Below are 71,641 nucleotides of genomic sequence, written 5' to 3'. Positions count from 1 at the left end.
TGTCCAACAAGAAAGAATGCGAGGTGAGCATGTGTGGTTGCATTCATAAAGTCTTGTGTGGGGGGGGGAGGGTTCTCTGCTATTCATTCCCTTGACCCACAGGATGGAGCATAAGGACTCATTTAGCAGCACAAACACAACCATGTTTCTTTGAACAATAGGGCAGGTTTATTCCATTGACCTAAAGTTGCCTTTGCAATTTATCTGCCTTTCTCTATTCTTACATTCTTACATATAATTATTTATTTCTTGATTGGGGTTAGAATTATCACTAAGGAGAAAAAAAACAACGAACATAACATAATGTTACCATTATTGTGCTTCACGGTTATCTTCCCGACTTGTGTTATTGAGCATCTGGAGGAAAGAAACAGAGAAATGTATGATGGTCCCATCTACGCCTTTCCTGTTTTCCCACCTACTTCTATACATGCAAACAAAATTTTAAAGGCCTGTCAAGGCTGATATTGGGGGGGGAGGGGAGGGGTGTGTGTTGAATGTGTGGTTTTGGGAAAGTGGACGAAGAAATTGTAACTTCTGGTTGAAGTTCAGTGACTGCAATTGCACATGTGACTGCAATTGTACATCTTCCTGCACATATTCGTGCAAATGTGGGAGGCAATTTCAGAAGGTTAGATAAATCTATATGGGGCAGCTTTGGGGGGGAAAAAACTTCATTCGTTTCAAAATATTCCTGTAGCAGCAGCCTTCCCCATTACATTGTCCTCTGTTTGTATTGAACTACAATTCCCATGCTTTCCTTTTCAATACTGACTGGCAACCAAGGAGGGCTATGGTACCATGCTGTAGAAAGTACATTGGAGAATATAAGTCTAGATTAAGGTCAAGGGCTGCCTTATGCTAGCACTAAAGAATTCTCTCCTGGTTGGTTTTATTCATCAGCCCACAATGATCCTGTTTGGGACGTCTGTTGCTCCCTTTCTTATTTTCGTTGTCTTTGATCAAGTGTTTGTCACTAATCAGCATTTTCCTATTTCTTGAGGTTTACTCATCATGCATTAGTCATCCAGGATCATTTTAGTACTCACCCATACTACTTTACAGAAGCCAGTTGTAGGAGCGTTCATGGGGAAAGTAAAATGCAGCGATCGCAACCATTCAGCTGCAGCCTGCCCCCTTTTTACATATGTTGCAGATCTCACACGTATAAAAAGGGGGCAAGACGTCAGTCATGCAGCCGCTTGGGCGTTGTTTTTTTTTTAATCCTTCCTTTGATGATGCCCCTAGACAGTTGTCTTCTTTAAATGGCTGGTAGAAGCCATTTCTTGCTTTGAAAGCTTTCTCAGTTTGAATGACTGTCCAAGCTGAATGCATACACACACACACACACACTCTTTACAGTAAAAAGGAGACTAGTTGGAACATAGGTAGCATACGTAGCAGGAACAGAAATAACCTGTTGTAAGGTTTTACAATATGAAAAGTTCTCATATAAAATACAGGCCTACCTCAGAGATATTGCAGGTTCAGTTCCAAACCACTGTAATAAAGCAAATATTGCAATAAAACAAGTCACACCATTTTTTAGGGTTTCTAAGTGGATACGAAAGTGATGCTTACACTATAGCCTTATTAAGTATACAATAGCACTATGCCCAAAAGAATTCCAATACATCATCTTAATTATTGCTTAACACCCCACCCCACCGCTAATCTTCATCTAAGCATTCAACTAGTCGTAATCTTTTGATCTGTAAAAAAGCACAAAAACCAAGATATGCCTGTAGAATCATTATTTTTAAACTTGCGTGTGCACACAGTATTTACACAGACTTCTATCCTCCTTTTTTCCTCTTTGTGAGACATTTTCCTTTCCAAGATAGGGCACGCTTTTGTTGAATAAGCCTTTGCTGTATTTTGCTGGAGCCTCCCAGGATGCCAGGACAAAAATCCCTTCGCACCAGCTCACATCTGTTCTTTTTAACTCTCTTGTTTCTTTCTTCTCCCTGCATTACATGTCATATTAAATAAAGGCAGTGTATAAATCTAATAGACAAATATTTCAAGCCCCAAATTTCCTAAGAGTTGTTGACATAAAAACGGATCCAATATCTAGAGTCGGACAGCAATGTAGGGAGCTGAAAAAGATGCTCTTCCTCTCACTTCCTACTACCTACTGCTGGTCTCACACCTCAGGAGTAACAGAAAAAAGAAGACAAAAGGCAAAGACAGCAAAAAAAAAAAAACCCTGGATCATCACACATCAACTAACAAGACCAGGACAAGTTGGGAATTGTAAAATAGCCACCACTACGACATTACCCGCAAACGGATCCTTCTCAAACCTGAAAATGCTTAATTTCATTTGCACATTGTAAAGATGTGCCTGCCTGGCAGTCAGTTCTTTCAGCCTCTCCGATAGGTTATCTCAGTTGACCTTGTTCAGCCTCAAAAGAGCCTTTGTATCTTCCTGTGGAAGGACCCCACTTTTTCTGCGTGCTTGCCCATCCATGTCACTTGTCGTTGCCTACCCTACACTCCTTTCCCCAGATTTCCAAACATTTCATCTCTTTGCTACATGCCTTTCCTGGAATGTACCTGCTGTTTGACTTTCCCACGAGAATAGTCAGATTCTGAGGAAGCTTCAGAGGAACTTGGTGTATTAGGGTGACAACTGATCCCACCCACCTTGATAATTCAAAGGTTTTCTCCTACAAGCCTGGACAGAGAAAATGCAGAAAAAAGGTTCAACATACACACACACACACACACACACACACAGAGAGAGAGAGAGAGAGAGAGAGAGAGAGAGAGAGGTTTGACAAGCTGAACAATTAGGTTTATGGATTCTTTCAGAAAGCATAAAGAATGGGATGACCACTCCTTTGCTTTGCTTATTTAGTTTTAAAGACATTGGAAGCTAGAGGGATTGCTTTCTGAGTAATCCATAAAATCCAAGCAGCAACCATGATTTGCATTCAGAAAATGCTACTTCTAAGCACAAAAGTGCCCATTTTGTGGCCCACCGATCCCTAAAAAATCACTAGGGATTCTCTTTTTTTTTTTAATTTAATGAGGACTTTTAGACATTTGTGCTCACTTCAGGAGCAGTAGTTAAAATGGATGTAGGATATCCATTGGTCACCAGCTATATATGCTGAGGTTGAGAATATTATGAGGCAATAATTAATGCAGTAGTCATCCTGGCAGAGGATAATGGGAGTTGCAATCCAGCATTATTGAAATGCGCTGTCTTCTTTCATTTATGAATAGATTGCCAGCAGACACGGTGCAAGGTGAACTTTTCTCGACGAGATTTTATTGTGTTCTCTTTCAGAGAACCCAGAAATCTTGGCTATCATTTTGCACTGGATACTTGTCAACACCTCTCAAAATATCTGACAAAACTGGCTCCCAAGACCTAGATATTCTTTTTCCTCTCCGAGCCTCTCAGCTCCAATTTACAGCATGCACGCATAATTCAGAGGCATCAAAAGTTCGTGTTTTCAGCTCCTTCAGTTCACTTTCTGATTGGGTGCCAATCCTTCTGTATCTTTCCATTCTGCTCTTCAGGTGGGCTAGAAATTAGGTTTATTGGTGGCTTTTGGCACTCTTCTCTTTTCAGGATAATCTGTCTTTCAAATCTGTCCTGGAGTCACCTCAGTTTTGACTCCGGGAGTAGAGATATTTTAAGCAAGATAAATTCTCCACAGCAGCCACAGAATAACTGCTGGAAGAAGTAAATGATCAAAAAACAACAACAGACTGGTTATCCATTCGTTTGAGCAAATAGACTCCAATACAGTGAGAAGTGCAAAATCAGAGCCAACTGTAATTGAGACTGGGAAGGACAACAGTAGAAACAGAATAGAAAGTGGAGCATACTCTTCAGAACAATAGCAGAGCTGACTAGAAAATTAGGAAAAACAGATGTATGATACTTCCTCATGCTAAGCTGAGAGACTTAAACGCATTTTATTCTACTCTGTAAACCAGGAACAGTAATCTTATGGTGATGTTTTCACTATTAAAAATAACTTATGGTAAGCCAATTTTATCCTATTTCCTGCTTAAAAACACGCAGGAAATCATGCTATGGATTACTAGCCGGGGCATCACAGCTTCTGCAAACAGTTGTGTTCTGAATATATTTCAGTGGGGGAACATAGAACATAGAATAACAGTATCCCTGCACAACAGACCCATTTCTCTGTAATATTCTGGGTCCTGTATCTTTTTTCTAATTCTGCTGTAGGCCAAAACTAAGGCATTGAGGGAGCTCAACTATTTGTAGCCAATACTTGAAACTCTAATTCGGAAATTGCAGGTGTATTAATTATTCCTTCTATATATCCTGCCTTTCCCTTGAGGTGGTATTTATTCACTGCTCTTCCTGCCACCATTTTATCTTGCTCAACATTCCAAAATAGATTGACTGAGAGAGAATGAATGAGGTACAGTCATTGAGCGACCTTCCAAGCTGACTGGGAATTTATAGTACAACTTTGGAAGTGCTATTCTCCTACAAAATGTCATCACTCAGATGCTAACTCTGAATTTGAAGAAACTGTTCTAGTAGAACCTGTGTATGGAATGTCAGCCTCAGGAGGCCAGAAACCAAGAGTTACCAGAGGCAGATTAAACACAGCTACCATCTGAATAACTGGAGTAGTCAGATAATGAAGATGTAAGGTCTCTAAGCCCCTGCAGTAGAGAGCAGAGATTTTTTTTTTTATGAGACTCCTTTGCCTAGCAAGAGGAGTGTGACATTTGTATGGATTCTTCTTGTGAAATTCTGACCACTGGGCTGGCTGATAACCCTGACCTGGCTCTTGGAATTTGAGAGTGAACTTTGTCTATTTTTCTGCACATTTCTGTTAACAGTAAAACCACTCAGGCAAGTTTCTTTTAAGGACTCTGTTTTAGTTTACATTCCTTGTCTGCTGTTATCTCCTTGACATTTAGTAAACTGCTAAGTTTCCATTGCAACTGTGTGTGTGAGTGTATAATGGAATGAGAAGCTGGACACAAGCACTGGTTCTCTCTTTCTCAGAGTGGCAGCAGATTGCAGGAGAAATTTTTATTTTATTTTTATTTATTTTATTTTAATTCCATTTATATCCCGCCCTTCTCCGAAGACTCAGGGCGGCTTACAAGCTTAGCAGTAATATAGGTTCATGTTAAGTGATATCACTGATATGATAATTAATAGCATTATCATATGGTATTTCTTTAAAAAGAATTCCTTGGCATTTGTTCCTTTCATAAAAAGTTAACAAGCTATTAACTTGTTAATCTGTTTAAAATATTTCAGTGGAGCCCATTTAAATACTACTCTCAAATGTCTATGGAGATTCTCAGTCATCCAGGTCATGGCTTTCCCAAAGGTGCTTTTTCAAGAGGTAACTGGCCTTTCTTGTTTTTTCTTTGAAGATAATGCAGTGATACATGTGCAGATCTGTACATTGGGAATTCCTGAATAATGGGAACTTACTCTATGGGATACTATAACTAACGTATATCCAGTTTTTATCCAGTGAAAGTTAGTTATAGTTATCTCCCTCTATAATCATTGTGATAAATTATAGCATTGCTATCTTACACTGAGGTAGTTTCTTTAGCCTGGCATAGTCAACTTTGGTTGGAAATACTGTCTAGGATCTAACTTGGGGATCTCTCCTAATTTGTTTAGAGTCACTTTGATATAGGTGCAAAGAACTTAACTTGAGGTCTCCCAGTGTATGTCTTCAGTGACTATGGATGTGTTTTGTTCCATGTACAGGTAGTTCTTGACTTACAGCTATACATTTAGCAACCATTCAGAGTTACAATGGCTTTGAAAAAAGTGAGTTACACAACTAGCACTTACAGTCACAACCATCATAGCTGCCACACAATCACATGATCAAATTTCAGGCAATTGGCAATCAGCATACTCACAAAGATTGCAACTTCCCAGGGTGACATGATTGCCATTCACACCATCCCAGCCAGTTTCTGACAAAATCAATGGGGAAAGTTGGGTTTGCTTAATGACCACGTGATTCACTTAACTGAGTGATTCACTTAACAACCATGGCAAAAAGGTCATAAAATCAGGCCCAGCTCAATGTCATGGTTCCGACAAATGAAACTCTTCAAACAACTTCAAGGCATTGTTTACCTTAAAGAATCTTTAATAGAAAATCATAGCTTTGGCAAATACATGGTTGAAGCCAAAACCTGGATTCCCCTCCCCTAAACACATAGTATCAAGCACAATTCACTCCCCTAATTTACAGTCATAAATCACATTCTCCAATTAGTTTGAAATGCAAGCTTTCCCTCCTGTTTCCAACCCACCATTTCTTATCATCTCTTATTTCAAAAGCTCCAGAATTGTTATGTCTAATTAACTCCCATCACATTCTAAGAGTAAAGCTAAGAAAGAAAAAGGCACCATCTCCCTATGTTGTCAAAGCAAAAACATCCAATGTTAGCCACATTGACACTCATTTAACAACTGCTTTGCTTAACAAAGGAAATTCCAGTCCCAATTGTGGTCATATGCCAAGGACTACCTGTATTAAAAACTTTGACACACCACTAGTGTCATATTTAAGTCCAAATTTTCTGGAGAAGGCTGTAATGTTGGGAAAGGTGAAAGAAAAGAAGACCAACCAAAAGCAAGGTGAAGGGACTCAATTATAACGCATTGGAAGACCTGAAATCCTGAGTTAGGGATAGGTTGTCATGAAGTCTATTTATCTATCTAAGGTAAAGGTAAAGGTTCCCCCGCACATGCATGCTAGTCGATTCCGACTCTAGGGGCCGGTGCTCATCTCCGTTTCAAAGCCGAAGAGCCAGCACTTGTCCGAGGACGTATCCGTGGTCATGTGGCCAGCATGACTGGACGCCAAAGGCGCACGGAACGCTGTTACCTTCCCACCGTAGTGGTCCCTATTTTTCTACTTGCATTTTTACGTGCTTTCGAACTGCTAGGTTGGCAGAAGCTGGGAGGAGTAACAGGCGCTCACTCTGCTACGCGGCACTCGGGATTCGACTCGCCAAACTGCCAACCTTCTGATCGACAAGCTCAGCGTCCTAACCCACTGAGCCACCGTGTCCCTCTTATTTATCTATCTATGTGGCTATTAAGAATTGACACTGAATTGATAACACATAATCAATCAAGATATAGAGTCCTGCCACACTATACCAATTTGTAAACTGTTCCCAACAAAAGACAAGCCCTGCTCTGTTTTTCTACCACCCCAAATGTGTGTTTTTGTTGTTTTTTTAAAAATAAAAACTTTGGAAGTTTGTTGGGATGAAAAGAGGTAACAGAGATTTCCCTCTGCAATCCCAGTCAGAGGTCAAAAGACATGCCCTTTATGCATTCCTCCTGATATTGAAACAAGGAGAAAATGCTTCCAGTGTTTGCAGAGAAGTTTGGAATTTGGGGTTGATCATGTTGGGCCGCTATTGTTTCCACTGTTGAAGGATGATGAGAATGTTAAGGTGTGTCTAGTAACAGATGCAAGGTTTCCTCCTCATCTGGACTGAGCCCTGTAATATTTCTAGGTCAAAATGGAATGGATAACTTTTTGACTTTGATGCTTCATTCCAAATTATTTTTTTAACATTTGTGAATGCCCCTTAATTCAGATTTTACAATACCACCTTGTCTTGGTTGGTACTGTAATGTACTACACACTCTGATTTATCCTAAAGTGTTGGATTACAAGCCCCACTTACTAAGTCATTAAGTTCAATATATCCTCCATTGGCAGGTTAGCAGTTCTTTGGGATTTCAGGCAAGATATGTTTTTCCCTAGTCTACTTGAAATTGTGGGGCTGGCCAACTACTGTACAAACTATCCAAGAGTGTAGTTTTATAGAAACTGGACTTAAACACTTTAAGTTACAAGAGCCTTGGTGGAGCAGTGGGCTAATGCCTCCTTAAGTAACACCAGCTGCCTGCAATTAGTGCAGGTTCTTGTCCCACCAGGCTCAAGGTTGACTCAGCCTTGCATCCTTCCGAGGTAGGTAAAATGAGGACCCAGATTGTTGGGGGCAATAAGCTGACTTTGTAATAATGCCGCTTGGGGGGGGGGCGAAAGCCCTAATAAGCAGGCGTATACATAGAATGAAGGCTATTGCTAAGCACATTGATTTGTGCTTTAGATTGTAAGTCGCCCTGAGTCTTCGGAGAAGGGCGGGATATAAATGGGATTAAAAAAAAAAGTTAACAGTTCCGAACTGTTCAATTGTATGACCTCCTTAATTGTAAGTTGTCCTTTATACTTTCTTGCAGATTGTGTGCATTGTGGGATCTCAAATGGAGCACCATTATTGCATGTAGAGCATGTGGCTTGCTGTGAAGCTGCCTTCCTTTCACCAAGGTCATCTTGGCTTTTGGTACAGTTACAATGTAGGTAAATGAATTCACTAACTTTTCTCGCAGACCTCAGCTTTTGGGAGGGCTCTCACAGCCTAAAACGGCCTTGCTTACCTCATGGTTTCTAGATGTCATGGACTGCAATTTCCATCATCCCAGATCAGTATAGGTAGAGTGGTGTAGAGAATAAGGAAGATGACCTTGGGCTCTGTTACCAAAGCAACGGGGGGGGGAACTTACAGGCAGATAATTTTCATGAGCAGTTCAGACACCTCCCTAATTCATACGAGTATAAGATTGCAATATTCTGTTGTAGCTAATCCCCCCAAAAGTAGTTTTAGCCTTGGAGTTGATTTCTTGGTCTGGTGCTACCTAGAGCTGGTAGTCTACAAGATTGGGATGTTGCTGCCTTGTAAAATCTATCTAACTTGGTTAAACAAGTTTTGTGTCCCAGTTGTGTCTTTCTAGTAAAGAGCTGGTTCAGTTTTTTTCCAACACGATCTTGTTGAATAGAGAAGGACTATTCTGCTCCCTCCTTCCCTCTCTCTCTCTCTCTTTCTCTCTCTCTCCCCCCCCCACTTCCTTTCCTCCCCCCTCCCCACCACCACAAGCATTCCCAGACAGTGATCTCTGGAACGTAAACACTGCAAGTGGAGAAGAAGTGGATTTGTTTGTGCACCCAACCAACAGAACTTCCAGCCCCAATTTGCCATGTATGTTTGCGATAAAGCACCCCATTCTTGTGGCATTTGTTCCTCCTTCCATACATCAAGATCTTTTGGATCAAATCCCCTGTAAGTTGCCCTGAAGATAAAACAGGTCATGGACCAGGAATGTAGATGCATTTCCCAAGATTTAGGAAAGCAGGAAAAGGCTGTGTATGTGTTGGCCCCTAAATCAATAGGGAATCATACTTACACAAGGTGTGTGGTACAGAGTGTGGCAGGATGCTTCACAGGTTGCAGCTGAGCATTAGCAAACATCGGAAAGATCCAAAAGGAGCAGAACAGGGAGAGAGCCAACTCCACGTTCCTCTATCTGAATCTTAAAACCTAAGGACAACTGATAGAGCGTATCCCAAAAGTATCCGTATCTTTCATACACAAGTCAGTGGCACATAACAACCTTGTGCAGCTGGCCAGTATTATTCTCCCCATGTTGCAGCTAGAAGTTTCCAGATCATTAACAGCTATTTAGCAAGGACATGACTCGTAATGCAACCAAGTGGAAATGACACTCGGAACAGATTATCAGCTAATATGCTGCTAAGTAATTTAGTCCACATTAAACATTTTTGCAAATGCTGCACCTCCCGAACTTTCAGCACAAGAGCTGGAGGCATCTTTGGGAACAAGACCTGGCAGGAAATCTAATGTTCAACAGCCGAGACTGTGTCTATCCCAGACAGTTTAAACACGGGCTAGCGGGGAGAAATGAGGAGGAAGAAAAAAGGGGGAGCTGGTGGGGGAACATTACACAGCTGGCTGGATGCAAAAGTTTATGAAACATCCTGGTGGATAAGTAATAAATTCAGGGAGAGAGACCAACCCAAGTATTTACGTTGGATGAGGAGAGCTGATTTTTGCAAATAGCTTTACGGAGTTGTTTTGGAGAAGAAAGAACAGGTAGAGAGAGCTCACTCTTTTTTTTTAGAAGCCAGAAAAGGTCTGTGCCTTCAGCAGATTGCAGCATTCCAAGCATGAAAGTGCATTGCAAAAGGGGAGAGATTCGTTTTCACTCGTTATTGCTCCAGAACTAGCCATTTCCCACCCACCCCCCTTAAAAGACATCTGTTCCACACTGTCTTCCCTGTTTCTGCTAAGCTAGCCTGCTGTCTTAGGACCAGGGCTTTTTTTCTCATAGAACGCTCAGAACGGAGTTCCGGCACCTTTTTTGGATGGAACATTGTAGGGTAGGCAAGGCGGGTTGTATGACATGTGTGAGTTCTGGCACCTTTTTCTTTTACAAAAAAAGCACTGCTTAGGACAATGGAAGAAGATACAGTCAGCAGTAACGAATAGCCAAATTCTAGCTCAGATGACTTCAGTATATGGAACCAAGAAATTTCATTTTCATACTTTTATAGAAGTATGTGGCGTGGGAGAGGACCACAAGGATCGTGTAACCTACCCCTCTGCATAGTAGAGAAAACCCACTTAAACCATCCTTGAGAGGTGATTGTCCAGCCTCTTCTTAAAAACCTCCTGAGATGGAGAACCCATAATCTCCACAGGGAGATGGTTCAGTGGGAAACTTCTTTTTATCATCAGGAAGTTTTTTCAATGTATAAAATACAAACAAAAATAAAAATGGGAAATTAATTATTGATAAAGCAATAAAAATGTATTTTTAAAAAAGGAATTTTTTTCCTTATTTTTAAATCTAGGTAGCTGCAACTTATTACCCATTATTTCTGGTTCTAGTTTCTGTGGGAGTGGGAAATGGTTCCTGACCATCTTCTTTTTTTCTATCCTTTATGTTCCTGAACGCTTATTATGCGCCCTCTTAGCCTTCTTTTCCTCAGACTGAACTTTCCAAGTTCCTCCAGCACATATCAGCTTTGTTAACCTTTTCTGAATCTGTTCTAAACTGTTAGTATCTTTCTGAAAATCTGATGCCCAGAAATGTGTACGGCACACTGTTCTAGGGAGAGATAGAGATAGAGAGACAGAGAAAGAGGCAGAGATAAAGAGAGAGAGAGAGAGAGATAAAGATAAAGAGAGAGTGAGAGAGAGATTGCTCAGCCTGTAGAAATTGTAAAGCATTGTGTGTTTGTGTATAGATGCCTAAGGTGTTTATAGTTGTTCAAAATTAAAATTAAAAATCCATCAAATTATGATCGAGCCATTACCAAGAAGCTACAGTACTTAAAAACAGTGTCTAAAAAGTTTCAGATCATTTGAACATCCAAAAAACCATACTGTACATTAGTTTCTATTCTGCAAAAACAGCAACAAACTCAATATCTTTAATGATTCCAAAATATAATGAAACAGCGATATTCATCTTTCTGGGAGCATGGTCCCTGCAGGTTGCACAGATAGAACTGTTGTGAATCTATCTTAGACAGTTGAGCAAGGCGATTGGAGTACAATGTTTGTAGCCCATAACACGTTTTGGAATTCTGTTCAAAATCGACTGGGTCCCTTAAAGGAAGGATCATCTAAATAGTGAATGAGGAAGGAAGGTGTGAGGTGGGTGGAGTGAGAAGAGGGGATAAAATCAGCCATCCCATCTCCACTCAACATTGTGTGGCACCCAGAGGCTTTGCAAAGTGACTGCAGCATCTCACAATGGCCAGACTGAATCTCTGTCTTACGCTTGTGCTCTTGTGTTTGACCAGGTGCAGCCTGCAAGGAGGTAAGTCAGACCGAGGGGTGTGTGTGTGTGTGAAAAGGGACCTTACATAACAGGTAGGAACGAATGGAGAATCTGATCTTTTTTTTTAATCACAAGTATGGACCCCCTTTCCTATGAGGAAAATAGGATATAATTGGAATTTAAAAGCAAATTTAAAAAGATGAATGCAAGAGACACGATACAACTTTATAAAGTTACAAAGAGAATCAGAATTCACAGTTATTCTATTTTTTCATATATATATATATATATATATATATATATATATATATATATATATATATATATATATATATATATATATATATATGTATGTATGTATATTTGTTTTCTGAGGTTTTTGCGGGTGTTTGTATGTGGACCTTTGGTCATTCGGGTTTTTTCCTGCATAGAATTGAAGGTGTAGGAGCAACGTTTCGACGGAATCCCATCCGTCATCCTGAAGCCACCAGCCTGAAGACACCAGCCTGAGGATGACAGATGGGATTCCGTCGAAACATTGCTCCTACACCTTCAATTCTATGCGGGAAAAAACCCGAATGACCAAAGATCCACATACACGTATATTTCCATATATGTATATTTCCATATGTGTGTGTGTGTGTGTGTGTGTGTATACTTCTGACCTGTTCACCTGATGTGATTTTTGTCTGCAGTAGTTTCACCCACTTTATTGGATTTTTTTTAAATGAAACAGTAAGTCCCTGTATATAACAAAACAACATATTTTGGTTATGAAAACTCAGTGAGGTGGCTAGAAAGCCTACAGGAACTAGGTGATTAAAATGAATGGTTTGTCCCTCATATATCACTGGGTTTGCACCTGGTCAGGGCAAGTTTGCTGGCAAATTTTGACCCGTGTTCCTTTCTACTCTACAGTTCAGGAGAAAGGAAGAAAAGGAACTAGTTAATAGATGAGAGGTGGGCGATAAGGGAATAGCTTTTGATATAGCATCATGGAGCCAGGGCAAGATTGGTAATTTGGGGGAGGCAGAATCTGAGATTCTATTCAACAAAATGATGCCTCCAGACACAGCAGAGCTGGCTTGCCCAACACAAAAAATTAGGTCAATCCACCTTGCCAATTAAAGCCTAGCAAGAGAAGGACTTGCTTAAATTCTTATCTGGAATGTAAAATTAATTAAAGCCAGCACTAAGTAGGCCTTTAAAGTCTTAATAGAATTTTTTAGCTGTTGCAAAATTGACCATGGCATGCCAGATATTTTGAGCATATGATTAGTTTCATCCCAAATCTGCTTATGCCTCCAAATTAAATCTTTCTTGTGATTATACATTTTGAGGATTGTGTGTGCTATATATTTATTTCCAACGGGGTACAACAGAAGAATAAAGTTCCTTAGTGTTTACCTCCAAACCTTGCGGTTTTAATTTTATCGCAATTTTCTTTTCGGTAAATTCAGAGAAGACGAAAACCGCCAAGAACGAAAACAGGAAATCCTCCAATTATGTATAAAGTGATATTTTAAGATGAAGCTCAGCTTGTTTCTAGCTAGGCTCTTAAAGAATATTTACAAACTCTCTCACAAGGAAGGTGGCTGCCGTTTGCTGTAGATGCTTTTCATGAAAGAGTTCCCTGAAAAAAAATTAGAGACTTTGAAGAAGGACATAATCCAAAATGCATTAGGCTTCGTATTAACATATGAAGAAAGAGGGAGAGAGATTGATTAGAAGTTCTCTCCCCTGCTTTTTTGTTGTTGTTGTTGTTTTGTGATAAACACAGTTTACCATTTGAATGTAATACATTCCATTCTTGTGTCCAGAAAGATTTTGCAGCAGCAAAAAAGAAACAAAAGTCCTATTTTCATTGGCTGAAGATGACCAAACAAAAACAGCAGATGCTTTTGTTACATATTAGGGGAAAAAACCAAAGTAACATTATAATAACACTTTTGTTAATGCCAGTTAAATAAAGTATTTTTTAAGGTTACACCCTAAATCAGGCCAAGATTAAATGAGTTGAAAGGGAAACAAAAGGGCATTTGTTGGATTTTTTTTTAAAAAAAGCCTATAGTTTAAATCTAATAAAGCAATTTTAATCAGCAGACTCTTTCTCTGAATATGTTGAGACTATAATGCCCACAATGTTCAGCAAATATGGTCAAAGCACATCTGGAGAAGCCACTATACCAAGGGTAGGCAACCTCGGCTCTTTTATGACTCATGGACTTCAACTCCCATAATTCCTGAGTCAGCATAGCTGACTCAGGAATTCTGGGAGTTGAAGTCCATGAGTCATAAAAGAGCCGAGGTTGCCTACCCCTGCACTATACTGACAGTCCTTGACTTACAACCACAACTGAGCCCCAAATTTCTGTTGTTAAGACATTTGTCAAGTGAGTTTTGCCTTGCTTTACGACTTTTCTTGTCATAGTTGTTAAGTGAATCCCTACACCTGATAAATTACTAACATGGTTGTTAAATGAATCTGGTTTCCCCATTGACTTTGCTTGTCAGTAGGCTGCAAAAGGGGATCACATGACCCCGGGACACTGCAACGGTCATAAATATGAGCCGGTTGCCTAGCATCTGAATTTTGATCACATGATCATGGGGTTGTAACTGTGAAAAACGGTCTTAAGTCTCATTTTTCAATGCTGTTGTAACAGTCACTAAATGAACTGTTGTAAGTTGAGGACTACCTCTATCTCATTTATCTTGAAGGTGCCATACTGACCCAATTAACATCTTGGCTTACAACTGCTCAGATTTTGTATTTTACAAGTTTGTCCTCTGCTTTGTCATTCTAGAAGCCCAAGGGAGGTGCCTTTAGTCTAAATGGCAAGACATTTCAGGCAGAGTTTGAAAAAGCATTTTTTCACACCAGGCCTAAAATTTTTAGGAATAGCAAAGAACATAAGGCCACCAAATCTTGTTGACCCCAGTTTCTGGTCAACGGGAGTTAAAGTCCTAAAATATCAAGAGAGTTACATTTCCCCAGTCTGAATTTACAAAATTCAACATTATAGATTGTGATGAGGGCTGTCATCTTTTTTTCTATATTTAATTTTAATACATTGTTTTACTTTAAAATATATGTTTGTTCCTTTTTAATATAATTTTTATGAAAAAAATAATTATAATTAAAACTAATACAAGCTAAACTTAGAGAAAGAGAATGGAAAGAATAAAGACCATATAAAAAGAAGAAGAAAAAAGAAAAAAGAAAGAATACAATATATATATATTAGAGGTTAAAACAACTGCCTAATGTGCAATCAGCCCAGGTTCGAATCTCAGAAGGGTATGGCTGACTGATGAAAACAAATAAGTTTGAAATGCATATCAGTCTCCCTTTAATTCTTTGTTAGCAATCTAAAATTTACACAAATATGAGCTGTCACTGTTGTGACTACTGCCTGTCGATGGCCTTCATGATAGGCTGAAACAGGAAATAAAGATTTGCCCCATGTTTGGGGCCTAGCAAGGTAATCTAAATAGTTAACAAGTATTTGACACATATCCCCCCTTGCGTCTAAAGCTAACAAAGCGAGAGAGATCCTGTGGCTCAAGAGGTAAAAACAACTGCCTAATGTGCAATCAGCCCAGGTTCGAATCTCAGAAGGGTATGGCTGACTGATGAAAACTAATAAGTTTGAAATGCATATCAGTCTCCCTTAATTCTTTGTTAGTAATTTACATAAATACATGAGCTGTCACCGGTGTGACTACTGCCTGTTCGATGGCCTTCAAGATAGGCTGAAACAGGAAATAAAGATTTGCCCCATGTTTGGGGCCTAGCAAGGTAATCTAAGCTTCTGCCAACCTAGCAGTTCGAAAGCATGTAAAAATGCAAGTAGAAAAATAGGGACCACTACGGTGGGAAGGTAACAGCGTTCCGTGTGCCTTTGGCATCTAGTCATGGAGACGTCCTCGGACAAGCGCTGGCTCTTCGGCTTTGAAACGGAGATGAGCACCGGCCCCTAGAGTCGGAAACGACAAGCACGCATGTGCGGGGGAACCTTTACCTTTACCTTTACATATATATATATATATATATATATATATATATATATATATATATATATATATGAAATACAATAAAGAAATACACACACACACACATATATATAGTGACTTCTAACCTCCATCACAAATATAAATAAATTTAATAATTCTTCACCCTATAAGGTTAAACAGATATCTCTTCATTCAATAGCCCATCCCTTATCTATAAGCAAATCCATAAAACGTCAACTGTTTAATCCTTGTGTTAAACAGTCTATAAACCTTTGCCATAATATTGGAAAAAAAGACTTTTAACCTTGATCAACCTTGGTTTTATATTCCTTCCTTTTACGTCTAACAGTCTTAATCTATAATACAATCAAATATCTTCATAGGATTTAATTTCTCTTCAGCTCTTCTTTATCCCATCACACAGATTTCTTCAAGGCTTTAACATGCTTCTTTTGTAGATCAAATTAGAAAACATTTTTCCAGGTCTTTCATTTGGTTTATAATTGTATTTTAATTTTCAAAACTTTGGTCAGTTTCTTTTGTATATCCAGTAAAGAGTCTTTTTCACACACCATTCTCTTGGCCTTGTCAGATAAAATTGTTTCCACGTCTGTCCTTCCTTCATTAACATCTTTTATACATAGTTTATCCATAGACAACACAGACATCTTTACAGTTTTGACGTTGTAGTTACTAATTTCTGGTTCTATTCTTCAAATAACTCCTTTAACATTTCCTATGTTATAATGATTGTGTCATTTTGTAAAGTGCCAGTATTAACTGATATCAAAAAGATGCACCCAGATTGGCATCACTTGAACATGGGGATGCTGCGACAGTTGTAAGTGTAAGTCACTTTTTTCAGTGCCATTGTAACTTTGAACAGTCGCTAAATGAATGGTCACAAGTAAAGGACTACCTGTAGAGTGTTTCAACCCTTCAGGCCTTCTATATTTCTCACTTCCCAACCAAACTTTCTGTGTCCCAAATCTATCCAAAAGGACCACTCCATGTGAAAATAGGACAAGAATAGGAATTTGCAAACTACATCCTGTGCCACATAGCTGTCTGGCATAACAATGCCAAATTCCTCTAGTTCTCTTGTCCACCTTCTGCACACAAAGGCCTCCTTAGTGCCCTCAGTAGGGGGGAAAACATTGACATACTCTTGCAAAACCATAAAGGGAAGCCAGCCAACTCCCTACGCCAGGAGACACTGCAGTTCTAGGTGGATTAGAAGTTCTAAATGTTTCCCCACAGCGATTAAATAATCCTTTGGCATCAGAGACTCAGGCTCTGAAAGCAGCTTTGTGGAAAAGCCCAGACTTGACCCCATCAGACTTGTCATGAAAAAAACGATGGATGGTTTCCACCAGATGCAACAGGAAAATTGTTCTCTCAGTGACCCAAACAACCAAGTGTTACAGCAAGCTGAAGTGCTATATTATACGTCAGTTGTACATGTGCTGTACACCATGGGCCTGCCATTCCATCACTTCCAGGGACCAGAGTCCATGGCCTGGGACAATGGGAGTGGTAATTCAACAAAATTGGAGAACCTGAGTAGGAAAGAATGTGTGGGGTTGGATGATAATGATGATTAATTCAACCATCTGATACATTACAAAATTACTGAAGAAAGAATTAGTGAAATCATCTCCACACAAGACATATTGGAACGTGGAACACACAAAAAAGCAGATTAAACCAGCCTCACTCAAAGTTCATTGATTTATGTTTGTCTGGATTTAAACCCACATCTAGGATGAGCATATGCATTTCTTGATGTAAGAGGAGATGCTGTATCTCCTCTTCTCCCTCAAAGAAGACAAGGGAGATCGTAGATTGCACATTTTATATATAGTAATTTATATGAATACAAGCAAATGTAGAAGTAATTACTATAATTATTTCTACTTAGAAATTCTTCTCAAATAGTTTAGATTAGATTGGGGCCCAGAGAATGTGATTATATTTTTTTCATCTGCTAAAGATGGATGGCCAACTTGATATCTTCTGCCAATCACTTCTTAAAACTTTCTGCCTTTAAATCTGAATGGATTGGACAGTCCTTTCAGGAATAGGTTGCTTTCAGACCAATAGTCTTTTAGAACTACAAATGATAATTGTACTCCAGTTGAATTTAAGATTAGTTGAACTAAGGCAGAAAGGCTATGATGTATAGCAGACATGTCAAACACAAGGCCCGGGGGCTGGATCCGGCCCGCAAAGTGGTTTCATGTTGCCCGCAAAGCCATCCTGGAAACAGTGAGGGAACGGCCCCCACTGCCTTGGCCCTGGCCCAGAGACCCTCCTTCTGCCAGAGACCCTCAGATCTGTCCCACTCCTGCCCAGGCCCTCATAGGCACCCTTGATGTGAACGATGTAGAGCTGGCCATGCCCACCCAGTAGGCCATATGCACTCTAGCCACACCCACCCAGTAGGCCATGCCCACCCAGGCCATACCCACCTGGCCCCCTAGAGGGCAACCGCAATGCTGATGCGGCCCTCAATGAAATTGAGGATCTGTTCACACAATCCCCATGACATCATTAGGAGCCATGGCGGCGCAGTGGTTAGAATACAGTATTGCAGGCTAATTCTATTGACTGCTGACTGCCAGCAGTTTAGCAGTTCGATTCCCACTGGTTCAAGGTTGACTTGGCCTTCCATACTTCCGAGCTCAGTAAAATGAGGACCCAGATTGTTGGGGGCAATATGCTGACTCTGTAAACTGCTTAAAAAGGGCAGTAAAGCCCTATGAAGAGGTATATAAGTCTAAGAGCTATTGCTATTTTTCTTTTTGCACTTTAAGCAAGGCATGAATACCCAACCACCATGAGCTGAACTGTATATACGAAACCAGCTACATTGGTTCAGATCATAGCAGTACCAAAAAGAATTTGGCCCCTAGTAATTTGTGGATATGTCTATATAATTTTCTTAGAAATATAAAAAAAAATGTTTGCCATTTCTTGTCCTACATGATTTTTTCCCCTTTCTTTCAAATTTACCACTTCAACCTTACCAGGTTCTATGCTGCTTAGTTGTTTTAATTACTTTAGAACTCTGAAAACTGGCTAGGAGGTGTTGTCACCTAGCTGGGCTAGTCAACTTATTGTGATTTAATGTGATGTGACTCCAGTCTCATTCCCATTTTTCCCCCCAACTTATTTTAGGAGTGAAACCTCAAGTAAGTGGCCATGGAGGAGGTTACCTTCCATCTCTAACAAGAGGTAAGTATTTTGTGTCATTCCCTCTCCTCAGCCTTCTTAGAAATAGAGCAGGATGCTAGTTAATTGATGGAGGTCCTTTATTGTCAAAGCCTATTCCAATGAGAGGGACACGGTGGCTCAGTGGGTTAGGACGCTGAGCTTGTTGATCAAAAGATAGGCAGTTTGGCAGGTCTAATCCCGAGTGCCATGTAGCAGAGTGAGCGCCTGTTACTCGTCCCAGCTTCTGCCAACCTAGCAGTTCGAAAGCACGTAAAAATGCAAGTAGAAAAATAGGGACCACTACAGTGGGAAGGTAACAGCGTTCCGTGCGCCTTTGGCATCTAGTCATGCCAGCCACATGACCACGGAGACAAACGCTGGCTCTTCAGCTTTGAAACGGAGATGAGCACCAGCCCCTAGAGTTGGAAACGACTAGCACATGTGCGGGGGAACCTTTACCTTGACCTTTATTCCAATGAGTGATTTAAAGTTTGTACACAGAAACTGAGCTAATTTCCAGGCATTCATAGCACGACATGGTTCTCTTGGGAGAGGTAATAATCTAGCAATAATCATCCACTATTCGTTTTTTTTTTCCTGTTTCAAGAAATTCCCTCATTTCACCCAGCCTGGTTTATAGCTCAGCTGAACTCTGAAACTAAAGTAAGGAGGAAGGGAGGTCTGTGGATGGGTTAAAAATGACCAGAGAGTGACTATGGGCAAGATTGAAACATTCTCACACACACACATTTATATGAATTCTGCACAAGATGCATATAAAAAAGTGATGGAGGTTCAGTCATGGAGTTGCAGCTGGCATCCTGACATTTTTGACCTATGGATGTCCCTGACTTCAGCTTTGCTTGTTCCCTTCCTATCTTTCAGGTGCAGGAGCCATACAGCCAGGAGCTGGAATGGGACCAGCTGGAGCTAAAGCTGGTAGGTTGGGTAGCAATGGCAAGCTGGGGAAGAGGTTCCTTTACAGGTCGTCCTCAACTTGCAACAGTTCATTTAGTGACGATTCAAAGTTACAACAACACTGGAAAAAAGTGACTTATGACTGTTTTTCACTCTTACGACAGTTGTAGCATCCTCACGGACGCGTGATCAAAATTCAGACACTTGGCAACTGACTCATATTTATGAGGGTTGCACTGTCCCAGGGTCATGTGACCACATTTTGCAACTTTCTGACAAGCAAAGTCAATGGGGAAACCAGATTCACTTAACAGCCGGTATTACTAAATTAACAATTGCAGTGATTCACTTGACATCTGTGGCAAGAAAGGTCATCAAATGGAGCAAAACTCAATAAATGTCTCATTTAGCAACATCAGTTTTGGGCTCAGTTGAGGCTGTAAGTCAAGGAGTACCTGCATTTCAAAAGAGGACTAAAATGAAATTATTATCTGCCTCCTGTCTCTTTTATCCGTTATTATGCAATATCTTTGATGTAGTATCAAAGATATTTTGCCTCTGGAATATTAGGGAACTGCAACTGTAGGTTTTATGTTGCTCTGAAATGTGTTTAGGACAAGGTTCATCTAGAGGAAAGGAACATAGATGTAAAGAGGACATGGTAAATACCTTTTGATTTCAGTGACGCGTGATGATCTTTTAACCACAACTATTTGTGTTCTGTGTCTCTCTGTCTCTGTCTCTGTCTCTGTCTGTCTGTCTGTCTGTCTCTGTCTGTCTGTCTGTCTGTCTGTCTCTCTCTCTCTCTCTCTTTCTCTCTCCCATCTCCCCCCTTATAAATCCCATAATTCTTACTTTAACCCCTGCCATTTTAGCATTTTTGGAAATGATTTGCCCTTGCCTTCTTCCTAGGGCCAAAAGATAGAGAGAGCTGTTTTTGTGCCTAATGCAAGACTAGAATTCTTGGTCTCCCAGTTTCTAGCTCAGTGTCTTTAACCCCTGCCTCAAACTGGCTCTCTTATATCAATGATAATTGATTATTGTATCTTTACAATTTATGATCTCTGATTTATCACTTTGTGGTTTGTATGTACACTGAGAGCTTATACACCGGAGACAAATTCCTTGTATGTACAATTAAAGGTAAAGGTTCCCCCGCACATGCGTGCTAGTCGTTTCCGACTCTAGGGGCCAGTGCTCATCTCCGTTTCAAAGCCGAAGAGCCAGCGCTTGTCCGAGGACGTCTCCGTGGTCATGTGGCCGGCATGACTAGACGCCAAAGGCGCACGGAACGCTGTTACCTTCCCACCATAGTGGTCCCTATTTTTCTACTTGCATTTTTACGTGCTTTCGAACTGCTAGGTTGGCAGAAGCTGGGACGAGTAACAGGCACTCACCAATTACACCTGGCCAATAAAGAATTCTCTTCTCTTCTCTTCTCTTCTCTTCTCTTCTCTTCTCTTCTCTTCTCTTCTCTTCTCTTCTCTTCTCTTCCCTTCCCTTCCCTTCCCTTCCCTTCCCTTCCATTCCATTCCATTCCATTCCATTCCATTTTACCTTTAAGAAGTTGAAAAGATTAAGCACGGTGACCTCTCTCAAATTATCTCCATAACAGCACTTTAAATTAAAACAAGATGTAGTTTTTAACTGATCTGTAGAACCAGTGGGTGTCACAGATGAGGAGGTGCAAACCTAGGAGTTTTTTTTCCTGGTTCATATTATATTTAGCATATGGTAAAAGTTAAAATGCAATATCGGTCATAATGTATAGAGCAGACTAACCTGTAATTATCCTTCTGTTTACATTGTCCATTTTTGTCTTTTATCATCATAGGAAAATATTCTGCCTTTGGGGCCCAAGGGCTTTCTGCAGGACTAGGTAAGTTTAGCCAGATAAGTGAAATAAATCTAAGAAGCATAACACTTTTATGCTTTTTTCCTTTTTGTATTTTGTGGGCTCGAGTTTGACTGGAACAGAAACACTTGTATTTGCCTTCTAAAAAACCTGAAAGGACTGAAGCCACCCATACATACGGTGACATAGAGAAAAAGGAATTTGTGGACAGAGTCGACTCTTGAATGTATGACAAACATCAAAGAAGCAGAAAACAAAAAGGGTGATGGAAAATGCTTCATTTTCCTGATGTGCCTGGATACAAGTATTCCTCAATTTACACTACAATTGTAATGGAGCCTGCCCATTACAGTTGTGACAATTGTAAAGCAGGTTACCAGATGACCAGACCCATTTTATGACCTTCCCCCCCCCCCCCCCCCCGCAGTGGTTGTTAAGCAAATGCAACTGTCATAAAGTGAACCCATTGTTCACTGTGGGCTGTTTTTGCCAAAAACCAGAAGTAAATGCTTGTTTTGAACAAAAACAGCATAAAACATGGTCATGTAACCCCAGAACACTGCCGATAGCTAAAAATGCAGGCCAGTTGCCAAGCATCCAACATTTGGTCACATAAACCAGCTGGGAATTCAGAACTGGGTCATAAGTACTTTATATTGGGGGAGGGGGTCTATTGTAACTTCAAACAGTTATTAAGCAACTGGTGGTAAGTCAAGGGCTACCTGTACATGTTAGTTATTTGCAGAGAGATGTTTATGTATTACTGTAGTTATAAAGCTTTCAGAATATGTTCTACTGATGTTAAGTAGTAAGCAATACACTAATATTCAAGATGGCGGGTATGGTGCTATTTATTTTATTTATTTATTTAGTTATATTTATATACCGCCCTATTCCCTGAGGACTCAGGGCGGTTTACAGGGAATTAAAAATCCAAAATACAAAAATTAAGAACCAAATTAAAAAATATTAAATTAACCCTGTAGTCAGTTAAAAAGAACCCCAAATTAAAAATTCCTCCTCAGTCTGGGCCCGAGAGCTCGAAGAGCCAGGTCTTCAGGCCCCGGCGGAATGATCGAAGGTCGGGGGCAGTTCTCAGCTCCACTGGCAGCTGGTTCCAGAGGGCAGGCGCTCCCACCGAGAAGGCCCTATCCCTGGGTGTCACCCGCCGGCAGTCTCTTACCGGCGGGACCCTGAGCAGACCCTCCCTGTGGGAGCGCACTGGGCGAAGGGCGTTTGATGCTGGCAGCAGGTGTTCCCTCAGATATCCCGGACCCAGGCCATGTAGGGCTTTATAGGTGATAACCAGCACCTTGAATTTCACCCGGAGGGCAACCGGAAGCCAATGCAGCTCACGGAGTAGAGGTGTTACATGGGAGTATCGGGAAGCCCCCATTACAACTCGCGCGGCCGCATTCTGCACCAGTTGAAGCCTCCGAGTGGTCTTCAAGGGCAGCCCCATGTAGAGAGCGTTACAGTAGTCCAAACGGGAGGTCACAAGCGCATGAGTAACTGTGCGTAGGGCGTCTCGGTCCAGATAGGGACGCAACTGCCGCACCAGGCGAACCTGGGCAAAAGCCCCCCTGGTCACGGCTCCTATGTGATCTTCAAAATTGAGCCGTGAATCCAGGAGGACGCCCAAGTTGCGAGCCCTATCGACGGGGGGTAACACCTCACCCCCCATCATTAAGGATGGAGTAACTTGGTTAACCCGAGATGCCGATATGCACAGCCACTCAGTCTTGGCGGGATTGAGACGAAGCCTGTTTCTCCCCATCCAGACCTGAACCGCCTCCAGGCATCGGGACATCACGGAGAGGGCATCACTGGGTTGGTTCGGGGTGGAAAGAAAGAGTTGGGTATCATCAGCGTACTGATGATACCCCACCCCAAAACCACGAATGATCTCGCCCAGCGGCTTCATATAGATGTTGAACAGGAGAGGCGAGAGAACCGACCCCTGAGGGACTCCACAAATGAGAGACCTCGGGGCGGATCTCTGCCCTCCTGTCAACACCGACTGCGAGCGGCCCTGGAGGTAGGAGGAGAACCACCGTAAAACGGTGCCTCCCACTCCCAGCCCCCTGAGACGCCGCAGTAAGATACCATGGTCGATGGTATCGAACGCCGCTGAGAGATCTAATAGGACCAGGACAGAGGAGCAACCCCTGTCCCTAGCCCTCCAGAGATCATTCACCAGCGCGACCAATGCCGTCTCCGTGCTGTGTCCGGGCCTGAAGCCCGATTGGTACGGGTCCAGATAATCAGTTTCCTCCAGGAACAGAGGGAGCTGATGCGCCACCACACTCTCAACAACCTTCGCCAGAAAGCGAAGGTTGGAGACTGGACGGTAGTTGTTTAAAACAGCCGGGTCCAAAGCAGGCTTCTTGAGAAGGGGTCTCACCACCGCCTCCTTCAAGGCGGCAGGAAAGACACCCTCCTTCAAGGAAGCAGTTATTACTGCATGGAACCAGCCTCGTGTTCCTTCCCGAGCCGCATAAGCTAGCCAGGAGGGGCACGGATCCAACAAACAGGTGGTGGTGCTCAGTCTCCCCATGATCCTGTCCACATCATCAGGGGAAACAGGGTCGAACTCATTCCAGATAACGTGCTCAAGACCGCCTGATTCCTCCACATTAGACTCTGCCCAGTCAGAGTCCAAGCCGGTCCGGATCCGAGCGATTTTGTCCGCCAGATGATGACTAAACTCCTCGGCTCGTCCCTGCATGGGATCCTCTCTCACCTCCTGGTTAAGGAGGGAGCGAGTCACCCTAAACAGGGCGGCCGGGCGATTATCTGCGGACGCGACAAGGGCGGCAAAGTAGTTAGACTTCGCCGTCCTTATCGCCGCAAGATAAGACCTTATAAAGGTTCTTAACTGCAATCGGTCGGATTCGGATCGGCTGGATCTCCAACCGCTCTCTAGACCTCGTCTTCGACGCTTCATCTCCCGGAGCTCCACAGAGAACCATGGGGCCCAACGGGATCTGCGTCGGGTCAGAGGTCGCATGGGTACAACGCAGTCGAGTGCCCTGGTGGCTGCCGTTTCCCAGGCCTCCACCAGGGCATCGACTGGGCTGTGGGTAAGGGTGATAGGTATAGGCCCAAGCGCCCTCTGGAACCGATCTGGGTCCATTAGGCGCCTGGGGCGGAACCACCTGGTCGGCTCCGCCGCCCAGCGGCGGGGGATGGCATGACGGAAAACTAGCCTCAGGAGGTAGTGGTCTGACCATGACAGAGGGGTGATGGACGGAGAACCCCCTCCCAGATCATCCAGCCACTATGCATAAAGCCTTGCTCCTTTTGTACATATCTACACATGTGTAAAAGGAGAGGAGCTGCTTTTGTTATACAGCACCCTCTACTTTGCAGATTTTGACCCTCCCTGCAGAAGCCAGTAAGTCTAGTCCACCTTGGTATTTAGACTGAATGCAGGCATTTCCAGCACTCGGGTGTGCCAAATTTTCCCCCAGATAAAGTTTGAACCTAGAATTTTTCCATTTTGATTCATTCTGAGGGTTCTGAGTAACCTAAGAATGGCTGTTTGGGGACAAACCATTTCCAGAATGCCTGAAACGCTCAGATTGGGTTGAAAAGGTCAAGCCATTCATAGACTATGCCAAACAGCCCATTGCAATCTCCAAACCTCCAAAGAACATTTTGCACACACCTACCAAGAAGTTCACAAGGTGGACCTCTTGATTTTAAAGTAAGAGTTTCATATTTTTTTCATCCCATTTTTCCACCCGTTAAAGAGGGACTTGTAAATGTTCTCTCTCATTCAATACTTTGATCTCACTAGCAACCTGGGTAGGATTTCTAGACCAGCACAGTAACAGTGATTGATAAGCCCGTTCTGTTTCTCTGCCTATGCACTCATCACATCTACTCTAGTTTGAAAGAACTGATGCAAAATTTGGACTCCTCTGCTTTGCCAATACTAAACAAAATTTATGGTTTGAGGGAAATTACCTTACAGGTAAGTCTGCCCACAGTCATACACAAATATTAACTTTCCTTGTCTCTTTCCTTGCAGGTGTTCAAAATGGATTTGGGGCTGCACGAGGTTTTGGGAGCAAACCAGGGAAGCCAGGTGAGCAATGCCTTTGTTGATAGCTGGATTCCAATCTGTCAGTACAAAATCCTACACTGACAATTTTTGTGCTAAATATGCATCAGGCAGGAAGGCCTGGAGGAACGTTGTCCATAGGGTCGCGATGGGTCAGACACGACTTCGCAGCTAACAACAACAACAAATGCATCAGAGACTATAACACCTACTCAATATAGACAGAGCAGTTGATTTCTTTTACTCAGTGTAATGCACCCAACTCTGAGCATACCTACTCCAGGATGGTTGAAAAGGTGTCATCTGAAGATGCTTTTGTGATCATCTGGCCAGCATGACTAAATGCTGAAGCGCACAGAATGCTGTTACCTTCCCAGTGAAGTGGTACCTATTTATCTATTTGCATGCTTTCAAACTGCTAGGTTGGCAGGAACTGGGGCAAGGACAGGAGCTCACCCCACCACATCTTGAACTCTGACCTTCCAGTCAACAAGCCCAGTGCCTTAACTGCTAGACCAATGTGCCCCTTAACGATCATGTTCTTAACCAGATATTTGTCATTACAGGATTTAAAGATTTAGCAGAGATGCACAGTCTCTTTGGAGCTGAGGACCTCCACTGCCTTTTCAGTGGCTTCAGGCAAAAAAAGGGGAACAGGGCTAGGCGATTACTACCCATTTATTTAATCATTGTTTCCTTTTGTGACAACTTAGGAAGGAGCTTGGAACAACAAACCTGGAGTAGCTTGTGGCCCTGAGGCCACAGGTTTGCATATATGTGAATAAATATTACTATAAGACTTTAATAGTAATGCCTCTTTTCCATTTTTTCCCTGAAGTGATTGATCTTACTATCTAATGCATCTCTGTCTGAATCTTTCTCCGCAGGTTACAGAATGCCAGCTGGATATGGAACTGGTATGATGTGCTTCTCTTGTTCAGTTTCAATGCATGGGATGTTCCACGTTCAAAATAGACATTCAGAGTTCTCCACGTTCAGAAGTCCAACGTAAAAAAGGCCTATTCTGAACATTTCACACTGTTAGTCTCCCCAGGTAGACCAGATGGGGAAATAGGACCAGATGAGCTAATTTTACTTGATTGCAAGGGTTAGAGTTTATTACTTTATTAACAGAATCTTGCAAGTCTGAAAGTAGAAATCTCTCACCCCTTTTACAGACTGAGAAGTTACTGAGTTTCCTTTCTGGGCTTCTTTCTCTGTCCATTATGCAGCTGCAGGCTATGCCTTCTCTTGTCTGATCGCCCTAGGCAGCACCTCTCCCCCACCCCTCCTAACATCATTCCCACACACCATTACACACATTGCATCACTTTTGGAACATCTAAAGCAGTCAAGGTCACAATGTTCTGTGATGGCCCATTCTACACACACCTGTTTAAAACTCAGCATTGGGAAATGTTGAACTCAATTCCATGGGAAGGTTGAGGGATAAGGATTTGGTTTTTGAAGGATCCTGACCACTGGGTTGAAGTCCTCTACGCTTATCCTTGAGTCAACAGAGGATTACATGCACGTATTTGCAACTCCACTGTTGATTCCTGTCCTGCTTCAAATGGCTTTGTTTCCAGTTACTGAAATCAACTGATTTCTCTTCTAGATAATGAGTGATGAAATGTAACAAATTCTCTATACCTTACTTAAGACTATTTTTAGATGCTCTCCGGATAAGGAGAGAAAATTCTACTTTAAGACCGGAATGACTTAAGCTTGTCTCACTTGTTGCAAGAGGTTAAAGTAGGAAAAAGATGTCCTCCCAATGTGTTTGTGTTGTAGTTAAATGCCCGTGAGACAAAACCCGTAGAAATCCCTTTGGCTATTGGCAGCTTTAGCACAAAATGACCTTTCCATGCTGTTAGCAAGTGAGGATTTCTCCCATAGGAGAAATCAGTAGTGAAAAATGAACTACAGGTAGTCCTCACCTTACAATAGTTCATTTAGTAACCATTCAAAGTTACAGCGGCACTAAAAAAAAGGGACTTATGACCACTTTTCACAGTTATGACCGTTGCAGCATCCCAGGATCACGTGATTTACATTCGGATGCTTGACAACTGACTCAGATTTATGAGGGTCACAGTGCCCCAGAGTCATGTCATCCCCTTTTGCAACCTTCTGATAAGCAAAGTCAATAGGGAAAGCAGATTCACTTAACAACCATGTTACTCATTTAAGAACTGCGGTGATTCACTTAACACATGTGGCGAGAAAAGCCGTGAAATGGAGCAAACTCACTTAACAGATTTCTCACTTAACCACAAAAAGTTTGGACTCAGTTGCGGTCTTAAGTTGAGGATCACCTGTAGTTTATTGAGCCCAACTCTTTTTGCATTATTATTTATGGATTTTTGTGCCCCCCCAAATGTTTGGACTGTACGCACAAATTAGAAAGGCTGTGTCTCCAGACTTGACATGATCCAATGGAAAAAGAAAAGTTAAAGCAGATGGAAAGGAAAGTGAATTGGAAAAAGCAAAGTGAATCATCATGACAACAGGCCCATTCAGAGAAAGGGCTGGTTGTAGAGGAGGAACAGTTATCAGTTGGACTCTGCAAACTAAGCAGACTGTCGAAAGAGCAACAGCGTTCTCTAGACCTTTGATGATGGAAAATATACATTTTAAGAATTTATACGTACTTTTCCCCTGATGATGGCCGAACGAAACATTTTGAAAATATTCCAAATCTAAAAAGAAAAAGAAAAGAAAACCTAGACAGCGAAACTACATCTGGGTATGGACACATGAATAAGATAAGACCAAGAAAAATTAATATACATTTGCCTGCACAAAGATGAGAAATGGTTGGCCTTTTAAGAAATTATCTTCAAAATCAAGGATTTGCTTGAGTTTTATGATATTCCATGCCAAGAGTAGGAGCCAGCTGCCTCAGTTGGTTTGTCTAATGGTAGGACAGACCAGCCATGGAATATTTGCTGATACATTTGATTATAATAGTACTTCTGATGTGACATGAAGATATGATATGGCCTTAATATAGACATCTGCCCATCTTTATAGACAGTGATGGGATTCAAATACGTGAACAACCGGTTCTCTGTGTGGATGCCGCTTCTGGAAGTCCATTCTGTGCCTGGGCAACAAAAAATTAGCTACCAGTTCTGCCAAAGTGGTGTGAACCAGCTGAATCCCATCATTGTTTATAGATATGGGAAGGAAACCACCTGATCTGTGTTTTGGAGAACTGTTCATATCCCTCCTATAAATCATTTTGTAGAATTAGGTGCTAAGTAAAGACTAGTGAACACAAACTATGTTTGATTAATTACAGAGACACATCAGAAACTATTTTCCAATGATTTGAGGGACAGTTGTAGAATATTTTGACCAAACAGGTTGTCTTAAGTGAATGCTTCTAATGTCTGCCATTTAAAAAAATCAGAAATTTGTTTGACTTTGAACAAACTTAGCATAGACTGATACTGGCTATGAATTTGGGAAGTCAACTGAAGTCTTTAACATTGGGCCAGCATAACTTTCACAGCCCACCCAGGGCTCTTATGATGTTCTAGCCTATAAGAATATCAAGAGGGTATCAGATTAGGGAAAGTTGTTTTGACATGATTATCTAAAAGTGCATTGTTCACCTAGAAATGAAATATGACCACTGTTAATTTAAATTAGTTTAAAAACAAATGATCAGTGTCCAAACTAGGATATAGCTCATGATGCATCTTTGCTTTCCAGGCTTCAGAGGTGTTGGTTACCCCCATTCTGGTCTCCCCTTGGGAGGTAAGAATTCTCACTTGGATATTTTTTCTTGATTTTATGACTCTTCTTCCCAGCTGAAGAGGCATCTCTTTTCTAAAATGTTGGTTTATTTTTTTAAGGGAAATTTAAAAAAAGGAACAATACATGCACATTAGAAAATACAGATTTTACATGGGAAATTTTTGCAGAATAATGTATGGTAACATTAGAACAAGGTACAAGTTACCAGAAGAAGCATCTTTCATACTCTAATAAATCCACCTGAATTAAAACAAATGTAAAGTTGATTGTGACAATTTAACACCTTAGCATTTTCAAAACTGTCATATTTAACCACTATTAAAGTAAAATTTCAGATTAGTTGAGTGATCTATACAATAAAACTAAACAATCATAGCCAACAACCTTAGATTAAAAGAGCCCAAACCTCAGATAAGGCAGCAAACCACATGCAGTACTCCATAAATAGTTTCTAGCTTAAACTGAAGTTGACTTTGGACTAACCAGGCACTTTTACATTTTTTTTCTTCTTAACATTTCAGTGAAAAACACATCTTGCTCCAAGTATGCTTTTTTTACAAGCTGAGAGGCCCACCAGGTGATTTGATTGCATTTCTTGGTTAAAAACAACCCTTCTTTTTCCTGTGTGGACTTTCTGGAAGCAGTTGGGTGCCTCTTTCATTTTAAGATTCTTGGGGATTGAGTCTTGTAATGATTAGTTTGCTGGTTTTTCTTTCCTTTTATGTGAGATCTTAGACTGTTTATTTAACTGATAGCTCCTGTTGGGTCCATTTGACTACTTTAGTTTTCACACATAAATCTTGGCAGCAGTCAGGCTGATTAGCCCAATTATTTCTATTTATTATGGCAGATTCTTTTTTAAGTGTTTTTCTTATGCAAAGCATGCTCTCAGCTTCTTCCTTTGGAATGTGTGTGTGTGTGTGTGTGTGTGACTATAATAATGTGACTGTTATTAGTGTGAATAGAATATAATATCTTTATTGTCATTGTGTAACTCACAACAAAATTAAGTTGCTCAGAATGTCATTGTTTAGGATTTCAGCTTGTTACTGCGGGATTCGCTGTCTAGTTGAAATAAACAATCACCAGCCAAAACTTCCAAGAGAAAATAATGGTAATTTATTTGTACTACTTTGCAAAGAGGGTGCTCCTTGTGCATGCAAACACACAGTGGACACACCTTAAATCTTCAATATTTATATTCTCCATTGCCATTACAAATTTACCTCTCATCTCTTCTTCATTGGCTTAGTAATCATACTGTAATCCTGTCCACACAGCTTATCCAAAGCTTCCAAAGTGAATACATTATCTCTGCCTCTGATTACATCTCCCACCTCCCTAATTCTATTACCACCCCCCCACCCTTATTTACAGAATTACCTTTTATGGTTGTTAGTTCCTGGTGGGTTGTCTCTAAAGTTACTATCATATCAGTAAATTCTGGTTAAGATAGAAAAATGTGGGTTAGACAGCATCACCACCAGATGGATTTGTAGCTGGCTGACCAGCCGTATTCAGCGTATCGTCCTCAATGAAACTGCATCTACATGGAAGGAAGTATATAGTGGGGTGCCCCAGGGCTCTGTTCTGGGCCCAGTGCACTTCAACATCTTCATCAACGATTTGGATGAGGGAATAGATGGGGAACTCATCAAATTTGCAGATGACACCAAGCTGGCAGGAATAGCCAATACTCCAGAAGATAGGCTTAAGAAACAGGAGGATCTGGACAGACTTCAACACTGGGTGCTATCTAACAAAATGAAATTTAACGGTGAAAAAAGTAAGGTTCTACATTTAGGCACGAAAAAACAAATGCACAGGTATAGTATAGGTCAGCGTTTCCCAACCTTAGGAACTTGAAGATGCGTGGACTTCAACTCCCAGAATTCCCCAGCCAGCTAATTCTGGGAGTTGAAGTCCACGCATCTTCAAGTTCCTAAGGTTGGGAAACGCTGGTATAGGTCAGTGATGGCAAACCTTTTAGAGACCGAGTGCCCAAACTGCAACCCAAAACCCACTTATGAATCGTTGGGTGCTGGGTGGGCGTGACCCATTGAGTGGGTGTGGCCCATTGGGTGGGTGTGGCCCATTGGGTGGGCGTGGCTGTGGTGGTAATGGCAGACTGGGTGGGACTAAAAAGTTCAATCAATCAATTCCAACTTTGCGAGATCTTTTTTTCCCCATGAGAAGTTGAAATTGATTGATTGATTGAACCTTCTTTTTTTTTGCACACGGCGGCAGAGGCCTAAAGCAAAAAGGTTTTATAAAATCCAGCTGAAGGCCTAGGACTGGGGCAATGGCAGGCGTGCCCACAAGGAGGGCTCTGCGTGCCACCTGTGGCACGCATGCCATAGGTTCGCCACCACGGGTATAGGTGGTACCTTGCTCAATAGTAGTGACTGTGAGAGGGATCTTCGAGTCCTAGTGGACAGTCACTTAAATATGAGCCAGCAGTGTGCTGCAGCTGCCAAAAAAGCCAACACAGTGCTAGGCTGCAATAACAGAGGTATAGAATCAAGATCACGTGAAGTGTTAATACCACTTTACAATGCCTTGGTAAGGCCACACTTGGAATACTGCATCCAGTTTTGGTGACCAAGATGTAAAAAAGATGTTGAGACTCTAGATAGAGTACAGAGAAGAGCAACAAAGATGATTAGGGGACTGGAGGCTAAAACATATAAGAAACGGTTGCTGGAATTGTGTATGTGTAGTTTAATGAAGAGAAGGGTGAGGGGTAACATGATAGTAGTGTTTCAATATCTCAGGGTCTGCCACAAAGAAGAGGGGGTCAAGCTATTCTCCAAAGCACCTGAAGGCAAGACAAGAAGCAACGGATGGAAACTAGTCAAGGAGAGAAGCAACCTAGAACTAAGGAGAAACTTCCTGACAGTTAGAACAATTAACCAGTGGAGCAACCTGCCTCCAGAAGCGGTGAATGCTCCAACACTGGAAGTTTTTAAGAAGAGACTGGACAGCATCACCACCAGATGGATTTGTAGCTGGCTGACCAGCCGTATTCAGCGTATCGTCCTCAATGAAACTGCATCTACATGGAAGGAAGTATATCTACATGGAAGGAAGCTGATGTGTATTATTATTATTATTATTATTATTATTATTATTATTATTATTATTATTATTATTATTGTTGTTGTTGTTGTTGTTGTTGTTGTTGTTGTTGTTAATATACCGGTTTTCAGAGTATCAGAGACCTACCTAGATACAATTCTCAAGCTTCAGCATGGCTCATGAGAATAAAATACATCCAATGTACTGTATTCTTTTCCACAGGCTAGCATGTCTTCTGCAGTTTCTGTAAAAACAATAGACCCTTTTCCCCACATTACTAAAAAAAAAGGATGAACAATGCCAGACACAGTATGCATGTATTATCCAAAAAGCTTCATCTGCAGAATATATAGCGTCTGACTTCTTACTCTGTCATCCCACAGGTCTTGGAGCAAGAGGCAAGCCTTCCAAAGCAGGTAATAGGATCTCAGCTTCCCCAATGGGTTTCTTTTGGGACACCTGAAAGATCTACAGGCTATTTGGGATTGCGACTGAGACCAGAATTCCCCTTGCTAAGCAAGGTGGTTATCAAGTGAGCCCCATCGGATTTACTGCCTTTTTTTTTGCTATGGTTGTTAAGTGGATCACTGCAATGAAATGAATTACATGGTCATTAAGTGAATCCATCTTCTCCCATTGATTTTGCTTGTCAAAAGCCAGCTGGGAAAGTTTTTTTAAAAAAAATCTCCGAAGACTCAGGGCGGCTTACAATCTAAGAAGCAGAAATCAATGTGCTTAGCAATAGCCTTCATTCTATGCATAGGCCTGCTTATTAGGGCTTTCGGGGGGGCCCCAAGCGGCATTTTTACAAAGTCAGCTTATTGCCCCTTATTATGTATTATTATTTAAACAAGGTAAATAGATAGCAGCCACTGCATTCCCCCCCCCCCTCTTTGCTGAATGGTTTTCTTTAAGAAAGCTCTGCAGTTATGGACTTTGGCAAGGCACTGATGTATCATCCTAACCTCTTGCCAATGGTTCACAGCAACTTCATTATTGCACTTCATTACGATTTGGCAGGAAACCCACATGCTCTTCGAGTTCACAGCCGTTCCATGAGACCCATATTGTAGCCTCAGCCTTTCCTCAGGGTTGTATTTTTATCTTGTAGGCTGCCATGTGTTTGCACTTTTCCAGTTCATCGGACATTACATATTGCATCTTTGGTCTCAGCAAGCTTTTGGCAAGCCAAGTCTTCTCCTTGTTTTGATCTTCCCATTGTTACTAGTGCCAGGGAAATGAAGAACAAAGGTGGCAACAAGGCAAGGATCAGAGAAGATTATGAAGGAAAGCATTCAAAACATTCTTAGCTTCTGATTACCCTGAGCAAGTTACAAACAGGGCTCATTTCTGAACACAGCTTGATAACCTAGGAATTAATCCACAGGGGATTTAGCTGCAAAATGTGGATATAGAGTCACTGGGAGTTTTCTAAAGTTTATCTCTCCAAAGGGAGATTTTTAGGCCCAATTTTCTTTTTAAAATGAATCTTTTAGCTATTCTTTTTCCCTGATGTCTCCTTTTGTGAACAGGAAAGATACTTTACACATATTCAGAAGTAATTACTTCCAGTTTTCCATGTCAGCCCTGCTAGCTGAGCTTTAAGCAAAAGATAAGGAAAAAGAGGAAAAGTATTTGTATTTGTGTGTGTGTGTGTGTGTGTGTGTGTACTTGTGTCCTGGTTTTTACTGTGTATTTTCTTCCACAGGATATATGGGTGGTGTTGGAGCTGGAAGTTTCCCAAGCAATGGGATGCAGAATGGATATGGCAATGGTAAGAAAGCTACACATATTGTCAGACTGGATTGTTTCAGAAAGAGGCACATGTAGGTATTGTGCAAGTAAGCCTCTTCATAGAGTTGTACTAATGGTACACTAATGATAATGTACTCATGGACTTGTATGTAAAAATTCAACACGTGCCAACTTCTAGTCAAGGAACACCTGGTAGGTGGGTCAGAGTGACTAGTATTGAGGTAAGGAGCCATAAATTTGTTATAAAGCAGCTTCTTTGGACACACTGTTATGTACAAATTGCCCTTTCATTTTCCTCTTTGTTTCCATTTCTGCCATCTTGTCTTGGGATACTTGAGGTAGTCGTCAACCAACGTCCAGAATTTCCATTGTAAGTCATTGTGGCCATAAGTCAAGATAGACTCATTTTTACAACCATTTTTCAGTGGATCATCATTTCACATTAAGTGAACCCAGGATCGTTAAGCAAATACCACAGTTGTTTTGTGGAGTTTTGCCATAAATCAACAAAAATGGTAGCAAATCGCAATCGTGACTGCAGGATGCTGCAGTCAGTCATTAATGTCAATCAGTCGGCAAACATTCGAGCTGCAATCATGTGAACATTGGGCTGGTGTGACAGTCAGAAGTGCAAGGACTAGTCATAAGAGGGGGGACTGGACTTTTTTCAGCAGCATCATAACTTTGAATAGTCACTAAACAAATGGTTGTAAGTTAAGGACTACCTGTACCCTGGTTTTTCACAAAGCAGATAAAAATCATGGCTGCATTTCTCTTTCATGCAAACTGTTCCTGGTTTTCCCTGGCATCACTAATTCAGAAACATAGACAGCTGCATGAATGAAGCAGCCCAAAAATGTTGTTGCACATCACTTGCTGCAATAAATAGGTATGTCCAGAATGTGGCGCTGTTGACAAATGTATTAAAAAAAATAAAAGCTGTCTTCTTTATCTGAATTCAACTGCTTTAGAACACACAATAGATACGCAATAGATAATTCGAGATTGGTGCCATGAGTTTCTAGCTGGCTAGACGAATAACATCTTCTTTTATTTTTTCAGGCTATGGCGCTGGAGCCAATGGATTCCCTCTTGTTGGAGCTCAGCCAGGTGGGAATGAGGATGGATGGCATTAATTTCTCACATTTGTTTTTCTCCTTTCCTCCAAAGAGTTTAGAGAACCATTTTAACATAACAACTGATAAGGGAGTGTAGGCTAACCAGATGGCAAGCTGCTTAAGCCTTCTGGTCAAGTTGATGACAAAGGCCATATTTGAATGTCGATTACTCATGTTCAAATTCAGCAGCTGCCACCACTGCACTATATTGGTAAAGGTAAAGGTTCCCCCGCACATGCGTGCTAGTCATTTCCAACTCTAGGGGCCGGTGCTCATCTCCGTTTCAAAGCCGAAGAGCCAGCGTTTGTCCGAGGAGGTCTCCGTGGTCATGTGGCCGGCATGACTAGACGCCAAAGGCGCACGGAACGCTGTTATCTTCCCACCGTAGTGGTCCCTATTTTTCTACTTGTATTTTTCATGTGCTTTCGAACTGCTAGGTTGGCAGAAGCTGGGACGAGTAACAGGCGCTCACTCTGTTATTCGGCACTCGGGATTCGACCTGCCAAACTGCCGACCTTCTATATTGGTAGTGATGGGGAAATTCATTTGGGACCGAGATAGTATAAAGAAACCGAAGAGTAAGAAAGAAGTGGGCTACAGAATTTGTTACCAGTCATGGATCTCTAGCTCAGTGTGAGAGCTTATTTGGCTTATTGTGCGCTTCAGCCAAGAAAGTGTGGCAGTTAGGGAGCCAGCAATTGAGCAGGTGAAACTGTAAGGAGCATTAGTTGAAGGTCCAAGGCAATTTACGTGAGACCCAGACAAATATGCTATCTCCCTTCAGTGAAGTTCAAGGTTCATGGCAATACAAATGCTCCTTTGAGTATGGCTCAAGGTTAGAATCCCAGGCCCAGTCATTAATATTATTAATTAAAAGGATCGAATAATATACCAGTTTCCCATGATGTCTTGCAATTCTTGCAGTTGTAATCCCAGCCTATCTAGAAGGCAGGAATATCTAATATTCAGCTAAAAGAGATGACCTACTGAGCTGCAAAGCTTTCTCTGTTCCAGTGAGATTTATAATTAGATGGATCGGCATTTTGCAAGAGCAAATGTGTTGATTTCACACATTGTGCTAAGCCATGGTTCATTTTAATCATGTTTTTTGAATAAACCACATTGGGCTAAGCCACAAACCATGGATTCCAAATGTCTGTAGCTTTTCCCTTAGAGTAAACGATAAACTATGGTCTGCAGAATATAGCAGCTGAGGTCAAACTACCTCTAAATCAACTAGACTATGGCTTAAAATGTTATGCAAATTCAGTCAGTCAATCTGCAAAATTTAACCAGGGCTACAATGGGGACAGGCTTTTCCTGCCATGTCTTTGTTGTACCAATTTCTAGTCTGAAATTATCCCAGTACCATATAACCCTGATTTATTTTATGAGGCATTGTGTAGCTCCAAAAGGAGAAATTTGGATGAGAAAATGACATAAATTATGGTTCATCACACAGTCACACACAGTTCAGACTGGATTTGGCATTTTTATCCACCTATCAAAAATTATTATTACGTTTTATTTATTTGAATTTTTAGTGTCAAAGGCATTCTTACCCCATCGCTACTGTGCTCTCAGGTTGAAACAAGCCTTCCCTGTAAATATATTGGCTTTAAAATGCAGAAGACCTTATTCTAGTTCAGACATGTCAAACCCGCGACGTCACATGACGTCACGCAACATATCGGGACGGTTTTGCCATTGCCGGCAATGGGGTGGGCGCGGCTTCTGCATGACGCATCCGGCCCACGGGCCGGCAGTTTGACACCCCTGTTCTAGTTCTTTCACTCTCAGAATTACCGTAGTGTGGTGTGATGGCTCAGCAATTACGACCCTGGGCTTTTCAGCTGGAAAGCTTGACAGCTCAGGTTCGAGACCCAAGCAGCAAGGTGGCTCTGGTCCTTGCCCCAGCTCCCATCAGCCTAGCAGTTTGAAAGCATGCAAATGTGAGTAGATAAATAGGTACCACTTTGGTGGGAAGGTAACAATGCACTGTGATATCATGCTGGCCACATGGCCACAGTAATGTCTTTGTACAGCGCTGGCTCAGTGGCCCTTGAAACAAGAGATGAGCGCTGCCCCCTGTATTCAGTCACTAGCCGAGTCAAATCCACAGGGACTCATTCACCTTTACTCTCAAAACTAGCGTTCCCAGTTTCTCCTACTATTTACAACTGTAGGGTTGGGGAGGGAATACTTTCTTCAGTTTGAAGGAAGTAGATTTTAGGAAATATACATATTTGCAAGAAATTAATCGCAGTCGGTATTGAATCATTGAATCAATGCAGGATCCAATCTGGGTCAGTGAGTAGTGTTTATAGTGCCTGTTGTACGTGGCTTTTTAGATGTTGATTGGGATGTGTTGATGGCTGGCTTTTAAGTCGTAAACTGTCATTTTGCTTGTTTTGCCCAGCCCTCACCCTCTAAGTACTTGATAGGCTGGTGGTAAATCAGCACTCCTGTTGATTGACGAGCAGCTTGAGCGGCCTGTTTCCCAGGCTTCAATACCACAAGCAGAACAGCACACACCCTGCCAAAGAAAAGTTTCCCTAAGGATGGGCTCCAGCATGAGTCCAAAGCTCAGAAGACTAAATGTCTTATGGTCCCGGTGACCAACCCAGATTGGATCCTGGGACACACGTATATTTGCTTTCATTCATTGAATCAATGCTGAGATGTAGGCCATGTTTGCAGATGGTAGCTAACCACATTTTAGCCTCACTTTTGTGCAAATTCAGCTGATGTGTCTTGTTTAAATTCCAGGATGCTATGTAAATCCAGAAAATTAGGTTAATTGAACAAACCATAGTTATGATAATGGCTTAAGTGTGTCGTGTGAACACAATCTTTAGGCTGGTTTCATTCACAGGTGTCCAGATTCCATATGGCGGTCAGCTAGGTGGTCCAGCTGCTGCTGCTGCTGCTGCAGCCTCCACCAAGTATGGAGGTGAGTCTCCAAGCTATGACAGAATTAAGAGCAGTATTCCTCTACCACTCCCTGGCAAATCCAACCAATCTTTGTGCCGCTTGAAGTTAGCCAAGTGGACTTTGCCAAGTGCTTAGCAAGCTCTGAGCACCAAAGATCTGATTTTGGAATGGCCTGAGCAGAACTACATTGACCATTATTCTGGTTTTAAGCCCTTCCATCATGGCTTCCTCCCAAGGAAGAAGGCAAAGAGAAATTTTTGTGGAATAGCCACACATCTCCTCAAGCTTCTTCTCAACAGTGGTGTCCTTCCAAGGTACTGGATAGAAAGCCACTGTGGATGATGGAAGTTTTGATTTGTTAGCAAAGTGCCACATTGGGGACAGCTGTCCTAGAGCTTCAGATTCCTGGAGAGAGGGAATGCCTATTCCGTTTAATTTAAATTAAAGGTGTAATGTAGATTTGTCTTAAGATGTGGGAAGATGGCTACAGAGGAACTGGGCTTGTCTCTGTTCCAGTTACTCTTCTCTGACTGCCGTCTCTATTATAGGGGCTGGACAACTTCCATACAGAGGACAACCACAGCAAGCAGAAGCTACCAGCCTGGGAGATTATGGTGCTGGCAGATATGGTGTGTGTGTAGAGCAGAATGAATTGTACTGGGATTATTTTTACACTATATAAGAACAGAAAAATAACATATATTTAAATTTAACATAGCATTAAATTTAGTCTTTTTAAAGATCCCAATTTTTAGACTTGTTAGAAAGGTGTTCTATCTGTAAACAGATTAGAAGATTTATAGGCAAAGAGATACCTTTCTAACTAGGTAATGCTTCTAAGAACTGAAATGATTATTCCAAAAATGTCCTAGGCGAGTAGAGTTATACTTTTATCATCCATATGGGGAAGAGGTCCAACACATAAGGGCGAAAAGGGTTATACTAGGGGTCTTCAAACTTGGCCCTTTTATGACTTGTGGACTTCAAATCCCAGAATTCCTCAGCCAGCATGCCTGGCTGAGGAATTCTGGGAGCTGAAGTCCACAAGTCGTAAAAGGGCCAAGTTTGAAGACCCCTGGGTTATACCAATTGAATTTCTCTTCTGGTCAAAGACAACAATAATAGAGTGGCATTCCTAGGAAATGCATGAAAGAGTTGTCTTCTTAGAAAGCTACTGTAAACTGAAGTTCAGGAGTAGACTGCCTGGTGCAGGACATTCATTTCTTTGTAAATCACATCTCTTGCACTGAAGATCTCTTGCACATCTCCTTCTTCTAGGAGACCCCAGCCAGCTGCCATACGGTGCTCAACCTGCTGGTCTTGGAGTTGAGGGTAAAGCAGGACCATTTGGTAAGGCTATTATGGAACTCTTTTCCTGCACTCCTCTGGTTGTTTTGCAATTGTTTTCCAGAGTTCTAAATTATCTTTGATGCATCTCCTGCCCTTGGTTTACATTTTGTTTCAGACACCTGGATCAACTTATGGTCTAATGCTTTCAATATGACATAGTGGGACACAGCAACTTCCTTTTCTATACCAGTAAAATTGGTTAGTACAAAAGTGATCAGGGCCACATGTCTCACACACACCCCAACGTCTCTCCCTACAATCACTTCATTTTTCTTTTCTTCTTTGTGTGTGTGTTTTATTTTCCATAATTAAATAAGGGAATGGGAACAGTAGGTTTTAGGAGGTGAACTGCTCTTTAAATTCCTCCAAAACACATGAATTACCCTCCAGATGACAATCTGAAAAGGGGGTGGTGGTGTTAAAGACCCTCTGAAATAGGAGTAATTTGCCCCTCAGGGGCTTCTTCTGTCAACTGGTATGTTAAAAAAAAAAGAAAAAGGGAAAACATACCGAAGAAAGAACAGCCCTTTTGGTGACATCAGCAGATGGCTTCCTATGTCCCCCAAAGTTTGGAGACTGTATTGCAGCCCCTATCTCCTTCACTCTAGGACAGGGTTAGGCAACCTCGGCTCCTTTATGACTTGTGGACTTCAACTCCCAGAATTCCTGAGTCATAAAAGAGCCAAGGTTGCCTACCCCTGCTCTGGGATCAGGCTATATGATTACTCCTTGCCACTATGAGCTTTGGAAGGAAAAAGCTCCTCTTCCTACTTAGTAGAAAGATAATGCTGCAGGCCAAGTCTACTATGTTGCAAGGAACCCTTGTAGATATGACACCAACCTCAAAATCCCTAGATTACATCTGGAGAGTCCTGTGCAATATAAACGATTCTCGTATCTGTTGTTTTAAAAATTCACTTTCTTGCTTTTTGGTCTCTTTCACCAAGGTGGGCCACAAGTAGGATATGAACCCCAGCCTGCCCAGGCAATAGGATTGGATGGTAAGAAATTGAACTTCCTACCAGTTAGGATAGAAATGGGAATTTAACAAACAGTTCATCCTGAAAAGGCAAAAGTATTCATTATTCACGTCTTCCTGAGAGTCTCAGTGTGTGACTGAACAAGTTAGAAAACACTTACTTAGCATATGATTGATGTAATAAAGCAGCACCATCTTACTCTGCCTCTTTCTTTTCTTTCATATCCCAGGGCAACATTCTCAAATTCTCAGGAGCTGTTAGGTTAGCCTGTCGAAACAAGCCCAGAAAAAAAAGAAAGAAATTATTCTGCTTTACATGTATGATGTATTATACTAAGATACAATTCAATTACGCTTTCTCTAATAAACTGCAATCACCACACTTGCTATAAATCCTGATTTGCAAGCCAAAGTGGATGAGTTTATTCAGTCAGATTGAACCCATAGCTGATAGGATGTATCTGCCTCAAACACCAGACGTGTAACTTTTGACATCACATTTGTTAAAATACAATTTAAATAGCAAAATGGCTATTTTCTCTCAGACGAAATAAATTCTCCCATCCAAAAGAACTGCAAATTGCCATTCCATTCCACTCCCATGCAGATTTTGAAAATCAGAAATAAACACACACACACACACACAGAGAGAGAGAGAGAGAGAGAGAGAGAGAGAATTTTATGTCTACATAAATCTTCCCCTTTGCAGATAATTGTGTTATATCTTTCGATGACTAGCTGCTGTTGACAGCACAACTGGACCATTCAAAGAGGACAGTCTGTTCACTGCTCCTTAAGTCTTGTATTATATATGGAAATATTCTGTATTGCCTGAACTGGATACTGGATATCCTATTTTAGATGGAAAACATAGGATCTATATGGATAATTGAAGGTCATTATTGGCAAGTAATGGTCAACAATACTTCCTAGATTCCCATTCCAAGGATCAAAATTTCCAGGAAGGGAGCATAGTGTCAGGGCATTTGATGTGATTTCCTATCTTGTACGTTTCCCCCTTTCTATTTTTCCATCCTTGGCAGGCAACGGAAATGGACTAGGATATTTGAACAGTAGAGACCTTCAAACTAATGGACTGGGGGCAGGTAAGGTTAAGTGTGACTCTTCACCCCCTCCTCCTCCACAGAAAAGACTCTTACTCTTCATCCTCCTACTGGTTATGTAATTAGCATTAGGGTGTTCTGACAGTCTTAATCTTAAGCTTGTCCCTTTGTCACATGATACTAGCTTTATCTCACTCTAGCCTATGATTCAAACAATCTTATGCTGATTTTAACACTAACTCTGCTAAAGTCAACACAGAACCATGAAGGGCAATAGACCTTTTTTTTTTTTTGCACTACCCACCCCATTTTAGATGGGTGTATTTATTTGATCAAAACAGCTTTGATCAATGGATCCTAGAAAAGTCCCTGTATTTTAGGTGAGATGCCATTAGCTGTTCATCAGCCAGTCAGCAAATATCCTCACCATTATCAATACGGACATTTCAGTAGCCAATCAGAGTGATAATAAGAACCAAAATAGCACATCAGTATCTCATCAGGACATGGATATAAAAAGAGCACTGGCTGAGCTAAGTTAAGGGTCACTGGGGAGGGAAGGTTCATAGTACCATTGAAGATTATCTTGCCTCTTTTTTTTAATCTGGCAGGTGGATATGCCCCCATTGGTGCAGGGCAAGCCCCAGGAGGATTTGGTAGTCTGCTAGGCCCTGGACAGCCACTAGGAGGATATCGTAAGTGGCACCACCGTTTTGTTTTCCCATGTTTTTTTACTCATTTGCTAATAGCCTAAAACTTGCCTGAAATAATTTCCAGATTTTTGGAATGAGCAATTATTTTTCAAACTGTGCATCTGGGTAATTCTGCAGTCTTTCGATATAAGATCCTTAAGGACTGTATTTTTTAACATTTTTATATCTAACTGCTTAAAGTAGGAACCACTGGGCAATTTAATTAAAAAATGAATTCATAATAATCAATAAGCTAGTATTAAACAAAGCATTGTTCTTTAAAAGTTTTAGTGTAATGAAATAAAGGAAGCTTTATGGCGATCAGTAGGAATACCCTTTGGAGAAAGCAAGTGTTTGTCACTTAAAGTTTTAAGTGAAGCATACTGTATGTTTACTCAGTGGTACTTCCTAATCTAAGGACTATTGTTGAGAAGGCTTGTTTTATATAGCAACCTTCTGCGTTTCAGACCTCTCTGCTTACCTGAGTTCAGGTAAGGCTTATGTGAGAATCAGTATGATCTAGTAGTGGTTAAGGTATCAGGCTAGAAATCAGGAGACTGAGTTTTAATCTGGATTTAGGCATGAAAGACGGCTAGGTGCCTTTGGCCAGTCACTCTCTCTCTTAGCCCAACTCACTTCACAGTATTATGGTTGTGGGGAAATGTAGGAAGAGGAAGGAGTATTGTATATATTATGTTCACCTCCCTGAGTTACTTATAAAGTAATAAAGATGGAATAATTTTTTTAAAAAAAAAAACCCTACAAATTCAAGCATAATAAATAAATCCTTCTACCCATCAGCGACCAACTAAATAACCAGTGAAACAATGAAAATCAGAGCACAGTGCTCTTATTTGCCTCTTCCCCCCTTAAAAGTGTAGGAGCATAGTTCAGAAATAATCGATATCCAAACACACTTTCAAGTACAGCCCTACAAAGAGCACTTCACCATCAGCTAACCTGGATGTTGCCAAAGCATGAGTGATAGGACCCTGATCTGATGGTAGACAAGCTACCATTAAAAGCACTTCACACTTCTGTGACTGGGAAAGATTTGAAAATGTACTTAGCATGTCATTGGGAGATCTAGATGGCCAGAATATTGAAACCTATTTACATCTTGTGTGTTGCAAAATATGAGCCAATCTCTGCAGACTTCCTGGGCTTATTTTAGAAGGCAAATCCAGCTTTCTGAAGGTTTTCCTACTATTATGCTACCTTTACAAGATGATACTATTGCACCTTGCAAGCAGTTTTAAATAGTTTTAATTGCTATATGCAGGGCTTTTTTTCTCATAGAACGCTGAGAACGGAGTTCCAGCACCTTTTTTGGATGGAACCTTGTAGGGTAGGCAAGACGGGTTGTATGACATGTGTGAGTTCCGGCACCTTTTTCTTTTACAAAAAAAAGCACTGGCTATATGTATCCTTTTTTCTTTCAAATATAATTTTTAACTGAAGAAAAATATGATTTCAGGAATCACAGTGACTTGGCCCTGCCCTTAGCACAACAAAGCAACCATGCCTTGGACTGCAGAGATCATCAAAATTAAGCTACACTTTCATCAGAAGAAAATTTCATTTTTGTTGTTAATGCTATTAGCATAGTCTCCTCAACTGTATTTGCATTTCATTTCTCATTCATATTTTTTGATGTACAGCCCACCTTTTAAAAAGCATATAAAAGCAACTGTGTTACTAGTTTAACAACTGTAGCAAGAAAGGTTGTTAAATGAGGCAAAAACTCACTTAACATCTGTCTTGCTTAGCAATGAAAATGTTCGGCTCAATTGTGGCCATAAGTCGAAGTCTACCTGTATAACAGGTAGTCCTCGACTTACAGCCACAATTGAACCCAAAATTTATATGTATAACAGGGTATTTACGGCATTTCTAAATAGCAGTTTCCATTCTGCATTCCCACCATATTGCTTTGAATCTGGCTGTGCAAATTGTCTCCATAGATTCAAACCTTGGAATGCATGAGCCAATCAGGGCCCTACCCCAAGTTACTATAGGCCCTAGAACTCCCCATCTCATTTCTATTGCGCTGAAGACCATATTGTGAAAAGATAGCACATCAGCCATTTCCTCCAGCATCTGTACTGCATCTATGGATATACCGTGCTACAGATATATAGTTGTTGGGAAGGGAAATGCATTCTTAATAATGCCTGCTGACAGGCAGCATGAACAGATTTGCTTGTGGGATAGAAGAAAGACCAACCTGCAGCAACAAAATCCCCTCATCATTCCACACAAAAGAGAAATGGGAAAAAAATGCCTCAGCAAACAGCTGCTTTAAATTTCCACCCATCCATGATAGAAAACTATTCTGCATCCTATGAATCCCAATCATGCTGCTGTTCCAAGAGGACCATCAGTCCTCTGACTTATTGCAATGGGAATTATTACCAGAGCGCAATATATTTGGTATACTTTGAGGCTACCCTTGGATAGAAACAGAAAATATCACTTTAACCCCGTTACAGCTAAAGACGGCTTCAGTTTATTTCACCCATGGGTTGGGGATTGAGATGAAGCCAACTTTATAGAGATGTGATAGAAAAACAATGCTTCCAGGACGTGTTTATGTTATGATTAGATAGATGTTGGGAAAGTATGATTAAGTTGTTTGTATTCATCTTTTGGAGTGCTGCAGTTTGCACACAGATATGAAAGTCTAACACTTGTTCATATTATTTATTAAACAGTAAACTTCTTAGGATTATAAAGAAGTATTAATAATCAAGAATATGATGTAAGAGGAACAGAAGAAAAATTCATTGTCCAGAGTTAAATCTTTTGGAATTTTTTTTTCTTTTGGGTTAGGAGGGAAGGAATCAAAGTACGGAATGAATGGATACCTGGGAAATGGCTATAGAGGTAAGATTTAAGAAGATGAAATACATATATCTCCTATTATGTTGATTTTCTGTTCACCTTCGTACCCACCATCAGCCAAAACATGCATTCTGTCTGCATTTCTAGGCATTATGTAAAATTAAAAGCTCCACACAATCATCAAAAGTTATTATTTAAATCTTCGCTAGGTTCCTAAGTTATAATGTGATTTATTTATCTTGTGGGTGAAACTAGCTATTGTGATTTGCAAAACATGATGTGTGAAGCTAGCTGTTGTGATCAACAAACCATGGTTAAAACAAACAAAACCAGTATATTATTTATTTATTTTATTTTATTTTTATTATATTTATATACCGCCCTTTCCCGAAGGACTCAGGGCGGTTTACAGGGTGATTAAAATGAAAAATACAAAAGTTAAAAACAATTAAAAAAAATTATATCAATCCCTGAACAAATAAAAACCCCAGTTAAAATTAAAATTAAAATTCTCAGCCTGGGCCAGAGAGCTCGAAGAGCCAGGTCTTCAGGTCCCGGCGGAATGAACGGAGGTCGGGGTCAGTCCTAAGCTCCACTGGCAGCTGGTTCCAAAGGGCAGGCGCACCCACTGAGAAGGCCCTCCCCCTGGGTGTTATCCGCCTGCAATCTCTTACCGGCGGTACCCTGAGAAGACCCTCCCTGTGGGAGCGCACTGGACGAAGGGAGCTTGATGCCGGCAGCAGGTGTTCCCTCAGATATCCCGGACCCTCGCCATTTAGGGCTTTATAGGTCATCACCATTATCTTAAGCCAATCACTGTCTTTCCTGAAGGGTCTGGGATCTCAGCTTAGGTGAAAAGTATTAGGAATTGCTAACAGAAATTAGTTATATATTTCAGCATCACTCAAGGAAGTAATGATAAATATATTATTACTGTTTAAAACAATACTATATTTGTGCTTTTAAGTATTTTATTTTGTTTAAAAAAACTGTACTGGGTTATTGGAATACCATATACGCAAGGAAGGTGAATAATTATGAATGTTGGAGAAGTGGATTCCTAGCTAATTATGTGAGGAATAGGACTGACATTTCCAAAATCATCTCATGCTGTCCTGCAGTCAGTCTCTGTAAATGGCAAAGCTGGAAAATAAAATAATGGTGCCCTTGTCTTCACTCTTTCCTAGGCCGCTGTTCTTCTGGAAAATGCTGAAATACAATATTGCTCTGCAGAACTTCTAACAGCAAGATCTAACATTTTCAGCAATCTTTGGTGCTAAGTTTAAAGACCAACAACTGCGTCCCCAATATAAATGACTGTGTCTTTTTCTTTCTCTATGTTTTATTTTGTCATTAGAAATTTTTCATTTTTTAAAGAGTGAAAAACAGTGCATGTTAGTTTTTAAAGCTTTGGTCAACCATATTTTCCAAGAACTAATAGTATTTCTGTGACCGTACTACACAAAGTTTGAGAAGCTAGAAATTGCTTCCCCCCCCCAAGACATACCCTGTGAATTCCACAGATTAGGAGGCAGTCTAGAGATGTTTTTCATCTAATTATATGTCTGGAGGCCCAGACTCCAATGTCTTTTTACATAAGAATAAATCCACCATTCTCAATGTCTTGCATACTTGTGGTATCCTTGTTCAGCCTTGTATATTTGTGTATATTTTTTAAAAATCCCATTGAATATCTTCCATTGCTGTGGTTTCCATAAACTAAATATTTTATGCACAAACTAAAAGCTTACCGCTTAAATTTCTTCAACATTTTCTAGATGCTAGATTAAATGTATTACATTATTTCTAAACATAGCATTCTAAAATTGATACTATGGAATCTAGAAATACAGATGAATGTTGGCATCTTCAGATCAATTATTGGATAATAAATCATTTTCATTTCTTACATTAAAGGATAAATAGTATTTGCTTGTTGCTGGCCACTGGAAATATTTATATCTATTGCCATCATAATTTGGACCATTAGCATTTTCAGCTTCAGAGATACTTAAATGATTAGAAGAGATGATTAAATCTTATGAGACACCCATTAGTCTTTATACATTTTATTGATTAATCATTTTGATATGCACATTTAAAAAAGGAATTAGAGACCCCTATTTTATCTAAACAGGAAACTGGCTTAACCTCTGTATCAAAAATGTCAACAGATCTAATTTACAAAATATTTACAAACATATTTTGTACTTATTGTACCCCATTGCATTTGTATAGAAAAGAATCAGTAAATCATGTTAGAATGGAAAAGGGAATGCTGCTTCATTAAAACAGTTTTTTTCCAATGTTCTAAAATTTTTATACTCTGGGAATAAGTCATTTACCCATTTGAATTTGTGTCTGAAACATAGTTTAATACTTTTGATATACTATATTCTTTTGATCAATATATCTATTATTTGGTAATAGATGGCTAGACAACATATCTCGTACCTTTCTTATTGCTGAGACCTGTCATTCAACATTGGAAAGAAACATGTATATATACATTTATATGTAATAATACATATATATTTATTTATATTGCTTATATCAATTCAGTTTACCACTAGGTAGCCACCCCACACAAAATGAAACATTTTGCAGACAACTGACAATTAACATAACAAATGGTGTTATATTATATTATTATATATCTTTATAACTCAAAGGGGCTTACATAATGTTCCTGCCTATTTTCCACACAACAATCCTGTAAAGTGGATTGCGATGAGAGTAACTAGCCCAAAGTCACCTAACTAGATTTCATGCTGAAGAGAGAATTTGAGCTCAGTATTTCTAATCCAGCACCTTAACAAGTGGCTCTCTCTTTCAAACTTCACAGTTTGCAAACTATCTTAATACTGGCAGAAGCACAAAGGGTATTCTCTATTTTTTAAAATTATTCTTATTGTTTATATCCTATGTTTTAATATATGTTAATCAATTTTTTTTAATCAGATGCTTCTTTCCCTCTTCTCTTCAACCGTGTCTTATTCTCAGAGACTATTTGGACAAGTCCCTGCACTTTTCTTGGCAAGGTTTTTCAGAAGTGGTTTGCCATTGCCTCCTTCCTAGGGCTGAGGAAAAAAAATGACTGACCCAAGTCAACCAGCTGGCAATGTGCTTAAGACATCTCTAGGTTTCTACCCTAATGCCATAACCACTGTAACCAAAACTGGCTCTCAGGCCGGTTCCCAACTACTCAGCAGTTGTCAACTGCTCTATTTCTTTTCCATCTACATACGCTGTTATCAATCCAAGAGCGTCTGCTGTACTGCAGACAATATATTTTAGAAACAGGTAAAGGTAAAGGTTCCCCCGCACATGCGTGTTAGTCGTTTCTGACTCTAGGGGCTGGTGCTCATCTCTGTTTCAAAGCCAAAGAGCCAGCGCTTGTCCAAGGACGTCTCCGTGGTCATGTGGCCAGCATGACTAGACACCAAAGGCGGACGGAACGCTGTTACCTTCCCACCATAGTGGTCCCTATTTTTCTACTTGCATTTTTTATGTGCTTTCAAACTGCTAGGTTGGCAGAAGCTGGGATGAGTAACAGGCGCTCACTCTGTTACGCGGCACTCAGGATTCGACCCGCCAAACTGCCAACCTTCTGATCTACAAGCTCAGCGTCCTAACCCACTGAGCCACCACGTCCCTATATTTCAGAAATAAATACTTGCAATTTTAAAAATTGATAGTACAATCCTCAATCCCACTAATACAAATGGATCTTTCCCCCCCCACAATGACAGCATGGTGTAAATATTGTGGAGTTTTAGATAAACCTCCCCAATCGCGTTAATATTCTTTACCGACGAAATAAAGCTTTGCTGAAATGAATAGATTTGTGCTTAGATTGTAAGCCGCCCTGAGTCTTCGGAGAAGGGCGGGATATAAATGGGATTAAAATAAATAAATAAAATAAAATAGAGAGCCCCAAACGCATCCTCGTTCAACCTTTTATTCAAGTTTCACTACAGAAAACCCAGCGTAGCAAACACGTTTGTCTTTTAGCTGAGGCTGCTGTACTGTGTTTTTAATGCCGCAAAAATAGGCACAAATCCACATAACCTTCCGTTCTTTGCCGCCGCCCTGTTAATAAATCCTGAGTCTTGCAGCAGACGATGAAACTAGATACGGAACGAGGGGGAAATATATATATATATAACCCGTCTTTTAAGGAGATGCGGGAGACAAACGAAACGAGGGACAGGTAAATCTGAAAGACCACAGCAGGCGGCCATTATAAAAGCCGAATTCGGTTGCCGAGCGCGCGCCCGACGCCAAGCCTCTTTGGTGGGGGTTTTTTTTGTTGTTGGTTCTTTTTTTGGGGGGGGGAGGCGCGAGCGTCTGTGCGTACGCGTCGCGATTATGACGTAAAGGCGGAAATGGGCGAGGCCGTTTGGAATTTTGGCGCGAGCGCGGAGCGTTGGGGTGTCTTCCCGGAAGTTTGGCGCGCTCCTCGGAGGACGGAGAGGAGGTGGTGGGACCGGGAAGGAAAACGGGGTTGCTGCTCAGGGAGAATCCCGAGTTTTTCTTCTTTCGCGACTCGGGGTGGGGGTGGGGATTGGGACGCAGGAAGGATTTAAAAGAGGTAAGAGAATCTGCGAAGTTTTTCCAAGAGGGGAGGGAGATGGTTGGTGGAACTGAATCCGCTTGGTGCCGACCTCTGTTGAGGAAAGGCTGCAAACAACCCGCCGGCGGCTCTTTGAAGAAGGTAAAAATCCGTCGCTGTGGTTGTTGAAGGGGAGTGAGGCAGATGATGGTGACGATGACGATGATGATAAAGTCGGAAGGGACCTTGGAGGTCTTCTAGTCCAACCCCCTGCTCAGGCAGGAAACCTTATATACCATTTCAGGTAAATGGTTGTCCAGTCTCTTCTTAAAAACTTCCAGTGTTGGAGCATTCACCACTTCTGGAGGCAGGTAGTTCCACTGGTTAATTGTTAATTTCTCCTTAGTATTGGACTGCTTATTGTTCTGCCTTCAGGTGCTTTGGAGAATAGCTTGATTCACTCTTTTGGTGATTTTATATTTTTTACACACACACACACACACACACACACACACACACACACACGTGTGTGTGTGTGTGTGTGTGTGTGTGTGTGTGTATGTGTATACACATATTTTTTATTTATTTTAATCCCATTTATATCCCGCCCTTCTCTGAAGACTCAGGGCTGCTTACAATTTAAGCACAAACCAATATATGTGTAATTTTTTGGATTGCTAACAAAATTAAATTAATTAAATTAAATTAAATTAATCCAATTAAATTAATTGGATTGTTAGCAATCCAAAAATTTACACAAATAATGAGTTGTCAGCCTGTGGATGGCCTTAGGTTAGGCTGATACAGGCAATAAGGTTTGGCCCGTATTTGGGCCGGCAAGGTATTCTAAAATACTTAACAAATACTTAATACATATATATACATACACACACACATACTATATACATATATATACTGCTCAAAAAAATAAAGGGAACACTTAAACAACACAATGTACTGTATTTAATAGTAGGATGTCTTATTTTCTGTTCCATTTATTTTTTCATTTATTCTGTTCCATTTATTTTTTCTGTGAACACACTGGAACGCATTGAAAAAATGAAATTGATGCCTGTTCTCAAAAGAATGTCTCTCTGTGTGTGTATATATATACACTGCTCAAAAAAATAAAGGGAACACTTAAACAACACAATGTACTGTATTTAATAGTAGGATGTCTTATTTTCTGTTCCCTTTATTTTTTTGAGCAGTGTATATATATACACACACAGAGACATTCTTTTGAGAACAGGCATCAATTTCATTTTTTTAATGTGTTCCAGTGTGTTCACAGAAAAAAATGACAAAGGTTATCTTGTTTAACATGACACTCTGGGCCTCTTCTATGTGTAATAAAGCATTTTTTTTTCTTTTAGCCAAGGTCATTTCTTTTAGTATGTGAGAACTTGCCTTTTCAGCAACTGCAAATAGAAAGCATATTCTCAAAGTCCTTGAATACACTTGCAACTTTCAAGAAGGATATTAACCTAGCTGGGGAAAAATAATGTAACCCATGAATTTGTCACTTGTGGAATGTTATTTAGAATCAGTGTTTTCCATTGTTCAAACTTCACATGCAATAATGTATTTTACTGGTTGATCATTTATTTATTGACTTATCACATATACTGAATGTATCTGTTTCTGTACTCTATAAAAAGACTTGCTGCCACCCACCTACCCATTCCAGATAAAGGTGTTTTCTATCTCAAATTCAGGGAATAGTTCTTCAGCTCCATGCACATTTGGGTGTGCGGGTTTTGAGGCAACACCCAGCTTCAAATCTCCCCTTGGACAAGGACACCCATGAGTGGCTTTGGGCCAATAATTGCCTCAGCCCAACCTGCCTCCCAGGGTGGTTGTGAGGTAAAAATTGATGGAAGTTCTCGGTGTACCCCTTAAGCTCCTATTGCAGCTTATCCACCCTACATATGCAAATAATGCCATTCCAACAGTGTCATTTCTATGCCGCTTTAATTAGGTGTGGGTTCATTTTCCATTGTCTCTTTCAAGTATCAAGTTGGCTCCAGATGATAGGAACTGGAGGCTACTCCAGCTTTAGGAATTCAGCTGTTATGTAAGTTATATTATCTAAGTTTTCCCCTGTGTGTTAGATCTTTTCAAATTGGTGTCATTCAGACCACTGGGTGACATCTTTCACCATCCCCAGTTAACTGCCAAATGGCTAAGATGAGGCGATGTTTGTCCAATACTTCAACAAAAGGAGATCAGACTGTTGAAGGTTACTATTGGGATATTATACCTAGCAGGGTTTCTTTCTTATGTTTTAGCAGATGGCAACATTTGCTTGATTTTGTGAAGGCTTGGAAGCTAATCAGCAGTTGCCCTAGTTCAGGGGTCGGTAACCTGAAAAAGCAAAAGAGCCACTGGGAACCGGTTCCATCACACATAAAAAAAGTGGGAGCCGCGCGCGTGCATCCATGCACGCACATGCGCATAAAACAAAATGTTTTGCGCATGCGCAAAACGGTTTTTGCACATGCGCACACGTGCATACACGCGCGCGGTTCCACTTTTTTTAATGTGGATGCACCTGCACGCCAGTGGCGACGGGTCTCCATGGTGACGGGCGCTGGGTTGTGGGGCCGCCTTCAGCCTGGGCGTCGCCAGAGCCACCCCCGGAACCTCCAAACTGCCGCCCGACCTCCGCCCGAACACCAGCAGGTCTCGACACAGGTGTTCGGGCAGAGGTGCGCACGCATCTCCGCCTGAACAGCGGTTTGGAGACCTGCTGGAGGTCGGGCGGCAGTTTGGAGGTCCCAGGGGTGACTCCGGCGACGCCCAGGCTGAAGGCGGCGCCGCAACCCAGCGCCCGGAACCAGCAGGTCTCCAAACCGCACCTCCGCCCGAACACCAGCAAGTCTCGACATGGGTGTTCGGGTGGAGCTGCGCGTGCACCTCTCCAAACCTTTGGGGAGGTGCGCGCGCAGCTCCGCCTGAACAGCGGTTTGGAGACCTGCTGGTGCCGGTTTAAAAAGTTGCTGTGTGCCGCGGCAGCTTTCTAAACCGGCACCAGCAGGTCTCCAAACTGCACCTCCGCCCGAAGACCAGCAGGTCTCCAAACGGGTGTTTGGGCGGAGAGGTGCGCGCGCAGCTCCGCCCGAACAGCAGTTTGGAGACCTGCTGGTGCCGGTTTAAAAAGCTGCTGCGGGCTGCGGCAGCTTTCTAAACCGGCACCAGCAGGTCTCCAAACCGCACCTCCGCCCGAACACCAGCAGGTCTCCAAACGGGTGTTCGGGCGGAGGTGCGAGAGAGGTGCGCGCGCAGCTCTCCAAACCTTTGGAGTGGTGCGCGCGCACCTCCCGTTCGGAGTGGTGTGCGCGCACCTCCTCCCGTTCGGAGTGGTGCGCGCACACCTCCTCCCGTTCGGAGGAGCCGTCTCCTGCGGCTCCCAGTCGCCCGGTGCGTGCGCACCTCCTTCCGTTCGGAGTGGTGCGCGCGCACCTCCTCCGGTTCAGAGTGGTGCGCGCGCACCTCCCATTCGAAGAGGTGCGCGCGCACCGCGCGACTAGGAGCCGCAGCAGACAGCTCAAAGAGCGGCATGCGGCTCCGGAGGCGCGGGTTGCCAACCTGTGCCCTAGTTAGTATTTGTATGGGAAACTACTAGATAGTGCTAGAGTTGTTGGTTAAATTGGAAAATCATCCTTGAAAGAGACAATGGCCAACTACTTTTGAACTATTAGTAAAAATACCAGATGGCTAAATCCATGGGACGCGGTGGCTCAGTGGGTTAGCGGAAGCTTTCTAAACCGGCACCAGCAGGTCTCCAAACGGGTGTTTGGGCGGAGAGGTGCGCACGCAGCTCCGCCCGAACAGCAGTTTGGAGACCTGCTGGTGCCGGTTTAAAAAGCTGCCGCGGGCCGCAGCAACTTTCTAAACCGGCACCAGCAGGTCTCCAAACCGCACCTCCGCCCGAACACCAGCAGGTCTCCAAACGGGTGTTCGGGCAGAGCTGCGTGCGCACCTCTACAAACCTTTGGGGAGGTGCGCGAGCAGCTCCGCCTGAACAGCGGTTTGGAGACCTGGTGCCGGTTTAAAAAGCTGCCGTGTGCCGCGGCAGCTTTCTAAACCGGCACCAGCAGGTCTCCAAACCGCACCTCCGCCCGAACACCAGCAGGTCTCCAAGCGGGTGTTTGGGCGGAGAGGTGCGCGCGCAGCTCCGCCCGAACAGCAGTTTGGAGACCTGCCGGTGCCGGTTTAAAAAGGTGCTGCGGGCCGCGGCAGCTTTCTAAACCGGCACCAGCAGGTCTCCAAACCGCACCTCCGCCCGAACACCAGCAGGTCTCCAAGCGGGTGTTTGGGCGGAGAGGTGCGCACGCAGCTCCGCCCGAACAGCAGTTTGGAGACCTGCTGGTGCCGGTTTAAAAAGCTGCCGCGGGCCGCAGCAACTTTCTAAACCGGCACCAGCAGGTCTCCAAACCGCACCTCCGCCCGAACACCAGCAGGTCTCCAAACGGGTGTTCGGGCAGAGCTGCGTGCGCACCTCTACAAACCTTTGGGGAGGTGCGCGAGCAGCTCCGCCTGAACAGCGGTTTGGAGACCTGGTGCCGGTTTAAAAAGCTGCCGTGTGCCGCGGCAGCTTTCTAAACCGGCACCAGCAGGTCTCCAAACCGCACCTCCGCCCGAACACCAGCAGGTCTCCAAGCGGGTGTTTGGGCGGAGAGGTGCGCGCGCAGCTCCGCCCGAACAGCAGTTTGGAGACCTGCCGGTGCCGGTTTAAAAAGGTGCTGCGGGCCGCGGCAGCTTTCTAAACCGGCACCAGCAGGTCTCCAAACCGCACCTCCGCCCGAACACCAGCAGGTCTCCAAGCGGGTGTTTGGGCGGAGAGGTGCGCGCGCAGCTCCGCCCGAACAGCAGTTTGGAGACCTGCCGGTGCCGGTTTAAAAAGGTGCTGCGGGCCGCGGCAGCTTTCTAAACCGGCACCAGCAGGTCTCCAAACCGCACCTCCGCCCAAACACCAGCAGGTCTCCAAACGGGTGTTCGGGCGGAGGTGCAAGAGAGGTGCGCGTGCAGCTCTCCAAACCTTTGGGGAGGTGCGCGAGCAGCTCCGCCTGAACAGCGGTTTGGAGACCTGGTACCGGTTTAAAAAGCTGCCGTGTGCCGCGGCAGCTTTCTAAACCGGCACCAGCAGGTCTCCAAACCGCACCTCCGCCCGAACACCAGCAGGTCTCCAAGCGGGTGTTTGGGCGGAGAGGTGCGCGCGCAGCTCCGCCCGAACAGCAGTTTGGAGACCTGCCGGTGCCGGTTTAAAAAGGTGCTGCGGGCCGCGGCAGCTTTCTAAACCGGCACCAGCAGGTCTCCAAACCGCACCTCCGCCCGAACACCAGCAGGTCTCCAAGCGGGTGTTTGGGCGGAGAGGTGCGCGCGCAGCTCCGCCCGAACAGCAGTTTGGAGACCTGCCGGTGCCGGTTTAAAAAGGTGCTGCGGGCCGCGGCAGCTTTCTAAACCGGCACCAGCAGGTCTCCAAACCGCACCTCCGCCCAAACACCAGCAGGTCTCCAAACGGGTGTTCGGGCGGAGGTGCAAGAGAGGTGCGCGCGCAGCTCTCCAAACCTTTGGAGTGGTGCGCGCGCACCTCCCGTTCAGAGTGGTGCGCGCGCACCTCCTCCCGTTCAGAGGAGCCGTCTCCTGCGGCTCCCAGTCGCCCGAACAGCAGTTTGGAGACCTGCTGGTGCCGGTTTAAAAAGCTGCCGCGGGCCGCAGCAGCTTTCTAAACCGGCACCAGCAGGTCTCCAAACCGCACCTCCTCCCGTTCAGAGAGGTGCGCACACACCGGGCGACTAGGAGCCGCAGGAGACAGCTCAAAGAGCCGCATGCGGCTCCGGAGGCGCGGGTTGCCAACCCGTGCCCTAGTTAGTATTTGTATGGGAAACTACTAGATAGTGCTAGAGTTGTTGGTTAAATTGGAAAATCATCCTTGAAAGAGACAATGGCCAACTACTTTTGAACTATTAGTAAAAATACCAGATGGCTAAATCCATGGGACGCGGTGGCTCAGTGGGTTAGGACGCTGAGCTTGTCGATCAGAAGGTCGGCAGTTTGGCGGGTCGAATCCCGAGTGCCGCATAACAGTGAGCGCCTGTTACTCGTCCCAGCTTCTGCCAACCTAGCAGTTTGAAAGCACGTAAAAAATGCAAGTAGAAAAATAGGGAACACTACGGTGGGAAGGTAACAGTGTTCCGTGTGCCTTTGGCGTCTAATCATGCCGGCCACATGACCACGGAGACATCCTAGGACAAGCGCTGGCTCTTCGGCTTTGAAACGGAGATGAGCACCGGCCCCTAGAGTCGGAAACGACTAGCACGCATGTGCGGGGGAACCTTTACCTGTTTCTAAAATATATTGTCTGCAGTACAGCAGATGCTCTTGGATTGATAACAGCGTATGTCAGGGGTGTCAAACTCAATTTCATGGAGGGCCGCATCAGCATTGCGGTTGCCCTCAGGGGGCCGGGTGGGTATGGCTAGGGTGGGCGTGGCCTACTGGGTGGGCATGGCTAGAGTGCGTATGGCCTACTGGGTGGGCGTGACCAGCTCTACATCGTTCGCATCAAGGGTGCCTATGGGGGCCTGGGCAGGAGTGGGACAGATCTGAGGGTCTCTGGCAGGAGGTGGGTCTCTGGGCCAGGGCCAAAGCAGTGGGGGCCGTTCCCTCACTTTTTCCAGGATGGCTTCGCGGGCCACATGAAACCACTTCGCGGGCCGGATCTGGCCCCCGGGCCTTGTGTTTGACATGTCTGGCGTATGTAGTGCAAAAATGACATGAAGGAAATCAAGGAGAAAGTTAAATGTGAAGATGGAGTCTAGAGTTAAATCAAATTATACCCCCAACTTTTTTGAAGGGTTAGGGAGGGGGGAGGGTCAGGCCTGGCAGAATAAGGAAGATTCTACTGGACCTTTCTCAGTCTAGGTTGGCCGATGGCCGCGGCAATATGGGGGCCGGGGAGAATCTTGGGACCCAGGGGGATGGGGTAGGGATACCGATCCCCACAGTGATTGGGAATGGCGGCAGATGGATGAGCAGAGGGCCATATCGTAATTTGAGATCACGCCCCCGCTATTTTTGAGCTGTGGCACGCTCCGACCCTCTGGCTCTCACCTGCTGTCCTGGGGAAGGGGGAGGGCCGACACCTGAGCTCAGACTGATCTATTTCAATGCCAGCTCTGTTGCGAATAAAGCTCCCCTCATCCATGATTTGATCGAGGAGGAAGACGCAGACCTGGCATGCATCACAGAAACTTGGTTGGGCCCAGAGGGAGGGGTCCCTCTGCTTGATTTATACCCTCCAGGTTTCCGTGTGCTGCATCAACCTCGGGCTCAGGGTAGGGGAGGTGGCGTGGCGGTTGTTATCAAAGAGACCCTCCATCCATGGGAGACCACTGCCCCTCAGATAGACGGATGTGAATCCCTCCTCTTAAGGTGGGGTCCTGGTGGTCAATTTGGCCTACTGCTGGTATACCTCTCTCCAAGCTGCGTAGCAACGGCTCTACCCAGGCTACTTGACGCCCTCTCAGGACTGGCAGTTGAATTTCCCAGACTGATGGTTCTGGGAGACTTTAATCTGCCTTCCCTGGGCAGTACATCGGAGGTGGCCTGAGAGTTCATGGCTTCCATGATGGCCATGGACCTGACCCAAATTATTCAGGACCCGACTCACGAGTGGGGAAAACACGCCTGATCTTATTTTTATCTCTGGGCAATGGCTTAATGGACTGGGTGGGGTTACTCCAACATCTCAACCCCTTTCATGGACAGACCATTATCTCCTGCGGTTGGGCCTCCGTCATGTCACCCCCCGCTGTCAGGAGGCGGAACCCACCAGATGGTTCCGCCCCAGGCGCCTGATGGACCCAGATAAGTTCCAGATGGCGCTTGGACTGATACCTACCTCCCTCTCCCACAGCCCGGTCGATTCCTTAGTTAATGCCTGGCAACAGGCTGCTTCGGAGGCTCTCAACCGCGTTGTGCCTTTGCGTCCTCTGACCCGACGCAGGTCCCGACTCGCTCCTTGGTTCTCCAAGGACCTGCGGGAGATGAAACGCCGGAGAAGGAGCCTAGAGAGCATTTGGAGAACCAGTCGGTCCGAGTCTGACCGAACACAGTTAAGATCCTTTTCTAGATCTTATCTTGTGGCAATGGAGGTGGCAAAGCGCGCTTACTTCACCACCCTCATTGCGTCCGCAGACAACCGCCCGGCCGCCCTGTTTAGAGTGGTCCGCTCCCTTTTAAATCAAGGGACAGGAGAGGACCCCTTACGAGGACGGGCCGAGGAATTTAGTAAATATCTGGTGATCAAAATTGCTCAGATTCGGGCTGGTCTGGACTCTGACTGGGCAGTATCTGACGAGAGGAAAACAATGAGTTTGGCCGAGAACATTTGGGAAGAGTTTGATCCTGTGACTCCAGATGAAGTGGACAGGATCATGGGGAAATTAAGTGCCTCCACGTGTTTATTGGACCTGTGTCCCTCGTGGCTGGTGTATGCGTCTCGAGAGGTTACACGAGGCTGGCTCCTAGCAGTTATCAATGCCTCACTGAGTGAAGGGTACTTCCCTGCCACCTTGAAAGAGGCGGTAGTAAGGCCCCTCCTTAAGAAACCTGCATTGGATCCAGCTATTTTAAACAACTTTCGTCCTGTCTCCAACCTTCGCTTTCTTGCAAAAGTCGTTGAGAGCGTGGTGGCATGGGAACTCCCTTTGGTCCTGGAGGAAACTGAGTATCTGGATCCGTACCAATCGGGTTTCAGGCCCGGATATAGCACGGAGACGGCATTGGTCGCGCTGGTGAATGATCTCTGGCGGGCCCGAGGTAGGGGTTACTCCTCTGTCCTGGTCTTATTAGATCTCTCAGCGGCTTTTGATACCATCGACCATGGTATCTTGCTGCATCGTCTTGAGGGGTTGGGAGTGGGAGGCACCGTTCTACGATGGTTCTCCTACCTCTCGGGCCGTTCGCAGATGGTGTTGGCAGGGGGGCAGAGGTCAACCCCAAGGCCCCTTAGTTGTGGGATGCCTCAGCGATCGGTGCTCTCGCCCCTCCTGTTCAACATCTATATGAAGCCGCTGGGTGAAATCATTCGTGGTTTTGGGGTGAGGTATCACCAATATGCGGATGATACCCAGTTGTTCATCTCCACCCGAAAGCAACCCAGTGATGCCCCCGATGTGATGTCCCGTTGCCTGGAAGCGGTACAGATTTGGATGGGAAAGAACAGGCTCTGGCTCAACCCGGCCAAAACTGAGTGGCTTTACGTACCGACATCTCGTTTAGTCCAAGAGGTTCCATCATTGATTATAGGAGGAGAGATGTTACCTCCCATTGATAGAGCACGCAACCTGGGCGTCCTCCTGGATTCACGACTCAGTTTTGAAGATCATATTGGAGTCGTGGCTAGGGGGGGCATTTGCCCAGATTCGCCTGGTACACCAGTTGCGCCCCTTTCTGGACCGAGATGCCCTATGTACAGTCACCCACGCACTCTTTACCTCCCGTATAGACTACTGCAATGCTCTCTACATGGGGCTGCCCTTGAAGACCACCCGGAGGCTTCAACTGGTGCAGAGTGCAGCTGCACAGGTAGTGATGGGAGCACCCCGATACTCCCATATTACACCCCTCCTGCATGAGCTGCATTGGCTACCAGTTGCCCTCCGGGTGAGATTTAAGGTGCTGGTACTTACCTTTAAAGCCCTACATGGCTTAGGCCCGGGATACTTGCAGGACCATCTGCTGCCGGGAACAAATTCCCATCGCCCAGTACGCTCACACAGAGAAGGCCTCCTCACGGTACCGTCGGCTAGACAATGTCGGCTTGCGACCCCCAGGGGAAGAGCCTTCTCTGTGGGAGCGCCAGCCTTGTGGAACCAGCTCCCCCCTGAGCTTCGGATGGCCCAAGATCTCCAGTCCTTTCGCCGCGGCCTCAAAACACTCCTTTTCCACCTGGCTGACCTAGACTGACAGGGATTTTAATTATATTTACAGTTTTAACTCTATTCTTTAATTTATTTTAATTTATTTCAATTTTTAATTTTAATTTACTGTACAGAGACCTTTAGGTTTTGTTGTTGTTAGCCGCCCTGAGTCCCTCGGGAGATAGGGCGGGATATAAGTCCAATAAATAAATAATAAATAAATAAATAAATGTGAAGATGGAGTCTAGAGTTAAATCAAATTATACCCCCAACTTAGTTGGTTTCCATAAGGTCTGGTTTTGGAGATTTAGCCCAAGAATATTTCAGGTATTTGTTCTGTCTTCTCTCTGTATGAGGAAAACAGGACAACATCAGAGAAAAGGCAGGGCAAATGAAGAATTGCTAGAAGAGGAGAAATTTAGAACGTGATGATTGATCAGGGACAGACTAGCTGAAAGGCTTAGTAATGGAGTATCTTGAAATGGTCCCTGAACAAATATAAGTTAAGGAAGGGCTCAGTGGGTTAGGACGCTGAGCTTGTAGATCAGAAGATCGGCAGTTTGGCGGGTCGAATCCCGGGTGCCGCGTAACAGAGTGAACGCCTGTTACTCGTCCCAGCTTCTGCCAACCTAGCAGTTCGAAAGCACGTAAAAATGCAAGTAGAAAAATAGGGACCACTACGGTGGGAAGGTAACAGCATTCCGTGTGCCTTTGGTGTCTAGTCATGCTGGCCACATGACCACGGAGACGTCCTCGGACAAGCGCTGGCTCCTTGGCTTTGAAACAGAGATGAGCACCGGCCCCTAGAGTCGGAAACGACTAGCACACATGTGCGGGGGAACCTTTACCTTTTTACCTATATTATGGATCATTTCTTTAGATTGCAGATAGTTTTTCAATTTGAAGAGAAGGAGGAGTATACTGTAATGTGGAAAATTGGGAGTACAAGTATTAATTAGTACACAGTATTTTTAAGGGACAATTTAATCCCCATCCTCTACTTCAGATTTGTAGTTCTGTTACAAAAGTATTCCTTTTAACTCAACTGCTTCTTTTAAATGCCTCTTTTAATGCCTAGAACAGCCTTGTAAATTTTTATTTTACTCCGGGTGGAGTCCAGTGATCATTCTATTATCTAGAAATGTTCACTGGACCATTTTTATAATATTTTATTAAAAAATTTGGTGAGACTTGCTACAATATTTTGCTGAGATTTGCTCCATAGTATGCAGAACATAATCAGCTTCATAGCTACATTTGAAGTCCTAGTCTTAGTCTGATGCTCTTGGCACTATAGAAATATAGTTTGTGACTTTTAAATAAAATATTAATTACAGTTGCCATGTTGGATAAGAGAGCATGTAGTGCACTCTATAACTTTTATCCTTAAGTAAAAGTAAAGGTAAAAGAGTCCTTGCAGATTTTACTCTGCTGGTCATTGCCAACTATAAGGGGCGGTGCTCATCTCTGTTTCAAGGCCATTGAGCAACCAGTGTCTGAAGACATTTCCGCAGTCAGGTAGCCAGCCAGCATGACTTTGCAGAGCACTGTTACCTTCCCACTGAAGTGGTACCAATTTATTCATATTTCCATACTTTCAAACTGCTAGTTGTCAACGGCTGGGGCAAGGACAGGAACTCACTGTCGCATGGCGCTCGGATCTCGAACCTGGGCTGTTGGCTTTCCAGCCAACAAAGTCCAATGTCTTAACCCACTGAGCCACCATGCCGCCTCTTACACTTAAGTAATAATCCCCACTATTTTCATTACAGTTTATCCCTGAAAAGCATATATGATTACTTCTTTTTTTAAAAAAAATCCTTATCATGGATTATGTAAGCAAGAAACTGGTGGGAAAAAAACAATACTTTGAAACTTTTTATATTGTTTGTTCAGTTTATAGTTCTGCTCAGTGGTCGGATTCAAATATGTGAACAACCAATTCTCTGTGTGGATGACGCTTCCGGAAGTCCATTCTGGGTCTGGGCAACAAAAAAATTAGCTCCCGGTTCTGCTGAAGTGGTGCAAACCGGCTGAATCCCACCGCTGGTTCTGCTGACAGTTGTGTTTGAGTGCCTCTAGAAACTAACAAATCAGATTTCTTAGTTTCATTTGAATGTCATGTGTCTCATCAGGAAGAAACTTATCAAGAAACGTCATGACTGTTATTGATGGATCCTGGACAACTGCAGCAGACAGATAAATCCATCTTACCTGAAAAAATTCTTCAAATGGCCAGAATTTGGAGAGAGCAGAACACAGAGCATTGATTTTCTCAGATGGAAATCTAGTGCTGATTGAAAAGTATGATCATTACTAAAGCTTTTGGTTGATAAGGCTTTTTTAAAGGATAAAATAAAGAGAATCTTACTGCAAAAAGAACTGAAAACATAGAAAGTATTAATATCAAATTAAAGGCTGTTTTTAGAATTGTAAGCTAGAAATAAAGAAGCATCAGTTTGTGCCATAACAACACTAGAGGTCTTTCAAACTCTTAATGTTTCTAAATATGCTACTACTTACTTTATTCCTTCTATTTAGCCTTTTAAGTGCATCTAACTAAGCAAGAAGAGGGACGCGGTGGCTCAGTGGGTTAAGATGCTGAGCTTGTTGATCAGAAAGTCAACAGTTAGGCGGGTCGAATCCCGAGTGCCGCGTAACAGAGTGAGCGCCTGTTACTTGTCCCAGCTTCTGCCAACCTAGCAGTTCGAAAGCACGTAAAAATGCAAGTAGAAAAATAGGGACCACTACGGTGGGAAGGTAACAGCGTTCCGTGCACCTTTGGCATCTAGTCATGCCGGCCACATGACCACGGAGACGTCCTCAGACAAGCACTGGCTCTTCGGCTTTGAAATGGAGATTAGCACCGGCCCCTAGAGTTGGAAACGACTAGCACGCATGTGCGGGGGAACCTTTACCTTTAACTAAGCAAGAAACAAAGCAAATGCATAGCTAATAAGCTTTATAGGTTTGTGAATTTTATAGTTTTGTTAAATATATTTACTTACCTACATTCTGGATGCTTATTACATTTTATTGGGGGTTTTTTTCTTTGTACTTTACACAATGTATCTCTTTAATATGCTATTACATTGTGTGAAAAGATGGTTTAAACTCAATGTATGTCATGATCTGTATTATTCCAGTTAGGTTCAATATGAAGAATAGTTTGTAACCATGCTTACATTCAGTTTTTATGATTTATGAATCTGAAGAAAAATCCTCAACAGCTTAGCACCAATACTTGATGCTTTCTGGTTTAGGCTATAAAGGAAGATATTGCATAGTATTACTGATTACACTTTCTATTTTCAGACATGCCAGTACCTCTTGACTGTTCAGGTGCTGAGTCTCAGTTGAGTCATACTCCTCTGCCAGTGCCTGCCTTCTTCAGGGAAGCAGAATGCAGTTTTTCCATCAAAAAGACCCGCCAAGCCCTCAGCTATACCCTTCCTCCACGGCCACGCCACAAGAGCACATTAACTGTGAGCCGAATTTTTTCTGACCGCCGTCTGCAGCCTTGGACTAAACTCCAGCCACGTAGTGTTTCCTTCCATAGCTTGCACAAGCAGGAATCACCTCTATATAGCCATCTGTATGATGCCTCTAAAAAAGAGTTGTTTTTCAGGCAATGTTTCCAGAAACTGAGCTGTTTGGGACGAGGATCTTTTGGGGAAGTATATAAGGTAAATGGTCATCAAGTAATGATTAATGGCTTAAATTAAGCTTACGGAAATTAATGGAGACTATAATGGATTTTATGAGGGACGCGGTGGCTCAGTGGGTTAGGACGCTGAGCTTGTTGATCAGAAGGTCGGCAGTTTGGCGGGTCGAATCCCGAGTGCCGCGTAGCAGAGTGAGCGCCTGTTACTTGTCCCAGCTTCTGCTAACCTAGCTGTTCAAAAGCACGTAAAAATGCAAGTAGAAAAATAGGGACCACAATGGTGGGAAGGTAACAGTGTTCCATGCGCCTTTGGCGTCTAGTCATACCGGCCACATGACCACGGAGACGTCCTCGGACAAGCGCTGGCTCTTCGGCTTTGAAACAGAGTCAGAAATGACTAGCACACATGTGCGGGGGAACCTTTACCTTTACCTTTATAATAGATTTTAGTTGGGACAGCTAAATGGAGATTCCACATTCTGTAGGGCTATGTGGCACCAGATGAAAGTATTGTCATCTCATTCCACTAGTAAACCTCTTTGAACCAGGTGGCAGACAACTAAAAAAAAACAAATTCAACTTTTATTTAAACAGCAGATAATTTCCTATATTCAAGTGTAACTTGGTATCCCGGAGAAATTTTTGCATTTCAGACTACAGCATTTAAGTACTTGTGATTTAATTTTGGCTGCCTTAGCAATTAGAACAAATAGGACATTTCTTTGCAATCTCATCACATGATATAGACATGTAAAGGTAAAGGCTCCCCTGCACATGCGTGCTAGTCGTTTCCGACTCTAGGGGCCGGTGCTCATCTCCGTTTCAAAGCCGAAGAGCCAGCACTTGTCTGAGGACGTCTCCGTGGTCATGTGGCCGGCATGACTAGACGCCAAAGGCGCACGGAACGCTGTTACCTTCCCACCGTAGTGGTCCCTATTTTTCTACTTGCATTTTTTTACGTGCTTTCAAACTGCTAGGTTGGCAGAAGCTGGGACGAGTAACAGGCGCTCACTCTGTTACGTGGCACTCGGGATTCGACCCGCCAAACTGCCAACCTTCTGATCGACAAGCTCAGCGTCCTAACCCATTATTGAGCCACCACATCCCTTGATACAGACATTACTCCCTGCCAGAGAAAAAGAATGTTTTTGGCACAATGGTACCACTTCTCACTAACGATGTTGGGGTTATCTGGTAGGATTCTTTTAATTTAAAGCCATGTTCCTCCCTATTCTCTCTTACAGGTACGGTCTCGTGAAGATGGTCAGTTGTATGCAGTGAAGCGTTCTGTAGAGCCTTTCCGGAGTGAGGGTGATAGGCAGCGCAAATTGGCTGAGGTGCGCAAGCATGAGCGCGTGGGGCACCATCCCAACTGTGTGAGCTTCGTACAGGCCTGGGAGGAGCGTGGTCAACTGTACATCCAGACAGAGTTGTGCCCGGGCACCCTGTTGCAGTATTGTGAGGAATGTGGGCCTCTGTCCGAATGGCAAGTTCAGGCCTTTCTCTGGGATATGCTTCAAGGACTGCGCCATTTACACGATCGTAACCTTCTACACATGGATATCAAGCCAGCTAACATCTTTCTATCATCTACCAATGTCTGTAAGCTGGGCGACTTTGGGCTAATGCTGGAGTTGGACTGTGGGGATCTGAAAGATGCTCAAGAAGGGGATCCACGCTACATGGCCCCAGAACTGCTCCGTGGAGAATATACCAAGGCTGCTGATGTCTTCAGGTGTGGGGTGGGATGAGAAGGTGGGGAGCTAGATTTTCTGGTGCCAGGAATGGCCACTCTTGCACAATTTGTGAAATGGTTGAATAGTGCTGCCTGTCTTTCTGTCTTCCTAGTCTTGGCATAACTATCCTAGAAATTGCCTGTAATATGGAGCTCCCCAATGGAGGTGAAGGCTGGCAGCAGCTTCGACAGGGTTATTTGCCCCCGGAATTCACTGCAGGTGAGTAGCAGTAAAGGGGACAACTCTTGTGTATAATATCTACAGTGCAATAATTCTGTTGGCAATCTTCTTCAGCAGGCAAACCGAAAAGCAGAAGAATCAAGTAAAAAGAAGCTGCTGGTATGAAAAATTCAGTATGCCACATAATTAAAAGATAGGTGACTGACTCTTCCTATCCACTTCAGGTCTCTCGGTTGAGCTGCGAAAACTTCTAGTTGCCATGTTGGAACCCGATCATTTTCTCCGGCCCTCAGTGGAGACGTTGCTTAATTCTAGTCTCATGCAGAAAACTGAGAAGTGGCGAAAACTCATGTTGTTAGCGCAGTCTGGGATCCAGCAGGGTGTCTCCATGTACAAGGTAAGCATGAATTTAGCCAGATTACTGTTATGGTCCCAATTCTACAGCAACCTTTAACCATATCCTCTTTGGTGACTGTTCATTTTTATGTATCTTTGCTTCATAATGGAGTGACAAACCTTTAAAAAAATAAATAAGTATCACACAGGGATGCCAGAGCACTCTTTTCCTTATAACTACAGCCATGGCTTCTGTTTTGTTTTTTTGTTTTTTAGCTTAGTAAGTCTTGATAAATTGTTAGGTATTTTTACCTGTGAATGAATGAAACTAAACTGGTTCTATTTCTCCTTGAATCCTTGGGATTCTTAAAGACACATATTAGCAGTGCTTTTTCTGTAAAAGAAAAAGGTGCCGGAACTCACACATGTCATACAACCCGCCTTGCCTACCCTACAAGGTTCCATCCAAAAAAGGTGCCGGAACTCCGTTCTGAGCGTTCTATGAGAAAAAAAGCCCTGCATATTAGTACAAAACTCTGTTTTATATCAAATGCTTATTGTCGTTTAATGCTAGAACCCTTTCTAGTTTCCATGTTACTGTCAAATTTAAGACATGCTATATTTCATGGTTGTTTTCTGGAACCAGCTGCTTCGAGCTTTCCGGTCCAGGCTGAGAATTTTTAACCGGGGTTTTTAATTCTAGGGATGATTTAATCTTTTTTTTTTTAAATTTGTTTTTAACTTTTGTATTGGTTGTTTTAAATGCCCTGTAAACCGCCCTGAGTCCTTCGGGAAAGGGCGGTATATAAATTTAATAAAATAAATAAAATAAATAATATATCTGCTGATCTCTCAGTATTTGATCCTTTCCTTCTGCTCATTCCAGGCTCTCCTCAGGTTCATGCAGTGGCTCTGGGGAGCTCTGTGCAGTCCAGCTCAGTGGTTCTTTTGGCATCAGACTATTCCAATCACACCACCACATTCACCCTTTCTTCTTCCCCTGGACAACAGCAGTCTCTCTAGTGACTGGGGTGAAGAAGATGAGGGTGATGAAGAGAGCCTTGGCGAGGATGTACTTGATCTCTCAGAGATAAGTAAACAACATAATCACACTTGCCCTGTGGAGCTACAGCCCTTGGATAAGTAAGTTAGAGAGAGAAAGGCATATTCCCTTTTCTACCTCTCTCAAAATGTGGCAGAAGTAGAAAGTGAACATGAACAAGTGGCCTGCATCAGAATATATTAAAAAATAAGTCTTGGATGAATCCTAGTGCTTAAGGTCAGTGAAGTGCTGGCCTAATTTGAGAAACAAATAAGCTCAACTCTCAAAAATTCATTGGAAAAATTCCCTTCTGATACAGGAATTGATGAATTATTTTTAGAACTTCTTAATTCCCTAATACTTTACCTTAATTCCCTAATACTTTATGCAGTAATCTTATCTCTGGTTTTAGCAGTCTCTGAAATAAGAGGACCGCGATTAGGCTTGTGAAAAGTATTTGAAGAAGCACTTTGTAAAGAGCCCTACCAATTTTGCTGCCTGGAGCATATCTGACAACCAAGGAAGAGCTTCAAATTGATTGCTCCAAGTCTTTGAGAAACTGCCTTGCTATTCCAAGCAGCAGTATCCTCCAATGCTTTTTACAGTTGTAAAAAAAAAATTAGGACACCATCCCAAGCCTGAAGCCAACCTATGACATTAGTAAACTTATCCAATTCTATTTTTCATATGAGAATGCATTTCTCTTGATATTTTCTCTACTTATTAGGAAGTGGGTTTTTTAGCTTATGGAATGCTGTTGTCAGTTATTAAGCATTACTTGTGTTACTTGGTTGAAAGTACTCACCCAGCTTTTTAACAAAATTTCATCTTCGTTTAATTGCTAAGGATAGCCAACTGTCCTATCAAAAAAAATAATTATCCCCTGATCATTCAAATTATTTCTGGCTAAGAATTCACCTTTTGGAGGCAAGGGATTGACACTCTGCTTTTTTTCTTGAAGGCAGAACAGATCTGTTAATACACCTTGATCTTGTATGATGAAAGGGAGAAGACAAAGCACATACAGCCTACTTGTTCAAACATGTTGGGCATCATTTATTATATATGTTGATCTGAATTCCCCACCCATTTCCCAACATATCTTTGTCAGACTTCTGCTAAGCCTGGTAGTAAAACCTATTTACTTTTTTTCCAGACATCCTGGTTCTCCCGTGCTTACCATATGCCCATGTGCAGGAAGCACCTCCACACCACGGCATCCCTCACCCCAACAGACTAGTTGCAGGAAAAACAGGTGAGCTGTTACTGAAGCCATGACTATAAGGAAGTATTTGTTTTCATATATGTATAACCAGATATAATCTGGTTTGCTTTGATTTAGAGAATTGTGCAAATGTAATATTCAGTATAGTCCTATTACTTAAACCACGGGTCGGCAACCCACGGCTCTGGAGCCGCATGCGGCTCTTTCAGCCTTCTCCTGCAGTTCCCAGCCATTTGCACAGACAGAGAGAGGCACTTGTGCTTCCCTTCTCTCTCTCTCTCTGTCTCTCTCTCTCTCTGTGTGTGTGTGTGTGTGTGTGTAACTCACGCTGTTCTCGGAGAAGCTGACAAGCTTATTGGGCGGGGCTCCTGCCTTTGCTGCGTCTCCACAAGAAGCAGCAGAAAGCAGGGCAGGAGAGCCAGCCCAGTAAGAATGTGTGTCAGTTTGTCCAGAATAGTGTGAAGCCAGCTTGCCAGATGAGCAGAAAATTGGAGAGAGGGAGAGAGAGAGAGAGAGGCAGAGAAAGAGAGGGAGGCAAGGAGAGAGAGAACTCATGCACAGCAGCCTCTATTTCTTTTTAATTAAACTCTTCAATCAAGTCGCCCCCCATTGTGTGTGTGCACGCACACACACACACGCAGGTTTTGCGGCTCCCAGTGTTTTTTTCCCCCTCTGGCAAACGGGTCCAAGTGGCTTTTTGAGTGTTTAAGGTTGCCGACCCCTTTCTTAAACCAAGGCTTACTGTGTGTGAAACCAGTCAGTAACTAAACTTCTGGAGATTTTTGCAGAGTTGCCTGCAAACTGAAGATACAAAATAATATTCAGAACTCCTGATGACTTAACTCAGGGGGCAACTGTAGCACTGGGCTAATACTTCTGTTGCACGTTTTCACCTCTTCGGTAAAAGATAAAAAGTATGGTATTTTGAAGCTTGAGACTTTTCCCCTAGGCTCTTAGATTGTGGAGAGGCCAAATATTTTAGTTTCTTTCTTGCCAAGTTGTGAGGTTTCCATACCTTTTTTTTTTCCTTTTTAACTTTTTTTTATCATTCACAGGTCTTTTCCAGCCCAGGGAAGTCCCAACCTTAGTTGCATTAGTCTGAAGTCCCCATGCAGCAGCCCCAGTTCATCGAACGTAGTACCTGCGAATAGCTTGCAGCACACGCCAGCATACGAGGAGACAGAAGATGAATGGGATTCGGTTTTACCTCAATGCTCAAATAAGTGCTCCACTTTTGAGCCAAAAAATTTGTTAAGCTTATTTGAGGATTCTCTGACATCTGAGCAAAAATGTCAGATCTGATGGGGGAACTATATTTATTTGCTGGTTTGCTTAGGCCCTTTTTTTTTGGAACAGGAAGAGGTTCTTGTCATTAGCGTTATGCTAGAGGGCAATATGTTCAGAGTTTTGACCGAGTTCAGACTAGCAAAGGAAAGGCAAGTTTGTATGGATGCTTTGTGTACATTTTATCTACTTGAGTCATATATAAGGCTGTTTTTGAGATGATTTAAGAATAGTATTTTGCTGGCAGTCAGTAGAGAGCAGATTATACTCTGTCATCATTTAAGGGAAAAAACATCCTACTTTTATGCAAATTTGATGCTTGAATGCATTCTGTACGCATTTCTTTTTTAAGTTTTGTCCCCTTCTGTTTGTGTCCCAAAGATTTGTTGTCATTTGTGGAATTGGGACTTTTGAGTATCGGGACTGAATAATCTTTCATTCTGGGATTTTACAAAGGTGGTAGCTGTAAGTCATGACAATAAAAACATTCAGAATTTCCACTAACTGGTCTGTTTCCTTTTTTCAAACATGACTATAAAGTAAAACTCCATTAAGAAAAAAAAAAGACTTAAAAGGAGATGTTATTTAAAGTGAAGTCTAATAGACGATGAGGGAAATTATTTGAGTTTCTTGTTTAATGGAGGGAAATCTTGAAAATACAGACCTTCGGAGAAGTGACTGTAAACTGTGCACATTATTAACTGCCCATATTTACTGTCTCTTGGTTTCAAAATTTTCCAGTCAGATTACATGAGATGCCCTATTCTTACTGGGTAGAGAAAAAGGTGACTGGTGATTAATTTTTAAAAAAGTGCTTTTCTGAAAGCTTGTTCGTTCTACTTTAATGAGCTTCAATTGGGATATAATTAGAATGCAAATATTCTCTTATTCTAGACTATCCAACTGGGAGCCCGATGAATGTATATGCATCATTCAGTAGCAAAAAAAAAAAAATCAAATCTGTACAGTATCAGCATGAAATTTGCCACCGCAGTTAAGCAATTCCTGTCCTGCTTCTATGGCATCTGTTCTGGCTCACAGAATGGCACTGCTTTGATTATATGCATGCAGTGTACATCACAACCAAAGCAGTCGGCTGGCTTTTCTGGCTGTGTTTTCTCTTGTGCGTATCTGCCAGTAGGAAAAATAGCCGGCAACCAAGGCACTACAGGAAGAAGTGGGGAGGGATAATCTGATTGCAGGCAGTGTTTCTGTAGGCTGACTATCTTGTGTTGTATTGTAATCCATGCTGAAGTTAAGGAAAAGGACATGCCCCAAAAGCTTGAAATAGGCAATAAGCTTGTGGTTTCCATCCGTACTGACAACCTGATTTAATCTCTAAAACAATAGGTGACAAATAGATTTTATACTTGTGGCACCTATTGGGAAATTATTTCTTTTACATAGACAAAATGAATGTGCTAAAACCATTCCATTTATCAGAATACTTAACACAGTTTTCCAGTGCTGATCTTAAATTTCAGTAGCAAGAGTGCCAGGATACAAGATAAGGTGAGAATAATGAAATTTAAGGCAAAAATACCTTACCAGTTGCATGTTCTAGAACTGATTTTGTTTAACTGGTTGCTCTAATAAAGATCCTTCTACATTTTTTTTCTTTTAGCTAATATAACTGCTTCATAGCTTATTTAAATCTTATTCTCTCTAGCCTAGATTATAAGAGGAATGAGATGTTAAATTTTTGTCCGGGCATTGAATTCCAGAGTCTGAAATTCAACTCAAATGTTTGTAGATATTTTTAAAATATAAAGATACGTAATTCTAGTTGAAAACCAAAAGTACAATTTCTAAAGCATCAAGTGAATACAGGGTACAAGGTCTTACTCCCTTTCAGCCAAATACGATGAAAGCGTTAGAATAGAATGATATAACAAAAAATAAATTTTCAATAGGCAGGCTATTAGCACTGAACTGATCTACATCTCACTAAACATTTTTGTAGTTAAGTTTTTATAAAATAGGTAGTTTTATAAAAATATAGAGAAAGCTTGTAGTAGTCGAATGTTCAACCATTCTTATTATTTCCAAAAGGAATGTGGTCCCTCACTTGTGAAAGATTCCAATTAGTTCCAGCCAGCACAGTAATTTTAGCTGAACCACAATTCAAGATCATACCCTTAGCAGCAATTCATTCAAATGTAAGTAGAGAGACAGTAAAAGCTGTCAGTGTGAAAGTATTTAAGACTCCATTTTCACTGCTTCAGAATGAAATCTGATGATTTTACTCTAATAGACATGAAGGAGGCGTCTGGCACTGAGGACAGCATAGCCATCATAAGCTGAAAAATTTCAAGAGATTTGGAGTAGCAGTTCATTTCTTATCTAAGCCGCGTTTTAAACATTCTTT

At 42.7% G+C, this 71,641-nt stretch overlaps 2 protein-coding genes across 4 annotated transcripts; both read left to right on the top strand.

The window, feature by feature from the left end:
* The first annotated feature begins 19,804 nt into the window (after window positions 1-19,804).
* LOC310650005 (uncharacterized protein) lies at window positions 19,805-46,754 on the top strand. Its single transcript, XM_083378840.1, has 16 exons — window positions 19,805-19,834; window positions 21,648-21,692; window positions 25,705-25,761; window positions 26,625-26,654; window positions 29,461-29,505; window positions 32,967-32,999; window positions 34,292-34,357; window positions 35,401-35,448; window positions 38,939-39,019; window positions 39,669-39,740; window positions 40,197-40,215; window positions 40,688-40,741; window positions 41,763-41,825; window positions 42,395-42,478; window positions 45,308-45,361; window positions 46,507-46,754. The coding sequence occupies exons 3-16, from the start codon at window positions 25,714-25,716 to the stop codon at window positions 46,530-46,532; spliced, it is 723 nt and encodes a 240-aa protein (XP_083234966.1). The 5' UTR covers window positions 19,805-19,834; window positions 21,648-21,692; window positions 25,705-25,713; the 3' UTR covers window positions 46,533-46,754.
* A 2,526-nt stretch (window positions 46,755-49,280) lies between these two features.
* Window positions 49,281-69,773, top strand: PKMYT1 (protein kinase, membrane associated tyrosine/threonine 1). 3 transcript variants are annotated; one of them, XM_083376894.1, is made up of 9 exons: window positions 49,281-49,913; window positions 61,942-62,110; window positions 63,122-63,492; window positions 64,715-65,205; window positions 65,319-65,425; window positions 65,611-65,783; window positions 66,609-66,865; window positions 67,921-68,019; window positions 69,045-69,773. In XM_083376894.1, exons 3-9 carry the CDS (start codon window positions 63,124-63,126, stop codon window positions 69,289-69,291), a joined length of 1,743 nt encoding a protein of 580 aa, XP_083233020.1. In that variant the 5' UTR covers window positions 49,281-49,913; window positions 61,942-62,110; window positions 63,122-63,123; the 3' UTR covers window positions 69,292-69,773. The 3 variants fall into 3 exon arrangements, with proteins under 3 accessions (XP_083233020.1, XP_083233019.1, XP_083233021.1); XM_083376893.1 differs by lacking the exon at window positions 49,281-49,913 and having other exon boundaries at window positions 61,579-62,110; XM_083376895.1 differs by lacking the exons at window positions 49,281-49,913; window positions 61,942-62,110 and having other exon boundaries at window positions 62,833-63,492.
* The last annotated feature ends 1,868 nt before the right edge of the window (window positions 69,774-71,641 follow it).

The sequence above is a fragment of the Vipera ursinii genome (genome assembly GCF_947247035.1).
Source record: "Vipera ursinii genome assembly, chromosome: Z".
NCBI classification, from domain to species: Eukaryota; Metazoa; Chordata; class Lepidosauria; order Squamata; family Viperidae; genus Vipera; species Vipera ursinii.
Note: the sequence above shows the minus strand (reverse complement) of the source record. Positions and strands in the feature narration are given on the sequence as shown.

Coding starts and splice junctions, on each gene's coding strand:
- LOC310650005 (XM_083378840.1), top strand. CDS start 25,714: ATGGATTTGGGGCTGCACGAGGTTTTGGGAGCAAACCAGGGAAGCCAG. Junction 29,506..32,966: donor TTCTGGTCTCCCCTTGGGAG/GTAAGAATTCTC, acceptor GTCATCCCACAG/GTCTTGGAGCAAGAGGCAAG. Junction 41,826..42,394: donor AACTAATGGACTGGGGGCAG/GTAAGGTTAAGT, acceptor TTAATCTGGCAG/GTGGATATGCCCCCATTGGT.
- PKMYT1 (XM_083376894.1), top strand. CDS start 63,124: ATGCCAGTACCTCTTGACTGTTCAGGTGCTGAGTCTCAGTTGAGTCAT. Junction 65,206..65,318: donor AAGGCTGCTGATGTCTTCAG/GTGTGGGGTGGG, acceptor CTGTCTTCCTAG/TCTTGGCATAACTATCCTAG. Junction 66,866..67,920: donor GAGCTACAGCCCTTGGATAA/GTAAGTTAGAGA, acceptor CTTTTTTTCCAG/ACATCCTGGTTCTCCCGTGC.